Consider the following 68,533-nt stretch of genomic DNA (forward strand, 5'->3'; position numbering starts at 1 on the left):
AACTCCCAAACTTCTACAGGCAGGAAGAAAGCTGAGAAAACCAGTCAATTGCTAATATGAATTATTGTTCATGAAAAAGAAAAGATAGCTCAGAAGGGAAAAAGAATAGCCCGTAGGGCAGAGCCAAGAGCCATGGAGAATTATTTCCAGTCCTTAAGTCCTAATGAAGTAACCTCCAACATGTGCCCCAACAGAGTTCAGAATTGCTATTGACCAGTGACCCCCGTATGCCTCCTTTCTTGAACTGGGAGTGTTCGTACTGGTTACCTTAGGCTTCCAACACCATTGTGTGTTGCAGGGACACAGGGAGACAGATAACTGTCTCTTTAGTCACATGTCTTCAGATCTAGCGAAACTGTTCCCCAAGAGCTATACTTAAGGACTCTTACCCGAGAAGCCTCATCTGTGCCTGATTTAAATGAAGAGATTCTGGACTTTGAGCTGTACTAAGATGAGGTTTCTGGAGAGCTTTGGAGGAGGTAAGAGTATTCACATTTGGGAGGGATGTAACTTCTCAGGGGCCAGAGGGTAGACTATGACGGGCTTCCTCCTGGTGGCCCCCATATGATCCTCCCTCCTGGTGTTCACACCCTTATTTGGCCCCTCCCACGCTGAATAGGGAAGACCTGTGTAACTAACAGGATACTGTAGAAATGATGATGTGTGACTTCTGAGGCTCAAAAGACACTGTGGCTTCCGGCTTGGTCTCTCTTAGATCACTCACTCTGGAGGAATCCAGCCACCATGTTGTGAGGACACTCCAGCAGCTCTGCGGATAAGTCCACGCGGTGAGGGACTGAGGCCTCCTGCGAACACCCAGCCCCGCTCGCCATCGATGCTGGTGGCCCCGCCTGGAAGCGGAGCCTCCGGCCCAGTCAAGCCTATGGGTGACTGCAGCTCTGGCCAACATCTTGGCTACAACCTCATGAGAAACCTCAAATCTGAGCTATCCAGCTAAGGAAGCCTCCCTGAATTCCTGACCCACAGAGACTATGCGAGATAACAAATGTTTATTGTTGTTCTAATTTGTTTATACAGCAATAGATAACGAATACCAAATGGCCATCCGTTCTTTGTTTAAATCTTTCCAGGATCAGAGAACTCATTTATTCATTCATTCAACAAACAGTTATTGAGCTTCTACTCTGTGCCAGCCAAACAGTCACCACCCCTCCCTGTGGGAGCATTTTATCTCCCCATTGATGACAGACTTACTTATGTGACTTTTTTGTTTGTTTTGTTTTTGAGGCACGGTCTCACTCTGTAACCCAGGCTAGAATGCAGTGGTTCAATCATAGCTCACAGCAGCCTCAAATTCCTGGGCTCAAGTGATCCTCCTGCCTCAGCCTCCCGAGTAGCTAGGACTACAAGCACGTGGCCCGATGCCTTGCTAATTTTGTTTAAGTTTTTTGTAGAAATTGGACCTTGCTTTGTTGCCCAGGCTGGTCTTGAACTCCTGGCCTCAAGCAATCCTCCCACCTTGGCCTCCCAAAGTCCTGGGATTACAGGCATGTACCACTGCCCCTAGCCCATGTGACTTTCTTTTACCAATAAAATGTGATCAGAGTGATATAAGCCACTTCTGGGCAGAGGCTTCAGAGCCATAGCTTAGTTCTGCCGTCATTCTTCTCCCTGTACCTCAAAAACAGCAATTTGCCAGCTGCCCTTTCGGCCTGAATCCTGGAATGAAGATGACATGGAACAGGGTTGCAGCCACTGCAGGCAACAGTTGGTGCCTGTTTGTCACTCAGCACAACCCAGCAGAAGCTGATGGGTACCGTCACATGGCATCTGGACCTCACAGGATGCTTTTTTCTGAGCTTTCTCCCTCCTGGCTTTCCTCCTCAGAACACTTCCGGGTCCTCACTGTTCATCAGAACATGGCTCCCACACTCAACACGACGTAGTCTGACCAGCCCAGGACACAGTGGCCTCTTCCCTCGCAGACCTGAGTGTCACACAAGCACCCCACAGCTTCCCAAAACCTGCGAAACTTTGCTCCCTGGTAACCTCACAGTCTGAAACGCAGAAACCTCCTGCTTATACTAGAGAAGAATGTCTCTGGGGACCAAAAAGACGTCATAAGTCCACACTCCAAAGCTTGGGAACTTGACCCTGAGGACAGCCTTCCAACCTCCTCAGAGCCTGATTAAACATCCTAACCTGCAATCTAACGAGCTTGGTGATACGGTTGCAAGCGAGCAACAGACTCAAAGGTGCAAATGAGAGAGAAATGGAAAAGCCAGGCAGTCAGAACAGAGGCAAGAACAAGATGGCCGAGCGCCAAGGTGTCAGGCACGCGCCCTCTCACAGCTCTGCAAGACAGATGCCAAGGTGCCCACTTTACAGGAGGGGGGGCTGAGGCTCGGATAGGTTACTACTTTGCCAAAGTCACACGTTTGTCAATGAGGATTCAAGCGGGCATGTGGTTGATACGACAGGAACGGTAGCTCCCGGTGCTGATTTTGGCGTCGATGTTGTTCATGGGGTCGGCAGAAGGAGCCAGCGGGGAGGGAGAGACTGGCGGGACAAGAGGGTGGCAGGAGAGTTTCAGTGGAACGAGGTCCCAGGTGGAGAGGGGACAAGCCCCAGGGTACGGAAGTGCAGGGTACAGCGGGGGAGGGGAACCTGATGGCCCCCTGGGACCCAGGAAGACCATCCCCTCCAGAGAGGGGGCTTTCCTTAGAGCAGGCTGCCCCTTCCTGTGCTCCCCAGAGAACCGCGCCCAGCCTGGCCAACTGCACGGCGCTGCCTGCCCCAGGCTCACGCAGGGCTGGGTTGTCGCAGGGTGCTTGGTGAGCTCTAGGAGCCCGAACAGACTGGGACACACACGTGGACCGGGATGAACCCTGATGCTGGGTTTATAGCTGCCCAGCCAGGCTGGAGAACATCATGCCCCCTGAACTGAACTTGCCAGTCAAGGGCCAGGCACAAGAGCTGGACAACTGTAGGCTCCCAGTGAGGGGTCCCCCGGGGGCTGCCCCATGGAGGAGAGGAGAGGAGAGCAGCCTGAGACAGGACTCAAGAGAGACGCAAGGGACTGGCACAGACCCCCGCTCTGGACGCTTCTTCCAGTCTTAGCCATCACCGCGTCCTGCCTTCTCCCGCGGAGGGCAGAGAGGAGCCCCAGGAGCTCCTCCGCCCCATTCCCTCCAGGGAGGTCCAGCGGACGGACGCACATTCCCCCTCAGGACAGACGACACACGGAGCAGCCAGCGTCCGGGTCCCAACACTGCAGGTGGGCACGGACAGACGGAGGGGCTGGGGTCACCCAGCAGGCTCCACCTGGAGATCCTGGCTGAGACCAGAACCACCCAGGGTTTTGGAAGCCTTGATGGACATCCTCCCAGGGCTGATTTAAATTATCTTTTAAAATATTATTATGGTAAAATATATATAACATGACATTTACCATTTTAACCGTTTTTAAATGCACAGTTCAGTGGCACTAAGTACAATCACATTGTTGTGCAACCATCACCCCATCCAGCTCCAGAACTTTTTCATCTTCCCAAACTGAAACTCTGCACCCAGTAGACACTAACTCCCATCCCTGCCCCAGCCCCGGGCACCCGCATTCCACATCCTGACCATGAATCTGACTGCTGGAGGTACCTCGTATGAGTGGAATCATACAGTGCTTGTCCTTTTGTGACTGGCTTATTTCACCAGGCATGATATCCTCAGGGTTCATCCATGTGTGCATGTGTCGGAATTTCCTTCCTTTCTAAGACATTAATATCCCGCCACATGGATGGAGCACATTGTGCTCATCCATTCATCCCCTGACAGGCATTTGTGCTGTTTCCACCTCTCGGCTGTTGTAAATAACGCTGCTATGAACATGTGCGCACACGGATCTCCTGCAGACCGTGCTTTCCTTTATCTTGGGCATATACCCAGAGTGGAATCGCTGGCTTATACAGTAATTCTGTGTTTAATTATTTGAGGAACCACTATACCATTTTCCACGGCAGCCTCACCATTTCACATTTCACCAGCAGGGCACAGGGGACCAATTTCCACATCCTCGCCAACACGTGCTATTTTCTGTTTCTTTGATTATGGGCATCCAAATGTGCGTGAAGTGGTATCTCATTGTGGTTTTTGTGGGGATTTTCTCTTTGTTTGTTTGTTTGTTTGTCTTTAGAGACAGGGTCTTGGTCTGTTGCCCAGGCTGCAGTGCAGTGGTGCAATCACAGCTCACTGCAGCCTAGAACTCCTGGGCGCAAGCGACCCTCCTGCCTCAGCCTCCCAGGTGGCTGGGACAACAGGCTCGAATTACCACACCAGGCTAAATTTTTTTAAATGTTTTGTAGAGACAGAGCTTTGCTATGTTGCCGAGGCTGGTCTCGAACTCCTGGCCTCAAGCAAATGTCCTGTCTGGGCCTCCCAAAGTGCTGAGATTATAGGTGGGAGCCATCGTGCCCGCTCTCACTGTGGTTTTGATCTGCATTTTCCTAATGACTTGTGATGTTGAGCATCTTTCCACATGCTTTCATGTTCTTCTTTGGAGAAATGTCTATTCAAGTCTTTTGCCCATTTTTGTTGTTGAGTTGTAGGAGTTATTTATATATTTTGCGTATTAACCTCTTATCAGATATTTACTTCCATTCTATGGGTGGCCTTTTTATTCTGTTGATAGCGTCATTTGATGCACAAAAGTTTTTAATTTTGACATAGTCCAATTTACCTATTTCTTCTTTTGTTGCCTGTGCTTTTGTTGTCATAGCCAAGAAGTCGCTGCCAAATCCAATGTCATGAAGCTTTTCTTCTATGTTTTCTTCTAAGAGTTTTATAGTTTTAGTTCTATGTTTAGGTCTCTGATCCATCTTGAGTTAATTTTGGTCTAAGCTAAGGGTTCGACTTCATTCTTTCGCATGAGGATATCCACTGTCCCACCACCATTTGTTGAGTCAATTATTTTTTCTCATTTACTTAAATATGGACAAACACAAAAGCTATGCCTGTGGTTCTTACAGAACTGTATAAGCCAAAACAAATATGCAAATTAAACACAAACAAAACAAGCGACCAGTCAAACTCAAACAGCGCTATGTTACGCTTGGCAACAGCACAGCTGGTTCTGTTGGTTGACCCGCCACGTTCGCCAGTGGAGCGGCGGCCTGAGCGCCTGTCTGGACTGGTCCGCTCCATGCCATGCCCCCCAGCTGGGGCGTTTCATACTGCCATGTCATGACAAAAACAAATACAAACACGTGACCTCGGAAGCACATAGCAATGTGCATTCCTGCGTGGTCATCTAGGTGGGCCAGAATCAAGCGTTTCGGTTATCAGCGACAGGAAACCCCTAATGTTAAGAATTCTTTTAAAGAACTTGAGGATCTTGAAAATATGTCTGAGGACCCCAGGGAGCCCAGGGCAGAAGCTGAGTTAGCAGAGGTAGCACAGAGGCCTTCCGGAGCGAATTAGCTTTACAGCGGCTGTTTTACAGAGCGGAAGGTTCAGTTTACAAATGTAAACAACTGGCTTCATGTTGGCAGTGCTGCGCAGCCCTCAGATCATGCACGCTTGAGACAAGCGTGTCTTGTCTTTGTCTAGCGTCCTAGGCTAGTCTCAAGTGCCGCCTGGCCCGTGCGCACACTCCCGGCCCAGCACCCTCCTCCCTCCGCCTCCTCCTCAGGCCCCTGCTTGCTTCCCCCACCCACCCCCTCAGCCGTGACCTTGCATCCTTTTTCACTGAGAACTTCCCCAGCCCCCACCAGCACATCCATCCCCTCCCTCAGGCTCTAGGACATCGGGACATGGGTCCAGCCAGCCTCCCCCTCCTCTGGCATCGTAATGCTTCTCTCTGCTGAAGCATCCCAGCAGCTCTTCACTCCCCTCCCCTCCTCTCCAAACGCTGTCTTATCTCTCCTTCCCTTTACAGCAAAACCCTTGAAGCCCCTCTGAAGAGTGGGCTCTACCCTCTTTCCACTCTCGCCCTTCCCATCCTCTCTCAAGCCCACTCCAAGCAGGCTTGCAGCTAAAACTGCCCTTGTCAAGGTCACCTCTTACGTGACCAAGTCACCAAGTCGGCAGTCAGCCCTGCACTAAACCACCAGCACTTCCGACTCACCTCCCTTCAGCTCACCTCCCTCCCTGGAATGACCCCCATGCTCCCCACTGGCCCCAGGGCCAGCACCTTCCTCCTCCCTGCCGCTGCCCAGGCTTCTGCCTCTCCTGCCTCTCGACCCAGCCTCCAGGCAGCTGTGCCCCACTCTCCCTTGCACCTCCTGGTTTTAAAGGCCACCATATGCTGATCACAATCCAAGTTCACGGTTCCAGCCCAGGCTCCCCCCGCCTGCCCCACCCCTGGTTCACAGCCAAGTGCCAGGTGGACCTCTCCAGTTGGGGACATCCAGCTTAGCATTTCAAACTGAGCTCCTCTCCTGACCCTTCCCTCTCCTGTCTCTCCATCCTCTGATTGTGCAGGCCAAGCACCTTCGCTGCACCAGCGACCAAGAAGCACACGAAAAGATGCTCAACATTATAGTCATTGGGGAAATGCAAGTCTAAATGACAATGAAATACCACCTCCCACAAGGATGACTGCAATTTAAAACACAAACATGCACCAGCAAGTGTTGGGGAGGATGTGGAGAAAGTGGGGCCCTGTGTGCTGCTGGTGGGCACGTAGAATGGTGCTGCCGCCGTGGAAAGCAGCTTGGCAGCTCCTCAAAACGTTAAGCATAGAATGACCGTGTCACCCTGCAATTTCACTCCTGGGCACACATACCCAAAAGCATTGAAAGGAGGTGTTCAGACAAAACCTTGTGCCTGAGTGTCACAGCAGCACTCTCAGCAACAGCCCAGAAGTGGAAGTGACCGAGTGTCCACCGATGGGCGAGTAGCTACACCAGGTGTGGTACGTCCCCGTCATGGCACTCTGTGCAGCTACAAAAGGAAGGAAACTCCGTCACACGCTCCAACGTGGATGACCCTTGAGGACATTATGCTGAGTGAAAGAAGCCAGTCACAAAGACCACCTATTGCATAATCCCATTTATAGGAAATGTCTGGAATGGGTGCATCACAGAGAGACAGAATGCAGATTAGTGGTCGTCAGGGGCTGGGAGAGGAAAGGGGAGCAGTTGCTTAATGCGTCTGGGTTTTCCTTTCGGGTGATGGAAATGTTTTAAAGATAGAGGTGATGCCTGAGCAACGTTGTGAGTGCGCTAAATACCACTGAATACACTTTAAATGGCTAAATTTACATTATGTGAATTTTGCCTCAAAAAATAAACCAACCAGCCAAGCCTGGCTGCTCCTGGGCTTCTATCCTCCTCCCACCAGCCACGTCCAGCCCCCGTCCCATCCCTCAGCTCTGCCCTCGGAACAGACGCAGACTTGGCCAGTTCCACAGCCTGGGCTGCCACGCCGGGGCCACGCGGTACTCACCCCTGCCACCTCTTCCCGGAGGATGGAGCCTGCCAGCCTCTCCCGGCGTCCGGCTTTGCTCCTCTTAGGCCTGAGGTCCTCGCAGCAGTAGGGAATCCTGTTAAAACACAGGACAGATCAGTCCTGCCCCTGCTCCAAACCTTACGAGCCGGCATCACACCCCCGTCAAAACCAAAGCCCTAGCCCTTCCCACGACCTTCCATGCTGATGCCACTTCCTGGCCGTGTCCTGCCTTGGCCACTGGGCAGCCTCCTACTGGCCCTCACACACGCTGGGTACCCCCAGCTCTCTGCGGTTGCTCAAGTCTGGTCTCAGCCTGGAGTGCTGTCCCCTGACACCTGTGGCCCGCCGCTCACGTCCTCCCTGCTGTGGGCCTCTTGGCCTCCCTAAAGTTTCAGCCCCACCCCAACACCCACCCTTCCCCGGTGTAGCTTTAGCTCTATCGCTGGCTCTTGTGTAGCACACGGTGTGTTCTACTTCTTAACCCTGTCCACAGGGTCTGTCTCCTACCCTACAGCACACACTCCATGGGGAGGACTTTTCCCTTTTTTGCTCCCTGCTCTGTTCTCAATGTGGGGGGCTGTGCCCAGCATAGAAAACACTTCCAATAAATAATTGACGGATGAATGGATTCAAATTGATCCAAGCCCATACAGCTGTATTTGTTTTGCAGAGGTGTGTGTGTGTGTGTGTGGTCTGCGTGTCAGACGATTGCCCACGGAGGCAGGAAACTGAGAACACACACACAACTCAGAAGACTCGCCCCCCAGGAGGCAGGCTGCATAGAAGGAATTAGATTAGATCGGAGTGTCCCATTCCGGGCGTTACTCAAAAGCACACAGCTCAGACTTGGAGAACATTCTGTGCCAGTCACATCCATTCACAGTGTGTGTGGCACCTCTCGTGAAATGAGTAGCCAGCCATTGCCACTGCTGAGACAGGGAGCACCTGGGATGAGGCAGCCACGAGGGAAGGGGACCTGCTAGAGGCGTCCTGGGGACAGAGCAGTGTCCACCCAACTCTGGCACAGTCCTGAGAGCTGGCATCTCCTTAGATCTGTCACCCTGGGCACCTGACTCACCTCACCCTAACCCTGGCCCTGCAGCCACAGCTTTCTTCTGGATAATTCCCAGGCGTGCCATGCGCATGAACCCAGCTAAGGTGTCAATCTCGTTTCTGAACCACAGCACAATTCCCCATAAAAGATGTCTGTATGGACAGATATTTCACCGCAGCAGCTTAAGAGGCTCACGTTGCTTTGGCAGCTGGTCCGCGTCCTCCCTCGACAAACCCGCGGCAGCTGGGCGTGTGGAGCCGGGATTGCTGATCGTGAGGTCTCCACTCCGAGGACCTGGGCTATGGGTGGCTTATATCAAACTCCCGAGAGTCACAGAGCAGCAGCATCTGGCCCCTCCCACGTCGTTCCAGAAGGGATTTAAGGTGGCTTAATGAGAATCCATAAAACACAGCAAGAGAACATAAATTGGAAACGGGTGTGCGAGAAGAAATAAAACAAATGGGAACTACGTGATATATGAGCCGGCAAAGGGGGGCAGGGCAAGAACAGGGAAGGGGCCCCGGAGCCAGCCTGGCAGGAGGGCAAGCCTTCCCGGACAGGCAGACAGGCAGGAACAAGCTGACTCTTGAAGGACGAGCAGAAGTTGAACCTGCACGGAGCTGGAGGAAGGGCCCTGAGGGGCGGCAGGGCTGCGCGTGCGGAGGAACAGGAGTGCGGGAGGCTCAGCTGGTAAATTGCGGGGAGGGAGTGGCGGGGGGTGGGGCAGAGTGAGTTTTTCCTGCAAATCCCTGGGCCAGAGTTCAGAAGATACACACACACACACACACACACACGTGCACACGCACACACAGTCTTGGTGACCATGGCCCGACTGCCCAGACCCCTCCTTCCCTCGGCCCCAGAGAGAAGAGAAGCAGTGGTTTACCTGATGGCAAACCTGGGAGTCTGACCACATTGGCCTGGCTCCCCAGGGGCAGGAGCGCTGCCTTGGGAGGCCGGGCCTGCTCTTGCCACTCCCTGGACCTGCCCGCGCTCCAGGGGAGCCTCTGCACCACCTGCCGGTGAGCAGGGTCACTAAGCTCAGAGTGTCAGGCAGAGACCCGGGATCCCACGATCCAGAAGCCTGACACTCCAGTTCCTGATACCGAGCTTCCGCTAACACGCCGTGACCACATCCGGGTCCTTGCGTCTGTTCGGGCGGCCACGGAGGAGGAGAGGCTGAGTGATCACCACCTCGGATGCCCAACTCCAAGAAGCCCTTTGAGAACATTAAAGAAAAAATCGGTATAGGCCTGGCGCGGTGGCTCACACCTGCAAGCCTAGCACTCCGGGAGGCCAGAGCAGACTGAAATGGCCCACCTGGGAGAGTACAGGGCAGGTGGCCATCAAGGGCTCACCCTATGACCTCACTTAACCTTAATTACCTCCCTAAAGAAACTATCTTCACTGAGAATTAGAGCTTCAGCACATGAATTTTGAGGGGACAAAAATCAGTCCATAACACATCATCCCCCTGAAATGAGAAGATGCAAAGTCCCAATAGTCACTGGGCTCATCCTGGGGGACAAGTGCACCATCCGTCTCCAAGACTCGTTAGTTACTCCTTGGATTCAGCCACCATCCCATCTTAAAATCCTGCTACCTAAAGACTAAATTGTAAAGTCAAAAATTTGTAAAGCTTATAGAAAATAATACAATAATAAAATGAGGAGAGGGAAGAAAGGAAACATGCGCTGCATGGCAGGACCCCAATCCCACCTTGGTACTGGGATCAGTCGTCCCAGCCCGCAGGGTAACCCCTTCGTTGCTATTGGTTCAGTGGCGGAGGAGCCTCAAGTGGCCAAATGGCCATCTCAACTCCGACTCAGTAAAACAGCTGCATCCCCTGGGGGAAGCACCAAACCAGTGGGGTTCAAAGTTCCTGGGAAGGGAAGCAAAGACCTTGGAGTGGCTATTAGGTATAATGACAGAAGCCACTCTTACCCCACCCCTGATTCCTGGACCACGGGTTCTGTCTGTGGAGAAGCAACACCATAAATCCGTCACAAGTTCAAAGCTATCTCTCCCCTATAGGTTAGAACGCCGTCCTTTCAGCGTGTTGTCTCCCAGCTGGTGCCGCAAGTCAGTAGGCTATTGCACCACTCCACAAAGCCAGCTGCTTCTGAGTGACGGGGTACTTGGTAAGACCGGAGAGTCCCATGAGCATAAAGCCATCGCCACACTCCTTTTGCTGTGAAATGAATTCCTTGATCAGAAGCAATGTTGTGTCATGAATAAGGCACTCACGCAGTGCACGGATCGTGGTGCTGGCAGAATCATTCCGACCAGGGATGGCAACGCATCTTCAGCATATGTGTCTCTCCTGGTGAGCACAAGTCTCTGTCCCTTCCATAATAGAAGGGCTCTGAATAGTCAACCTGCTGCCAGGTCCCCTGCTCCCCTGGATGTCCTGGACCAGGAGTTTCTCAGCCGTAGTGTCATCACCAGACTGGCCTTAGCGAAGGGAAGCACACATTGGTCACTGAGCCCCTGTGTAAGCTCTTCATCTGACACCACGGCCACTTTGAACACGGACTCACTGGGCAAGTCCCTGGGCTGGCTAGGGAAAGAGGATGACTGGCCTCTGCAGGGCGATCCTTGCCTTCACTCCCTCGTCGCTGTCCCACCTGGCTAGGAACAGCCACCTCTGCAAAGGACACCCTGTGGTGGCACCCATACTGGAAATGCACATCTTCGCAGGCCGTGCCCACCTGGGTGCTCCCTGTGTTTCCTGCCCACCCTGTTCTGTCATCCATCTTCCAACGCTGTTCTTCCCAGAGCCCCGGCCATTCAGCTGAATGAAGAACTTTGTCTACCAGGTTTACAAATATCTCAGGCTTTGTGGGCCCTGTGTTCTCTGTTGCAACTCTGCCCTCATAGCATGAAAGCAGCATAGACAATAAGCAAACAAATGGGTCTGGCTGTGTGCCCATAAAAGCTTTTAGTTACAAAATCAGATGGTGGCTGGATATGGCTTGGGGGCCATGGTTTGTTGCCAACCCCTGAACTAAACCATTAGCAACTGCCCATGAATTACTGCAGATCCATAGTTCTGATCTTCCATCAGCCCAAACAAAGTGGAAACCCCGATGTTTTGCTTGAATATCTGCCCTTCAGTGGCCTTCAGGGCAGCCCCTGAGGGAGGCTGTCCCGCGTACCGGCTCCCACTTCCTGTCGATGCCGATGCCGGATATCACACAGAATCACGCAGAATCGTCTGTAAACAGGCCCCACATGTCTCCTCCCCATCAAGTGTCCCTGAGGCCATAGGTAGGGATCAGAGGAGACTGCAGCAGTGTCCAGGGCGCCTGAGCCACCTGCTCCTGCAACGCCCCTGTGCAGATGGCTGCCATGCGGACTGGCCTCAGGGCACGGTGGGTCCCATAACAGCCAATTTCTATGGGCTACCCTGGAGGATACCGAGGTGCCCAGGGAGATCCGCCCCATGACCGAGGCGGGAGCGCTGCCTGCCCAGGTTCCCGGCTGAGTCATCTCTGGGCCTGGCCCTCAGCAGCACGGAGCTGCCTCACCCGGGGACGTGACCCCGCCCTGGGGAAGCTGTCAGTGCGGGGCTGCGATGGTGCGGCTCCTTTGCCTCAATCGGGGATACTGCCAAGGGGCTAACCCAGTCCCAGAGCCCCCCAGGGGACCAGCTAGCCCTCTGTGGCTCACAGTTCCATCTCCTTCACTCCCTGACAGGGGTCATTTCCAACAGTATTTCCCAGTAAAGCTCCTGCCCACAAATCTCCACCCCAGAGCATGTTTCACGGGAACCCGACCTTCCAAGACAGGCGCTCATGCTGCGTGGTCACTTGATGGCCAGCGTTCGGGCCCTGCCAGGGCCCAGCTACAAGCCGGGAAATGTTTCTCTAGCAGAGAATAGGCAGTTGCAGAAGAGGAGCTGGATTTGCCCCCGAATCCTAGAGGCTGCGCAGTGGCCCTCCCGCGGCAGCCCCCGCCGCATCCGCAGCCACACGCACACCTGGGTGTCAGCCAGGGGCAGGCAGCTTGCTGGGCAGTCTGCGCTTGCTGCAGAGTCTTCTCTTGGTCTGGGCTCCACTCAAAACTGGCACCGCCTGGATTCCTCAGCATACGGGTTGGAGAAACACATCCAGATGTGGCGTGTGCAAACCTCCGTGCATTTTGTCGTAGGTGATGCCAGGTGCAGCAACTTGCCTTCCACCTTGGAGAGGATATCTTGACATGCTCCAGACCACTGGGGCTCCAGAAACCTCACTGGGGTGGCAGGACCTTGAAATTTTATGGGGCTAATCTCCCGCATCTCATTTGCCTTTGTCTTACTAATGCCCCTAAGAAGTACCCGCTGCCTCCTGCTTCTCGGGCCTGCCTCAGTCCATCATGTGCCACAGGCTAGGGCATTTGTAATGAAGAGAAACTTACTGGCTCACGGCTCTGGAGGCTGAGTAGTCTACGATTAAAGGGCCCACATCCAGCAAGGGTCTTCCTACTGCTCCAGAAGAGAGAACAAGAGGGGCAAGTCCACTCCCATAACAACAAGCCCACCCTCAACAATAGCACCGGTGCATTCCCAAAGATGGGGCCCTCACGACCTAAACACCTCCCAAAGGTCCCACCTCCCAGTGCCAGCACAGTGGCAATTAAATTTCAACACGAGTCTGGGCGTGGTGGTTCATGCCTGTAATCCCAGCACCCTGGGAGGCCGAGGCAGGAGGATTGCTTAAGCCCAGGAGTTTGAGGTTGTAGTGAGCTACAATGACACCACTGCACTCTGCCCAGGGCGACAGGGCAAAACTCTGTCCAAAAAAAAAAAAAATTTCAACATGAGTTTTGGAGGGGACACACATTCAGGCCATACAGGTCCAATCAGCATAATGTCACCCAGGTAGTAGGCCAGTGTCATGTTCTATGGAATTCAGAATCAAGATCACTGTGGCAGGAAGCAGTGGGGGGTTGATGTGACCCTGAGGCAAGACTTTGAAGGTGACAGAGAAGAGCAAACTGCTTCTAGTGGTCCTTGGAAATTGCTAGAGAGAAAAAAGATTTGGACAGGTCAGAAGCCGCATACCAGGTGCCAGGGGTGTGCTATTTTGCTCCGGGGAAGATGCCACACCTAGAGCAGCAGCTGCAATGAGTCGTCACCTGATTACATTCACAGCAGCACGCAGCCTCCTGCAAGATGCATCCACCTTCTGCACAGACCAGACAGGAGAAACGGGGCGGGCTGGAGTCACCTCTCTGCAGCCCTCCCGACTTCCGCGGCTGGCCGTGTAATCCTGCACCGCCGCGTGGGTGCACACTGCTCTGAGCTACTCTCAGAGGAGGGGGAAGCTCCGGGGGCTCCCACCTAGCGCTTCACAGGTCAGAGAGCCTAAGTGGAGACTCTGCCTGTCAGCAAGAACGTCTGTTGCAACCATGCATCCAGGAAGTGGGAGATCACCATGGGGTGAGTCCATGGACCGACCGGGCCACGGAGATTCAACTTGGGCGGAAACTCCCTTTACCCCTGGACCGCTGCAAGCCCTACTTTCACTGATGGTCTACAACAAAGAAAAGAGAAAAAGAAGAGAGAGAAAGGCTCCACAACACAGCAGGCAGTGTAAGACTATGTATAGAAGAAAAGGAAAGGACCAATACAGGTTTTATGTTAAAAATCTAGCTGGGCCCATGAGAAAGCCTGAGTCCTCCATCTGGCTGCTACAGCCATCTGGGGAACTTCACAAGGACACTGACGCCGCCCTCCCGCTCCCACCCGGGATCAATTCATCAGGATCCCCGGGAGTGGGGCCGAGCACCAGGAGATTTGTGATTCCAATGAGCTGCGGAGTTGGGAAGCTCAGTGGGGGAGCAAGCTCGGATGGAAATAAACACTGAGAGCCCCAAGCAGAGCCCGAGTGGCAGCAAGGAGCACTTCTGCCGCCACTGTAAAAATAACACATATTATTCGAGTCCTAGAAAACTCAAAAGCCCGTGGAAAAAGACACGTTGCTGCCCCTGGGCCTCTGGGGACACAGACATCTGAAGGCTCAGCAGCTGCTTTAGATCAGGAATATTCCTCCGTGACTCCCCAGCTGAGACATCTGCAGGACGAGGGGCCTCAGAAGGGGCCTGGGGAATCCCGGCAGCCGCTGAGACTCCCCCGCCCAGAGCTGAAAGCTCCCTGCAGATCTGCGGAGGATGGAGCAAGTTAGAAGGCAGAGCAGACCGGAACTGCAGGGAGCCAAGGACACTCTCACAAAGAACTAAGAGCTTTTGTACATGCGGGGTGAAGTTAGGGGAGGGGAGCCTTGGGTAAGTTCATTGAAGATTTTAAGTTACCCAAGAAGACAACTGTCCCCAAGGCTGCTCTCTGAGAGCAAGGTGTGAGCCTGGGTGGACACAGGGAGCAAGGGACACAACTTCCTTCTCGTTGGGCAGTTTCCCCCAGTGGAGTTTAAATTCATGGGTCGTGGACTCTCATGGTGAAGCTGAAACCTATTTTTTCTTGTCTCTCATGGGTTCCATCTGCCCTCCTTTCTCCAGCTAAGCTGTCAGCTCGAGGCCCGTGGCTGGCCACCGCAGTGTACTCTGGGCTGGGTTCCAGAACACGCATAGCTGGGTTTGCTGCGGTGGAGATGCAGGCACCGCTTACATTTGTTTGTTTTTTATATTCTGTGGGTGTAGGGCTGGTGCTAGGATCATCTCCTGTGTCCCAGAGACTATGCCTCTTTGGAATTGTAGAATTAGACCAAGTTTGCTCTGAACGTGGAGAAGAGCTGTATCCACGTCCACAGGCGAGTCTAGGCCACGGCCGCTGCCAAGGGAAGCCAAACTCCAGCCGGGTGGGGCCCTCCAGCTAGGGCCAGACATGGTAAGACGCTGCAGAGGAGGGATTCTTGACTCTAATTCATCTGGACTTTGCTTAGAGGGGGGAAGGTATTGCATTTTGGACTTTGATGATGGGGGTTCTTACGCTCACTGGGCCATCTTATGTTGCAGGTTTTCGCGTGGTTCTCATTGTTCAAACCCCGCCGGGAACAATACTGGACGATGTTGTTTGGCCTAATTTGAGATGAATAGGAAATGAACTTTCTTCCTAGGGTATCACGTGGCTGTAGCAGCTAGGAATGCTTTTGGCTGCAAGGAACAGAAAATCTATATATCAGAGGCTGAAGCAACAAGAGGCGGCAGTTCTGGGTTTGGGGAAGCAGTTCAGAGTTGTCCGGAAGCCAGGTCCTCATTTGTTGGCTCTTTGTCAGGAAAAAATGAGGTTCCTCTTACCAAGAAAGAAAATAAGCCAGGCACGGTAGCACCTATCCCACCAAATTGGGAGGCTGATGCAGGAAAGTCACTTGAGCCCAGAAGTTCAAGTTCATCCTGGGCAGCATAATGAGATCTGTCTCTAAAAAAATTTTTTTAAAGAAAAGAAAAATGCTTCCCAGAAGCAGCCCCTCCTCCCTGCAGCCGTTTCCTCACATCTCTTTGGCTAGAGCATGGCCACCCCTAGCTGCAAGGCAAAGTGGGAGCCGGCAAATGGAAATCACATCGTCCTGACTGTGGGGGCTGATGTGTTGCCTCCCCACACAGAACCAGGGTTCTGTCGGCAAGAGAGAAACAAGAATATCTGCCACTGTGGCTATTAATGTTCTATACTGTCATCTTTCAAAAACTTAGGAGGAATTCAAGAATAAAAAGATACAGCCCAAGGCAACCTACAGAATGGGAGAAAATATTTGCAAATCACATAGTCTAATAAGGGGTCAATACCTACAACACAACAACAATAAACAACCCAATTAAAAAGTACACAAAGGACGTGAGGAGACATTTCTCCAAAGAAGATATACAAATGGCCAACAAGCATATGAAACATCACTAATCATTAGCAAAACACAAATCAAAACCACCTTAGATCCGTTTGTATGGCTACTGTCTTAAAAAATATATGTACTTAATACTATGGAGCTGTATACTTAACAATGGTTAAGACAGTAAATTTTGTTGTATCTTACCACAATTTAAAAAACAATACAACCCAATTAGTTTTTGGGGTTTTTTTTTGTTGTTTTTTGCTTCTTTTGAGACAAAGTCTTATTCTGTCACACCGGCTAGAGTGTGGTGGTGTGGGGGACCGTGCCCAACATATAAAATACACCCAATAAATAATTGATGGGTGAATGGATTCAAATTCATCTAAACCCATACAAGAGTCATATAACATTTTTTTTTTTTTTTTTTTTTGAGATAGGGTCTTGCTCTGTCGCCTGGGCTGAGTGCAGTGATATCATCATAGCTCACTGCAACCTCAAATTCCTGGACTCAAGTGATCCACCTGCCTCAGCCTCCTGAGTAGCTAGGATTATAGGTGTGTACCACCCCTGGCTAATTTTTTCTTTTTTTCTTTCTTTCTTTCTTTTTTTTTTTTTTTTGGTAGAGACAGGGTCTCAATCTTGCTTAGGCTGGTCTTGAACTCCTGAGCTCAAGCAATACTCCTGCCTGGGCTCCCAGAGAGCTAGGATTACAGGTGTGAGCCACCTTGCCTGGCCCAATTAGATATTTTCTTTTATTTTAAAATGGGCAAAGACTCTAGACATTTCTCCAAAGAAAATATACGAATGGCTAATCAGCACATTAAAAGATGCTCAACATCATTAGTCATCAGAGAAATGCTAATGACGACCGCAGTGAGACACCATTTCTTCCTTGCAGCCAGAGCACCTGGCAGAGGCAGTGGGCAGTGTCTGCTGGTGGGGGGGTCAGGCTGAGGAGCTAGGATTTGGGTCCCAGGCAGAGAGTACAGGACCCGACAGGCCACTGAGCAGGACTGCTCCGACCACGGTGACCAGAGTCTGTGGGAGGGGCCGGGGCAGCAGAGGAGCAAGTTAATGGATTGATCTCAGCCAACGTGATGAACGTGGTGGTGAGCGTGGTGGCCTTGGGGACATAGAGGAGTGAACACATTCAAGAGATATTCAGGCTGGGCACGGTGGCTGACACCTGTAATCCCAGCACTTTGGGAGGCCAAGGCAAGAAGATCACTTGAGGCCAGGAGTTTGAGACCAGCCTGAGCAAGAGCAAGACCCCATGTCTACAAAAAATAGAAAAATTGGCCGGGCATCATGGCAGGAGCCTGTAGTCCCAGCTACTCAGGAGGCTGAGCAGGAGGATCGCTCCAGCCCAGGAGTTTGAGGATGTAGTGAGCTATGATGGCACCATTGCACTCCAGCCCGGACAACAGAGCGAGACCCTGTCTCAAACCAAAAAAAGAAAAGAGAGATTCAGTGGGCAGAAAGGATGAGACTTGGTGACCTTGTAAAGGTGGGGGATAGGGATGGCTCTTGTGTTCCTTCCTGGACAACTTGGGAGAGGACGACGGTGTCACTCATGAAGCCAGGAATTGGGGGCTCGGTGGAGATGCTGATTCTGTTTTAAGTCGGATGAGGTGGAAATGCCTGCGGGACCTCCCAGGGGAGGTGTCCAGTAGGAAGGGGGACATCCTTCCATTCAGGGGGACATCCATCCATTCGTGGGGACTGGGCTGAAGCTACAGACTGAGTCGGCATCAGTGTCAAGGTGACATTGAAGCCATGAGAGCAGATGAGGCCCCGTCCCAAGGCTGCAAGGGACTGGCCAGGGGAGACCTGCCTGGTTTCTCACTGCCCCCTTGGCAGGTGCCTCCAGAGCCCACACCTGGAGGCAGGTGTGCTGACTCATCTTGGGAGCAGGAGAGGGACACTGGTCGCCTTGGCCGACCCCTTCCTACGTCTGGGGCGTCCCTCACCATAAAGTCTTGGTCACAGGCAGAGGCCACGTCCCACCGTAGCAGCCAAGAAGCAGCCTTGCTCCCCAGGATCCCGTGCAGCACAGGGCGGGTGCACGGCCCAGGCTCCACCGCTGGATGCACCTGCCCTGGACTTGGAATCAAGAGTCAGGGACAGCAGGGAGTGTGTTCTGGCTGCAGTGTCCCACTTCAGGGACAGCAGGGGCCTCAGGGTCAGTGGCGGCACCCGGGGCACAGAGCCAGAGGCGGCAGCGGGGCCAGACAGGGTGCCAGTGGTGGGAGCAGCAGACCAGTCCTGTGGCATGGGTTTGCCTTGGGGTCCGGGAGCGGCACCCGGTTTCCACAGCGCTCCAGCCCTCCTGGCACGCACATCCGGAAGAATCCCTTCCAGACCCCAGAGACGAAGTCAAATGCCCGCTCTTCTGTGCTCCCTGGAGCCACCCCCTTCACAGCCTTGTCATCTCTGCCTCCCCAGCAGCCCCGCAGCCCCCGGGTTGGGGGGCCGTTCCATCCAGTCCGCGTCTCCATCCCCAGGCCCCAGCTCCAGGCTCCCATGGAGGAAAAGCTCCTGCTGTGGAGTGAATGTCTGATTCTTGGAAACAGAAACAGAATCCAGGAGGGGGTTGACCCGAAGGCCCCAAGAGGTGGCATCTGCAGCGAAAGAGCGTCCGCAGCCCCAACGGTGCCCAGCACCACAGAGGCAAGAAACAGCCCCGGCAGGGGAATCGGGAACCACACTGGGGGCGGAATTGCCAAGATCTGCCTGAGATGCGGGACCCTCCGTCCCCTTCCCGTCATCCAGTGACCCACAAGAGCCACACCGAAGAGACAGTCCTAGGAAAAAGGTCTCCCTCCTGGAAAGAAGCCCTGAGAAGCAGAGCTCTGGCAACTGCTGTAAGAGGAGGGAAAGGAGCAGGGGGACCTGCATAGGGCCTGAGTGGCCCAGGACAGTGGTGTGCAAGGCCGGGGATGGCTTCCCTGCCAAGGGAGGAACTGACATAAATCCAGCTCATAAATCCCCTCCTGTGTCGAGCCTGCCTGTTCCCATGAGAATGCCCAGGCTTAGAGTGGGCCTTAGCCAGAGCTGAGTTTCTCAAACTACCTGCCACGGAACCCTGGTACTCCACAGGTGTTCCCGGATGTGCCGTCAAAGCTCTGAGTCAAACAGGCTTCACAGTGCAGGACTCCTCAGAGCCTTTAATGTGCAAAGGTCCTTTATGACTTTCCAAGAGGCAGGAAAGCGCACAGCTGATGACAAAACCTTTGTGCAGAGCACCTATTACCATTTTACAAACTCCATGAGCTCAAAGGAACATAGGTTGCAAAATGCTCCCATAGGGCAGCTCCCTGCTACGTTCCAGCTAAGAACCCGACGTCCCACCTCCTAAGTGAGGCTCTCACCATCTGCTGGTGGCAGTGGGGAGCCAGCCTGTTCCCCCTACCCTGGGGCTTTCTCCACGCACTGTGCACACCTCTCTGGGTGGGGGGGAGGGTGTCATGGAATTTCTGGGCCTGCTGAGCCAATTGCAGACCTAGAGCCCCTGGAGGCTCCTCCCTCCCCCTCACCCCCACCATCTCCAGCAAGCGTCCACCCCCGCCCCATGGCACACAGCCCCAGGCTGCGCGGCTGCCCTTGACTTCACCTCCTCTGGGCCAAGTCCACTCTCCTGTCCTCGCCCTGCCCCCTGCAGGCCGCAGGACAGCCATAGGCATCACCCACAGAAAGCTGGCAGGGGAAGAACCTCAGCCCCTCCAAGTCCCAGGGAAGGTCCCACCTTCCCCTAACCTGTCCTTGCACCTGCAGAAGGGTGGTGCGCAGTGGAAGGAGCGCAGCCGCACTGCGGTGGGCGTCGGCGCCTGCACACCCCCTGTGCTGGAGCTCTGGGCTGGCTGCCCGCAGCGGGCCAGGCTTCCTGGGACACTCTCCACCACCGAGTCTGCTCCCTCTGCCAGCTACGCACAGGGACAATTTCTTACCGTAGAACTTTTTGTTAATTGACATATCATTGTCCTGAGCTGATGACTCATGTGACTGTGTCCTTGGTCCCAACACCTTTTCCTGATTTGCTCATCACACCTGAAGAATGGAGCAAGGAGCACAGACATAGCCACAAACTGAGGCCCTCAACGAGCCACGTGCTGACCGTGGGCCTGGGGACTGGCCGCCAGTATCAACGGGACTCTGGACGGCGCTGGGAAAGAAAATGACGATGGGAGCTGCTGTCTGGCTCAAGGACAGTCCGGCATAGGGTGACCACAGCATTTGTTCCATCCAGCAGCTCGGCTGTGTCGTCAGGATTTGACTTCTTTCCTCTCTCCTGTCATCTGCAGCCTCAGCTGTACCCTGAGGCACAGTCCCCTTGTGGTCACAGGCGACTGCCTGCCACCCTTGGGGCTAGGTGCTGCCTTGGCTATAGCCAGGGAACGTGAGCGGGCTTCCTAGGCATTCCAGCAACTCTGGCCAAGGTGTGACCTAAGACATTCGTGGAGGGACAGAGTGGAGACCTACAAGAAAACTGGGACTTCTAAGAAAGTGTAAGCGGCAGGGACAGGTGCTGTGTCAGCTGCACATATCAAAAGAGATCACACATCACAGGCTGAGACTCAAAGCTCAGCTCACACTTTTGTTCTATTCACACAAATACTTGGGGTCATGCTGAGCCCATCTTCCCTTCGTGCTAATAGTCTGCGGGGCCTTGTCGTCACACACAAGCCCTCACCTTACATTCTGTGTCTGCAAAATGAAGGTTAAACTATCTCCCCACCTAACTCCCAGGAGAGAACACGCTCTACACCTGCAGAGCTGTTGGCCATCACACTGCTGGTCCCTGCGGCGGGTTTCAGGTCTTGCTTATGAGTGGGCGTCAGTTGGCAAAGGGCTGTTTCTAAGAACAGGGTCCTTTGGGTCAGGCAGCTGCTTAAACCGAGGAAGAAGGTTTAGCTTTGGGCCGGGTGCGGTGGCTCACACCTGTAATCCCAGCACTCTGGGAGGCCAAGGCGGGCGGATCGTTTGAGCTCAGGAGTTCGAGACCAGCCTGAGCAAGAGCGAGACCCCATCTCTACTAAAAAAAAAATAGAAAGAAATTATCTGGACAACTAAAAATATAAAGAAAAAAATTAGCCAGTCATGGTGGCACATGCTGTAGTCCCAGCTACTTGGGAGGCTGAGGCAGCAGGATCGCTTGAACCCAGGAGTTTGAGGTTGCTGGAGCTAGGCTGACACTACGGCACTCACTCTAGCCCAGGCAATAGAGTGAGACTCTCTCTCAAAAAAAAGAAAAAAAAAAAGGTTGTATATGCCTTTAAATCTGTTAGGCCGAATTGCTGATTCAATAAGCAAACATGGAGCAGACAGAAAATGTGGGGTGAGCTACAGACAGCAAAGAGGGCTGTGAGTGTCAAGGGTGTTTACGGAGAGCTGTGAAACCGGCTTTCCGCAGGGGCGCATCCCCACCAGGTGAAACACAGGCCGCGGCAACGAGCGCTGCAGGATTTACGATGTTAATTAAGTTCGTCGGATTCCAACTCCCTGTGTAACTTCATGTCCCGCTTCGCCACCCAAGGGGTACAAATGGGGTCTCTGGCTCAATTGCCAAGGTTCTCAGTGCGAGGCTGCACACCCACAGAGCCCCAGCCCCGCTCAGCACCGGCAGGCAGGGACTGCCGGAAGCCCTCTGAGTGTCTCACACGTGCTCAGGTGCAAGCCACACTTGTCTTCCCCCGGCCTCATCCTCTGTGTCTCTGCTGACCCACCCATCAGGGCTACCTTCCATGGTCCCCGGGCTGCCAGTCCTAGAGAGTCAGGTCAGGCTAGGGTTGGGCAGAAACACAAAGCTCTGTGCACTGCCCCCCATCCCCCCCGCCCCCCCTCCGTAGCTGCACTGTCCTTTGTCACCCAGGCCTGGAAGGGACGCTGCCTGAGCCCAGAGACTCACCGCCTCTCCCAGAAGCAACTCTGGAGGCTCCAGCCCCAGCCCTCACCCTGCAGCATCCTCCTCCACCGTTCTGCCTCCCTTCCTCTTCCTGAGTACTTCTGTCCCAAATGTCCTCATTCTCCTCCTCCAGTCCTAAGAGATAAAACTAGCATGCATGTCCCTTCCTGCAAATAGGGCCCCCAGTCCTGCAAAGAATTGGCTCTGTTCCTGTATGGACACCTTGGGGACACCCCACTACATCCATGTCAAACTTCTCTTTATTCATGAAAAGAGACAGGAAGTGATGTACCAGGCGTGCTCAAAAGTCTTTGGTATCAGTTAAGATTTACACCTGGCTACAAGTTACAGAGAACCAAAATAACAGTGGCCACAGTAAGATGGAGGCCAAGAAAAACGTCTCGAGTTGGCCAGACCAGCATTGATATAGCAGCTCCATAGCCATCAGCAAACCAGGCTCATTCTGTCTTGCTCCCCGTCATCATTAACACAAGGCTCCATCCGTCAGGTCACCTCACGATCCCAAAATGACTACTGCGGCTCCAGATACCACATCCACATTCCAGGCCTCAGGGAGTAGAAAGGGGTAAGGGCAAAAGGACATGACTCCCAACTGAGTCAGCCTCCTCTGAAGGGCTTTCCCAGAAACCCCACCCAATAATCTTTGCTTACAACTTATTGGCCTCTTTCTGAGAGGCTAGGGAATGTAATATTATAAAAAGCCTATTGACACACCCAACACTATAGGCTTTCTGTTGCTAAGGAAGGTAGGGGTGTAGATATTGGGTAAGCAAATAGCAGCCTCAGCTACGCTTTCTTGAGAGCTGAATGAAGGTCAGCGCATAGAGCTTCAAATGAATTGCTCACCTGTATCCCTGTGGAGGTCACAAGATGGGAATGATACAAGTCCCTAAACAGTGATTATGGCAGCAAAAAAGAGGAGGCAGAGTGGCAGGTATTCTCAGCCCAGCCTACACCTGAGATGCGGCACTGTTTTGTGGTGCTTACCTTAACAAGTCTACTCTCATATTCCACTGCTAAGTAGATTTTTATTTCTTTTTTTTGTTCAATTTTATTTCACTTCTTGCAGAGCTCTTCTTACTAAGTAGGTTTTTAAAACAGCAGCTGACTAATGCTCAGCTGGTGGTCCACTAAGACCTCAGGGTCTTTTCTCCTGAATTTTTACAAAATATATTCCTCTTCATCCTTTTTTTTTTTTTAAGAGATAGGGTTCGGCCGGGCGCGGTGGCTCACGCCTGTAATCCTAGCACTCTGGGAGGCCGAGGAGGGTGGATCGCTCGAGGTCAGGAGTTCAAGACCAGCCTGAGCAAGAGTGAGACCCCGTCTCTACTAAAAATAGAAAGAAATTATATGGACAACTAAAATGTATATATACAAAAAATTAGCCGGGCATGGTGGCGCATGCCTGTAGTCCCAGCTACTCGGGAGGCTGAGGCAGTAGGATCGCTTAAGCCCAGGAGTTTGAGGTTGCTGTGAGCTAGGCTGACGCCACAGCACTCACTCTAGCCCGGGCAACAGAGTGAGACTCTGTCTCAAAAAAAAAAAAAAAAAAAAAAAAAAAGAGATAGGGTTCCACTATATTGCCCAGGCTGGTCTCAAACTCCTGGCCTCAAGCAATCCTCCCACCTTGGCCTCCCGAAGCACTGGGATTACAGGCATGAACCACTGTGCCCAGCCTCATCCAACTTTCATTTGTGTTGTTTGCTTTTCTCCTTGAAACAATTTACAGTCATGTGCCACATAACAGTGTTTTCGACAACAAGGGACCACTTATACAACTGTGGTCTCATAAGATTATAATGGAGCTGAAAAATTCCTCTTGCCTAGTGAGGTCACAGCCATAATACCGTCGGAGTGCAACACGCTACCTGTCCTATGTTTAGATACACAAATACTCACCACGTGTTAACAGCTGCCCACGGCATTCAGTGCGGTACCATGCTGTACAGCTACGTAGCCCAGGAGCAATGGGCCACACCACATAGCCTGGGTGTGTAGGCTATGCCAGGCAGGTTCATGTAACACTGTGCTGTTCGCACAAGGACGAAATTGCCTGATGACGCATCTCTCAGAACGTGGCCCCATCATTAGGCAATGCGTGACTGTGTTCTGGAATCCTGTTCCCAGTGGTTCTGGACCACAGCCTCACATTGTGGCAGCACGTCGTTGATCAGAAGGGAAAGCTGAGCTAAGACAAGAGACACCGCGATGTCACATGACAACTGACATGCTCTATTTCAGAAAGGCAGCGGGTCGAGCTGCCGTGTCTGCGTCTACGGAAGAGAATCCAGAGCTGGCATCCACAGAGCTTCAGGCCCTGCACAGTCAGAGCAAGATCCGGACTCTCGGTGCAAAGAAAGCTAAAACGTGGGAGAGGAAAGCAAATGACCACACATCAGGGAGAGAGACGTCCAGAAGGCAGAAGTTAACATAGGCAGGCGGCAGAACGCTGTGGTTAAGGGCCCAGCTCTGCAGTGGGGAGGCCTGTCTAGGGCCTGCGTCCCTGGATGCCTTGGTGTGGCCTTGGGCTATTTCCCTCTCTGAGCCTCTTTATCTCCACCCACAACATGGGAGCGAGAACACAATGGCAGTGTAGAACCTGTTTGTGAAATGGATCCATCTGTGACAGCGCTCGGCCCAGAGCCTGGCTCTCGGCACAGGGCAAGTGCGCGGTTACTGCTGCAGTTGGCTGTTGTTGTGACGTGTCCAGCAACAGCGGCAACAACAGTGACAACAGTGCTGTGACCTTGAATCTGTGTGCACAGAACCTGGCACACACAGACACTCAATAAACGGACTTGACATTGTCATTATCCTTGTTGTCGAAGGAAATGCCCAGAAAGTGTTTCCTCTTTCCACAAGCAACCACAGACACTTTCCCTGCACTTGGCTCACCCAGACAAGAAGAACCTGCTGGCTGAGCTTCCAAGCCTCAGCCAGGGCAGATGTGGACGTGGACGGAAGGCAGACGGAAGAGCTGGAAGGTCCACAGTCTGTTTGGCGTCCGTGACTCTCTCAGTGGAGAATTGCCTCCCTCCCTCCTAACCAGCCAGTGCCCACCTGGTCTCACCAGCTCAGAGGCAACCTCTCCCCCCTCCCTCTGTGTCCGGCGTCCTCCCAGCAGCCTGCCTTGTGGCAGGTTTGCAGGGACATCTGTTGGTGAACAGGCCCTGCCAGGCACCCATTGACCACCGCTGGGCAGGAAAAGTAACACACCAAGGCTCCGCGGATTTGGGTGCGGGGTGGCGGGGTGCATAGCAGACACCCCTTACTTTATAGAACACCTGCTTTCCACTAAAGCGGAAAATGGCCTGGGCGTCTGGCAGAGAATACTGGTTTCTGAGAGTCCCTAGCATGAAACTGGACCTGTGTCCCTATGGAAAATGCCACAGGACACAAAGCGTAGCCCAACAAGGAGGAAAGCCAGTGCTTCGGGCCTCAGTCGGCAGCTCTGTGGCTCTGGGTAAGTCCCTTCCTCTCTGTGTGCCCTGGTCTCCCTGTCAGGAAAGCTGCAGAGGTTGAAGAGATCTGTGGTTCTAAACCCTGAATGTACATCAGGGAAGCATTTTAAAAGGCAGATTCTCAGACCCTGCCCCCAGAAATTCTGACTCAGCGAGACACAGGGGCTCAGGAACACCTGCCTGTCTCTCAACCTGTGACTTCAGGTGTCCCAGGGCATCCCATGGTCTCCAGGCCCCAGGGACAGTCAGAGGCAGGCAAGGGTTCAGGGGGGAGCAGAGGCCCTGGCCTGGTGGCTGCAGGCGTCAGCCGCCCAGAGCAAACCCAGGCTGCCCACCCGGGTCCCACCTGAGGGCAGCGCAGTAGCAGGGGAGCTGTCCGAGGCAGCCACTGTGAAGTGTACTTATGCAAATTGGCCTCCTTGCTTTCCCTGCTGAAAAGTCCTTACCTTCGGGGTTTTCAGAAATCTGAAAGGAATGACTTCTTTCAATGAAAACGTGCTGAAAGGCCACTGCACACACACGTACGCACCGTCCGTCCCGCAGAGCCTGCCTGGGTCGGCCAGGATGGCAGTGGGCTCCCTGCCCGGCGCACCCAGTGGCCCTCCTGCCCTCTGCCGCCTCCCCAGCCTTCAGGGAACACCAGGCGGTGCCCCAAGTGCTTGGCATGTATTACCTGACCTTCTCCTCACAAGCACCCCACCAGGTAGCCAGTATTATTGCCCCATTTCACAGATAAAGTGGACTGAGGGACAAAAAGCTTCCGTAATTTGTCCAAGATCCCCCACTCGCACTTAGGAGAGGCAGGCCCCCGGGCTGAGGCCCTGCAGAGCTGGGCCTGAGAGTCAGTGACCTGCCCCCAGCCCACGTTACTGAGAAAGCAGCAGAAGCTCCAGAGAGTGTGTGACTTGCCCAAGGTCACCCTGCATGCAGATGACAGAGCGGCCTTCAGACACACACAGGACCTGTTAGGCAGCTTGGGGAGGGGCCCTGCTCAACTAGCCAGCCCGCCCGAGCCTCTGGATGGGGAGAGCAGTGGGGTTTTTATAAATTCAGTTGGGATTGCTAGGGAATGGCTGGATCCACAAGTGTGTTCATTTGCTCACTCAACAAACATCAACTAAGTGCATACCATGTGCCAGGTATGACATGGCACCAAAGATACAGCTGTGAATGGTGTGGGCAGTCCCGTCCCTCCTGCCATGCTCACAGCCAGAGCGAGAGACTGACAATTACACAATAACAGCCACTTTCCTGGGAGCTGCAGCCTGCTCTAGAAGCCTAAGGCGGGGAGCTCCCAGGCTGCACAAGGGGGTCAGGAGGGGCTACTCTGAGAAAGCAGGTTCCATCTAAGCACTAAAGGATGACACAACATCTGCTTGGCCAAGAGAAGGGACAAGTGTGCCCAGCAGAGGGAACAGCATAAGCAAAGAATGAGCACAGTGCTCAGGAAAGAGGCGTGATGGAGCCGAGAACCCACGGCAGAAGGTGGCAAGAAAATGAGGCTGGCGAAGGGGCGTGGCTTTAGCCTGCAGAAGTTGGATGAATGTCGCTCTCATTGTCTGAATTCTCCTGACTACTTGTACGGAGGAGGACAGTATGGAAATGCTGAGGACCAGTAGTAGGGAATTGTGGCCCCCAAGGGAAGAGACAATGTCCTCAGCATTCTTTTCCCAGCCTCCTCTGTAAGGGGGTGGTGAGGAAGAACAGGAGACAAGTCTGGCTAGTGACATGGCCAGCAGTGACATACACGGCTTCCAGAATATGCCCCCCTCTCTCTCACCTGCCATCCCTCTCGGTGATAATGCCAAGGTAAGCCTGGGAGCCTCAGGGCCAAGTCTCTTCAGCTGGGTCCCTGAGCCTCACTGGACAGCAACAGGAGGGCCCACCGCACCCCTCCCCCGGGACAGAGACTGGCCTGGCCTGGCCCCTCTCTGATAAGGATCCGTATTGCTAGACGAGGGAAGCAGGCTGGGGGAGGGGAATCTACAAACGCTCCCGCGTTAATGATGTTCATGCATCACTTTCACGCTGGATCATTCATTGAGTGAATTATCTGGGGTTTTTTTTCTCTGTATATTTTTCCCCTTTTCCTTAACCCACCTCCCATTCAAGCAGGTAGCACTTGCCTTAGGGCAGGCACGTGTTGGGGTAAAAACACCTACGGGTCCTAACTGGGAGGCAGTGAAAGAGAGAAGGCCTGGGCGTCCTGAGAGGCTCTGGCCAGCCTCAGGGTCACCGCTTGTCTCCCTGAGACAGGAGTCAGATGCCCTGCAGACAGTTAGGACAGGGGTCAGAAGGACAAGGCCAACAGGATAAGAAAATCACAGGGACGTGAATAGCTGTGCTAAGATAAATGTAACCAGCAGGGGCCCCTTAGTTATTTCGCTTTAGCTACAACATCATTACTGAAGGTAAAAGGGGGAATTCCTTCAATTGGGGCATGTGTACAGTTGAGGTGACAGTGTCCCTAAATGAACTACCGTCATTAGCATAGTAAAAATCACACCCACCAGCGCTGTGGCAGTTTACAAATGCCATAGCAACTCCCGGAAGTTACCCTATAAGGTTAAGGAAGGGGAGAGTTCCCGGTTCTAGGAACTCTCCACCCCTTTCCCAGAAAATCCATGAGTAGTCCACCCCCAGCTTAGCATATTATTAGGGATTAGCATAAAAGGACAGACCCTAACCTTGGGTGGCACTCTTCCTTCTTGGATCAGTCTGCTCTTTCAGCTTTCCTTACGAGCGAGCGTACTCTGCTTTCAATAAACCTCTCTGCCTTCGCTCACCTCTGTCTGAACTCCCCTCTCTTGCTCGTGCTCCTGCGCTTGAATTCCTTCCCCGGCGGAGGACAGGAACGTGCTGCCTCCCCCCACACCCTTCTTTCTGCAGTCAGGGCAAAGCCAGAGTCCCTGAGATGAGTTCCTGCCTGGCCCATCGCTCCCCAGCCAGCTGCCGCCGGTGCCAGCCCCCCAGGGCTCGCCTCTGCGGCCTCCAGGGCGGCCCCACCTGGTGGCGTGTGAATCCACATTCCCAGGGTATCAGAAGTTCCCAGCCCCAGCCTGGTCCTCCTGCAGGAGGGGAGTAAACTGGCAGGATGGAGTATTCGCTGCAGGACTTCCCCCCTGGTGCTCGGCATCTCCCCAGAGAGTACACACACACTCTCCTCTCGCACTCACACTCACACTCACACACTTTCACACATGCTCACACTCACACACGCTTTGTTCACACACACATACACGTTCACACTTGCACATGCAAACGCACACACACCTTCACACTTGCACACACCCACACTCGTGCTTACACACACATTCACACTCACACATCCTCACACTCGCACACACTTGCACACTCATGCACACACGTTTACTAACAGCCTCACATTCACTCACATCCCTTTGCACGCTCATGTAGGCACACACATGCTCACACACAACCTCACATTCACATACGCATTTGCTCACATACGCTCTCCTTCATGTGCTCACATGCACAGAGTGTGTTCCCGACCCGCTTTGCTCCCAGGCAGCTACTGACATGCGCCAGGTAGGAGATGGATTCACACTGCATGGTGAGGAGGGTGACCTGGAGCTCACTTTTTGGAGGAGGATCAGGAACCCCCAGCTCTAGCTGATGCTGGAAGGCGACCGGCTGCCCGGGAGAGCTCAAGGGAGGGAGGAGCGCACCCCCTTTCTTGCCCAGACATGGGTCCTTTCCTGGGCGTGCCTGAGCCAATCCTGGGTTCTCTTAATGCCTTTTTTGCAAACTGCCTTTTGTGAAAGAATCCCAGTGTGCCAGGCACCAGGCCATCCACCCTTTGCCAATCCAACATGGGTGCAGTCCTAGCCTCATTTCACTCCAGAGGCCACAGAGATTCAGGTCCCAGTGGCTTTGGTCACGACCAGTTGCACAGCTGGGAGGGGCAGAGTGGGGTTCACACCCACACAGAGGCTCAGCTCACAGCTCTGCAAAGCTCTCCGAGCTGCGTCCCCTCCCGCATCTCCTGCCCTGGCTGCACACCAGCTCCCTGGAGACTCCGTGTGACATCTGTGGGGTCACTCTCCACCTCCCCCTCACAGACTGTGCCCCAGCCCATCCCTGCAGAGAGGAAGATCAGATCAAGGACCCCTGCCCATTATCCCCCACCCACACCCTCTGACCCACCCACCGGCCCAGCCAGACTGTGGGGCAGGGAAGGAGGAGCCCTCTGGCTACAGCGGCAACCACCTCCAGGAGCTCCGCCAAGAAAAAACCAGGGCAAGGACACACTCGCTGGTGAAACCCACCATTTCATTTTAAAGGAGACAGTGCTCCTTGGTTCTTGCCCCTGCTGCTGCCAGTCACATAAAATTACAGGATCTTTCCCAAGGCAGTTAGATCAGACATATCAAAAGCCTTTAAAATGCGCATGCCTGGGCACATCTCTTAGCCCAGGAACTCCAGGACTTCCACTTCTAGGAAATGTATCCTAAGGAAATATTTGGACAGGTGAGCAGAGATTTAGGTACAAGGATGTTCACTGCAGCACTGTTTAAAACAGCAAGGAACTGAAAACTGCCCAAGTAGCCAAAAATAGAACAATTTAAATAAATCATAGCACACCCATACAATGGAATATTATTGTGCAGCTATAAAAAATAGTTGTGAAATATAATCATTAACATAGGAAGACAGTCATAATCTATTTCTGAAGTTTTTTTGTTTTTGTTTTTGTTTGAGACAGAGTCTCACTCTGTTGCCCAGGCTAGAGTGCCGTGGAGTCAGCCTAGCTCACAGCAACCTCAAACTCCTGGGCTCAAGTGATCCTCTTGCCTCAGCCTCTCAAGTAGCTGGGACTACAGGCACTCACTGCTATGCCCAACTAATTTTTTCTATTTTTAGTAGAGACGGGGTCTCACTCTTGCTCAGGCTGGTCTCAAACTCCTGACCTCCTTCATGATCCTCCTGCCTCAGCCTCCCAAAGTGCTAGGATTACAGGCATGAGCCACTGCATCCAGCCCTATTTCTGAGTTTTAGACAGGCTATAATAACCTATTTGCATGTTGATGCCATTTCAATCAAAAATCTGTATTAGTAAAGAAAAATCTGGAAGTGAATGCATCAAAATGTTAACTAACGCAGATTAGCTATGGAGAATAATGCCACGGATGACTTTTTATTTTTTCTTTTGTATTTTCTGATTTTTTTCCTAACATTAATATTCAATTAATGTGAATTTTTTGATCATGTATACATATTACTGTATTTGTTTGACTACACATAATATATGCCTGGAAGACTACACAAGGACCAGTGACACTGGCTGCCTCTGGCAACAGGAGGTTGGTGGCTGAGAGCCAGGGCATGTGGAAGAAGATATTTCACTTGTACTCTTTTGTAGCCTTTGAATTTTGAATCATCTGAATTTAGTATCTCTTCACAAATATAAGCTAAATTTAAATTTTGAAACAAAAAAAAAAGATTTAAAGGGCATTTTTGACATTTCACAAACCCCATTTTTATGCAACAGTGAACATGAAGAGATTTTTTTATATCAAAATAACAAATTCAAATACCTACGGGGTCAGGGAGAGAAATGAGGACAGAGCCCATGGAAGCAATAGGGAATGGTGGGGACTGTCGCAAGCTGGAAAGCAGAGGCCCTGTCTATGGCGGGTTAGACCCTGCAGGAAGTCTGCCAGCCCTTCCAATTTACAATAAAAGCCTAACATCCAGACTTTCATATGCATTTCCTCATTTCAGAACGTGTGCTGGCCCCCCCAAAAAATGAGTCTCTACAGGCCAGGCACAGGCCAGTCTGCAATCCCTACATTGCTGTGGAATATTCTTGATTAGAGCCCCAAAGAACATGGGAAAAGCAACTTGCCCAGAGTCAAACAGTGGTTACCGCAGAGCTCAGACTAAAACCCAGCACCCCTGACTCCAGTCCTACCAGTAGCTAGTTAACGAAACCCAGTACTCCAACTCCAGTCCTACCAGTAGCTAGTTAACAGTGACTTGGAGAGAGCCTGACGTTTATAGGGCTGTAGGCCCCTTTTGGGGCACCAGAATTTTAACAGGGCAGGTCTGAACCTGCTCACTCAGACATTTTAAGAGTGTGAACAGAGGCCCAGCACTGGAAGGTAAGCTCTCCCAGCTCCCCTGAAAGAGCCAGCCTCCACATAAGGCTGGCCTGGTCAGAGGCCAAAGTCAAGGCTTAGAGGCAGGAGGCCAGACTAGAGACCCTGAACACTGGCCTCTAGCCTCCCCACCTCTCTGCCTGTGCCCACCCTACCCCCTTCCACATCACTGGCTCACACCTGGCCAGCCTGTAGCCCACTCACATCTACCTCCCTCCTGCAGGCTCCCTGACCACACAGAAAAGAGGCCGCATTCAAACTCTGGCTCACTCCTCTAGGCCCCTGCTCTTTCCACCCCTGCAGACTCCTTCCTCAGAGATACTTCCAGCCTCGGAGCCCCAGTCTCCTCACCCATGGACACCTCTGCCCTTGTGAGTTACAAGGGATGGGAGGGGAAGAAATTGAAGGTAAGACCATTTTTATCCACTAAATTAGCAAAGGTTTTAAAATGGTAATACTCAGCGCTTGTGAGCATATAATGAAATGGTCCATTTTCATATCTTTTTTTTTTTTTTTTTTTTTGAGACAGAGTCTCGCTCTGTTGCCTGGGCTAGAGTGCCAAGGCATCAGCCTAGAGCTCACAGCAACCTCAAACTCCTCGCTCAAGCAATCCTCCTGCCTCAGTCCCCTGAGGAGCTGGGACTGCAGGCATGTGCCACCATGCCCGGCTAATTTTTTCTATATATATTTTTAGCTGTCCAGATCATTTCTTTCTATTTTTAGTAGAGACAGGGTCTCGCTCTTACTCAGGCTGGTCTCGAACTCCTGACCTCGAGCGATCCTCCCACCTCGGCCTCCCAGAGTGCTAGGATTACAGGCGTGAGCCACCGTGCCCAGCCCATTTTCATGTCTTTAAATGAGATTCCCACGTTGAGTGCTCAGAAGGGTCCCTGCACATTGGAAGAGCTCAGTAAATCTCAACGAATACTTAGTGATAAAATGACCATACTCTACAATAGTTGACTGATGTGGAGCACACAAATAAATAAAAATAAAAAAATAAATGACCACACTCTTACATCTGTTGCCCGGGGTAGAGTACAGTGGCATCATTATAGCTCAATGCAACCTCAAACTCCTGAGCTCAAGCAATCCTCCTGCCTCAGCCTCTGGAGCCTCCGCAGTAGCTGGGACTACAGGTGCACCATACGCCTGCCTAATTTTTCTGGGGTCTCACTCTTGCTCGGGCTAATCTCGAACTCCTGAGCTCAGGCAATCCTTCCGCCTCAGTCTCCCAGAGTGCTAGGATTACAGGCATGAGCCACCATGCCCAGCCTGTTAATTTTCTGTAATAGTTCCTCCTTTTGACAAATGGGGAAGTCTGGGGCTATAAGGTGACTTGCTGAAGTCACACAGCTGGTAACACAGGAATCAGACTTGGCGATCTTTCCGCTTCTCTGCCTTCCTGGGGGACTTGTCCTGGGCCCCTCCCAGCCCTCTCAGACCACCAGGATGGGACACAGTTGAGCACCCCTATACCACCCAACTAGTTGCCCCTGACCCACTCCCCTGAGGCCCCACCTGCATGGCTTTGCCCCAACTTCAGCATCTCTGGGGCCCCAGCTCAGATCCTCAGGCCTGCGTGTACCTTCTCCTCGAAGAGGCAAACTTCAGGACAGGAGGGAAAGTTTCACCGTGAGATGGTCCCACAGCTCTGGGGAGAGAAGCTACAGGAGGCGGCCAGGAGCGGGGAAGCAGGAAGGGTGTTCAGGCAGGGCCTGGGCTGCGGACTGTCAGGGCGCCCTCACTATGTGGACAAAAGGTCCTGTGACCTAGGGTGCCAGCAAAGGTGCGCAGGCTGCAACCGCACTACAGCCACAACCACCCAGCAAGGATCACAAAGGGAGGAGTCTCAGACACTCCCTGAGAGGGGGCCACACGCTGACCCCTGTGAGGGCCGTAATGAGCAAGGCTACTCCCCTCCTCACTCTCTCCTTCATTGACCAAGTCAGGTGCACCTGATCTCCCTCTAGGACCCACCCCTTTCCCTACTCTCCACCCAATAAGCTTCCAAAGGGAGAGTCCATGATCCAGATCTAAGCCAATCAACACATTGCACTCCTAGCCACAGTGATTGGTTCAGGATGGACATGTGACCTAAGTGGATCCAATCAGAGCACATCTCAGGATTTGCCTTGAGACCGCTAAAACAAAGACTATCATCAGATTTCCATCTGCAGCCTCCGTAGGCCCTTTAGCCCCTGGTACCCGTCTTGGGGCCAAAAGGAGAGTCCTCCAGACTGGCCCACCACCAAGAAAACAGAATAAAAAACGGAGACTCGGAAACTGAGTCCTGATCATATGTTTGAGTTCTGATACCGCTGGACTGTGTAGTTACAGAGCCTAAAAAATCCTGTTTTGCTTAAGCAAGTTTAGCATGGGTTTTCTATGACGGACGCCCGACTTCCGAAGGTTCGACTTTACGATGGTTTACAGGGACACAATCCCATCTTAAGTAAAGAAGCTCCTTACAATTTTTGATGGGGTACTGTTTCTACTGAATGCCTATCGCTTTGGCACCATCCTAAAGTCAAAAAATCTAAGTCCAACCATTGTAAGTTGGGAACTTTCTGCTGTGCTGCCAGCATTAAATGCATTTTCTACTTACGATGGGCTTATCAGGACGTAACCCCATCAGAAATACAGGAACACCTGTACTTAACAACCAAAAGAACCCTAAATGATACATATACATGGCAGAGCTGTCCAGATGCACACCTAAGATGAGAGTTTGGCCCTCCTACTGCTCATGTCAAAAGCCAAGGACGCAGGGTACCTTCTTAAAAGATCTGCCAGTCCCTCCCCTCTGAGGTCCCAGACTCCACGGGCTGGCAGTCTGCACAGGACCTCTCTTCAGACATCCACACCATGAACGGGCACACACACAGATGCCACACACAGCACTGGGTGGACTTTTATTTTAAAGTCAAAGGCACAGCCCGGATGGGCTGAGGCAGTGACCACGGATGCCCAGCCCAGGCCCCCAAGGCCCCACCCCCAGCCAGGAGCAGCTGTGCCAAAGGGGAGGGGGTGGGTGAGAAGGGGGCCGCCCCTTTTAGGGGGTCGCCTACTTCTTTCCTCAGCCCCAATAGGGGAGAAGCAGGTGACATAAAGTGAGGCAGAAATGCTTCAGGGGGGTCCCTCAAGCCCTCTCCCTCAATCCCCCCAACATAGGTGTTTGGTGGACATAATTGCACAGACAGTCCATAAAGTGACAGCTTGATGGGTGTCCCCTCCCAGGAGCAGGACCTCAAGGGAGAATAAGGGAGGGGGTACCAATTTCTCCCTTGGCAACAGTGTTTAGAAATGGGGGGGTCCTTCCCGTTGGAGCAGCCCCCTGGAGGAGCCTTCTACCCAGATGAGGCAGTGGCTTAGGAGAGGGCCTCCCACACCCCACTCCCCAGCAGGCCCCCTCCTTCCCTGCATCTCTAACTCTATCTGGTAAGACATAAAAAATTCTCAGCTTATAAAAATACTTCTGCTCTGTCTGGGAGTAGGGTAGGAGGGGGGAGGATGATCCCTGGGGATCAGGGCGGAGCCGCTGGCAGAGGGCAGGGGGCAGTGAGCCGGGCTCCCAGGACACAGCCCCTATGGGGGAAGCGGGGATCACAGTGGCAGGGGCTAGGAGGGGGGCAGGGGGCCGTTGGCTCGGCGGGGGGTGCCCTTGGCGGTGGGTGCTGGGGAGCCCCGGCGGGAGGCAGTGGCGCTCCGCAGCTTCTGCTTCCGCCGCTTGGCCAGGGGCGCATTCTCCACGCTCTTCAGGAAGAAGCCCTCGCGCTTGCCCCGGTTGAACGCCTGGTGGAAAGGAGTGGGTGAGTCCCCGGCCTGGCCCTGGCTTCCAGATCCTAGCTTTGGCTTCCATTCCCGGACCTTCCCCGCCCTCCACTCACCTCTCTAGGGCAAGGCCAACAGGCCCCTGGCCTCTGGCCTCCAGCCTCCCGCAAGGTCAGGGCACAGACCGACCAGAGGCCATACTGGGTTCACCTCCCCTTCTGGGCGGTAATGACACCGCCTCCCGAGGCCCCGCCCCTTACCATGAAGGTGGCGTTGAGACCTGAGCGCACTGCGGGCCCAGAGGACTCCAGCACGTCCGGCGTCCGGAGCGGGGGCGAGGAGCGTGCACTGCCGTCTTGCAGCCACGAGCTGCCCCGCAGCCCCTCAAGCTTCAGCCGCTTGGCAGGGTCAACAGTCAAGAGCCCTGGAGGCAGGGCGGGGAAGTGTGGGGAGGGGCCTTGTGTGGAGGCTGCTCCGCAGCTAACAGCCCCACTCTTGTCCCCTATCCATCCTCCAACCAGGACAACTGACCCAATGACCATCCCCATCCCAGCATAACCACATGACCGCCACTCCCCAACCATGATCTGCGACCTCCAGTTCCGCACCTCGGACCAGCTCCTTGGCTTCCTCCGACACACCCTGCCAGGCCTCCCCGTCAAGAGAGAAGCGCCCCTCGCGGATCTTGCACATGATCTCGGCAGCCTGGCTCTGCCCGCCCTGGCCTGAGGCCCCCTGGAAGGGGACCTGCCCCGACAGCATCATGTACTAAGAAGGGGGGTGCGGGGAATGAGACCGGCCCAGGCTACAGGCTGAGCCTGACCCCTCAGTCCGCCCACAGAACCATTCACCCTCTCCTCTAGGGTAACTCCTGAGACCCACGCGTGACGAACCCTGACTTCTAACCTCCTACTACATGATGCCCCGACCCCAACACCAGAGCAACCCTGGCTCTGTGCTAGGACGGCCCCTGATCCACCTCAGCCCAAACCCTTCCTCCCCCATCGAGATGACTCCTGTCTCCTGTCTCGGTTCTCCGCATCAGGAAGACCTCTGACCCCAGGCCCTGGCGACCCCGAACCCTCCTCGAGGAGCGCGCCCCATACCAGAATGACGCCCAGGCTCCAGAGGTCGCAGGACTCGTCGTAGCCCTGCTGCGCCAGCAGCTCCGGGGCTGCGTACTGCAGCGTAAAGCAGGGCGTCTGCATGGGCCTCCCGGGACTCTGCGGCCGTAGCCGTGCGAACCCGAAGTCAATGATCTTCACCGGGGCCCCGGGCGTGTCATCGGCGTACAGGATGTTCTGTGAGGGCGGCGGCGGGGCTGCGGTAAGAGGCGGGCCCGGCGCCGCAGCCCCGCCCCGCCCGGGGTCCTGCGCCCACCTCGGGCTTGAGATCGCGGTGCACCACGCCCGCCTCCTCGTGCATGAAGCTCACGGCCGACACGAGGCTGCGCAGGATCTGGCTCGCCTCCGACTCGCTGAAGTGCCGCTTCTTTCGGATGTGCTCCAGCAGCTCCCCGCCCCGCAGCAGCTCCAGCACTAGGTAGGTGTGCAGCTATGCGGGGCACCGCGGGCACGGTCAGCACCCACCGAACCAGGCCGGCCCCACCCACCAGCCAGGCCCGCCCAGCCCTCGGGCCCCGCCCCTGTTCGAGCCGGGACCTCAAGACCACCCCAAGAACCACGCTTAGGCGCCACGTCAGGGTCTCACCCCACTGCCTTCCGGAGCCGTCCTCCCCCACCCCCGCTTCTTGAGGACCACCTTAAAACTCCGCCACCATAAACCCTACCCCTGCACGCCCTCCTCAAATTCCGTTTCCTTGGCCATCCTCAGCTCCTCAGCCTCCGGACCTCAGGCCCTACTCCCCTGAAATCCCACCTCCGGGGCCTCTCCGGTCCCCTCCAGGCACACCTGGGTCCCCAGGCCCCGCCCTTGGTGCCCTCAGGTCCCGCCTCTGGGGCCGCCTCCCCCTCCCTCCATGGGGCGCCTCCGGCGTCCCGGCGTTTCGCCTCTATTCGGAAGGCGTCACCTGGTCGTGGTGCACCTCATGCAGAGTCACCACGTTGGGGTGCGACTGGCACAGGCGCAGGGCGGCCACTTCACGCTGCGTGTTCGCCTCCAGCCTGGGGGGGCGGGGCAGGTGGGGTTAGGGTGGCTGGCCTCTGGCTCCGCCCCCCGGAGGCCGCTCTACTTGTCCCCACCCGCCGCGGGCCCTTAGGTCTCGGCCTGCCCACCTGCGACTGAGGATCTTGACCGCGAACTCCTGGCCGCTTTGGCGCTGGCGACAGCGCCGACACACAGAGAAGCTCCCCTGGCCCAGCGCGGGCTCCCGCAGGTCCAGCTCGTACTGCTGGAAGAAGGGCGAGTCCTGGAGGCAAAGACAAACGGGCGAGTCAGAGGTCCCACCCGGGAGCCACACCACACCCGCCTCGGTGAGTCTCTGGACCTCACCGAGATCACACCGCGGTCGCCGGTGGATACAGGCTCAGAGTCCGCCGGCCTAGACCCTGCCAAAACCGGTGTCCCTCCACCTGGGTCAGCCCACCTGCATCATGGCGCTCCTGGCCACTGCTGCCCGACCTGGCCGGTCTTCAGCGCCAGGCGCTTCCAGAACATCGGTCATCACCGCATTATTGTGGTCAAACAGGATGGACGGTGCCACGAAGGAGTATCCCTGCGAGGGGCAGGAGTCAGGGGTGGATGGGCATGGGGGCTGGGGGTACAGGTGAGAAGTCCCTGCAAGGCCCAGACCTGGGGGGGAGGGGCAGAGGCAATACCCTGGACAAGGGGGCAGTGGGGATGTTCCCATTGTATCCTGGTGCACCAAATGAGTGGACACATTTTTTCCACCTTGTTTTATAATACTTGGGGCCATATGTGTCCCCCAATCAGTCTGTCACCCCACCTTTCTCATCACAGTGACCACCTATTTCCTCCCCTCCCAGGTGCCAAGGCCCAATGCAGGACTGTGGCCTGGCTCCACACTAAGCTTGTGAGAATTCAGCTCTATCCTATAAGAAAAAAAGCTTCACTCCTCCCTTTCAAACCACTGTCTCCTAAAATGTAGCCCTGTTGTGTCCTAGAATAAGAGCTCCACGTAGGTGGGATTTTTGTCTGTTAGGTTCACTGATACCTCCCCAAGGCCCAGATCAGTGCCTGGCACATTGTAGGCACTCAGGACACATTTTTGAATCATTAAATGAGTGAATGGAAGTGGGGGCCTGGGGACACAGGAATTAAACACACAGTCCCAGCCCCTGGGGTCTTCCACACCACGGGAGACAGCCTCAGGATACAACATGACAAACTGCTCAGAAGAGGTGCCATTCAGAGGGCTGGTGCACAAGAGCAAGATAACCCAGTGGGCCACGTGGACAAGGAGGCCTAAAAGATGAGTGGGAGCTTGCCAGGGGGCTACCATAGGGAAGGCATGCCAGGAAGTGGGAACGGCATGTTCGGAGGTGTGTTCTGGAACCTCTGAGCACTTCAGTACTGCCCTCCAGAGAACCAGTTAGGATAATAGTGAGCACTGAGGCTAAGGTGCCAAGCAAGGACCACATCACACAGGACCTCGAATGCTGAGCAAAGGAGTGTGGACTTGTCCGACAGACCTAAGCTTCTAAAATTGGGTGGAAGGGGCCTGTGTCCCTAGGAATGTGGTGTGCTACGCCAAGGGCAGGCAAAGCCACAGTATAATTGTGGCATCTCTTCCTAGATTTCCACTTAAGCAAGTGAATCATTTAAAATAATATTTTTGAATAGAAAAGATAATGGGGCCGGGCGTGGTGGCTCACACCTGTAATCCTAGCACTCTGGGAGGCCGAGGCTGGTGGATCGCTTGAGGTCAGGAGTTCGAGACCAGCCTGAGCAAGAGCGAGACCCCATCTCTACTAAAAATAGAAATAAATGATTGGGACAGCTAAAAATATATAGAAAAAATTAGCCGGGCATGGTGGCACATGCCTGTAGTCCCAGCTACTTGGGAGGCTGAGGCAGAAGGATTGCTTAAGCCCAGAAGTTTGAGGTTGCTGTGAGCGAGGGTGACACCACGGCACTCTAGTCCGGGCAACAGAGTGAGACTCTGTCTCAAAAAAAAAAAAAGAAAAGAAAAAGAAAAAGAAAAGATAATGGAATAAAGGGAAGTTAACACAAAGTTTAAAGATAAACCATGAAACCATCAAACACATGTCCTGCTCTCGTGGTCTCTATGACTGACAGTACCAGGTGCCCTACAAGGGGAGAGGTCTGGGGAAGATGCTGAGTCCTGCTCAGGAAACGGGGCCTATGCAGTGTCCACAGGTCAGCCAGGGCAGAGGTAGCAACAGCACCCTGTCTGTCCTGCGTCTGCGGTTCCATGAGTTCTCACTCACCTGAAAGATTCGAGGGTCCCCAGATGGGGGGCTGCCAGGGGGTGAGTAGACAGGCTCCAGCCTTGTAAATTCCTCTGCAAAGTTGCTCACATCCAGCTCCGAGCGGATCTGGGGCCGGAATGGGGCTGGAATCTTCCTGGCAGCCAGAGCAGCCCAATCCAAACCCTGGGGAAAAGGAATCAGAGATTAGGTGTCAAAGGGCAGGAACTGGAAGCCCCCTTCCACTCAGGCCACCCTCACTAGGCAGCTCCTCAGCAAGGCAGGGGCTTGGCCGGCATCTGGGGTGGACAGCTGTTCTCCCTGCCGCCCCAGCGTCCGTTTGCCACCTTCTATTATCAGAACTCCTGTTCCCCTCGGGGGACCACCATTCCTCCACACTTGTCAGTTCTGGAACTTTTAATAGAATTGGTGTGAAAAACAAATCTCTTTCTCCTACTGGACTTAAATCTGAGAGGATGTGGGTCTGGATGTGCCAGGGACCCTCTCAGTGTCTACTGACGTCCCTATGCAGAAAGGCAGAACCAAGAGACAGTTTTAGCACCTAGATGCAGTCTTGCCTGAAGTCAGACCACTTTTCCTTGGACTTTTCACTTACAGCACTTAAAATATGCCCTTTTATGTTTAAGCTAATAAATATAAAAGTGGCATGACCTGTTAACTGCCTGCCTAATATCCATTCTCCATCTTTTCTCCCTGTCTTGCTTAGTACCATAGCCCCAGTTTTATTTCAGGAACCAATATACACAATTAAAGGACTATATTACAAACTTCCGGCTGGGTATGGTGTCTCACGCCTGTAATCCTAGCACTCTGGGAGGCCGAAGCAGGAGGATTGCTCAAGGTCAGGAGTTAGAGACCAACCTCAGCAAGAGCAAGACTCCGTCTCTATTAAAAATAGAAAAAATTAGCCGGGCGTGGTGATGCATGCCTGTAGTCCCAGCTACTTGGGAGGCTGAGGCATAAGGATCACTTGATCCCAGGAGTTTGAGGTTGCTGTGAGCTAGGCTGATGCCACGGCACTGTAGCCCAGGCAACAGAGCAAGACTCTGTCTCAAAAAAAAAAAAAAATGTTATTAGAAACTTCCTTGCAGTTAGGAGTTATGAATAATTTGTCAGCAAAAACTGTCAGGTAGGACTCCAGGAAAAGCTCCTTAAGAGGGAGATGTGTAGTTGGCAAGTGCCCTTCCTGCCCTGATCCCTCTTCCTCCTGCCTGCTGCCTGGGGAGCAGCCTAGAATGCAAGAGTCCAGCAGCCACTTTGAACCACAAAGCAATCCTGGGGATGGAGGCTGCATGCTAAAAATGAAGGAATATATATTTTTTAGAGAGAGAGAGAGAGCTTGAATTCCTGAAGACACCATAACATCATGACACCACAGCAGCCCTCTGGACTTCTTTTGTGTGAGGAAATAAATAAAACTCTATCTTGTTCACATCACGGTTCATTCTGATCTCTGTTGCAAGCAGCCAACTCTATTTCAATGGTATCACCATTTTGAGTTGGGTTTTTTGCAGCCAATTGGACTGACTTGGGCTTGAAGGCCCCGGTTTTGCCACCAGAGACCTCAGCACTGTTATCGCCAAAGAGGCTGTCCAAGAGAAGGCAGAATGAAGGGAACACCCTTCCAAGTGCCAGGCCTTAAAGACCCCGGGGCCTCTCCAGTATGACTGGTCAACCCACTCCAGCACCCAGCAGAGCACCCAGCATGTGCTCAGGGTGGGCCTGGGAAATCGCTGAAGGAAACCAACACTGCTCAGCGGCTTCTCCCTCACCCCTGTCCACACAGCACCCCTCGCCCCTACAGGGACATCTTCACCTCGGAGACCTAGATTCCTGTCTGAGAAGGCATTACGGGAAGGCCTTTCCAGGCTGGTACTAGAGGAAGACACAAGGAGAGGGTACTCGTAGCATAGGTAACAGAGTACCTGGCCTACAAATGGGAGCTTTTGTTAGGATGTCAGACAAGTGGCAAATCTGATGCCCAAATGTAAACAGCAGAATGTAGCAGTAAAGAGTCCCTCAGCTGGGGGTCTGAAGCTGAGTCCCATCACTTCCTAGTTGGGTGACCTTGGGCAAATGACTTAACTGCTCAGAACATCAGCTTCCTCATCTGTAAAGACAGGGATAATCAGGGCGGTTCTGAGGGCCACGTGAAATACTATAAGCCAGGGGTCCCCACCCTGTGGTGAGTTGTGTAATTATTTCATTATATATTACAATGTAATAATAACAGAAATAAAGTGCACAACAAATATAATGCACTTGAATCATCCTGAAACCATCCCCCACCTCCCGGGTCCATGGAAAAATTGTCTTCCATGAAAATGGTCCCTGGTGCCAAAAAGGTTGGGGACCGCTGATATAAGGGAAGGAGGTAGCCACTGTCACAGGTCCTGCTAGGCACCGCCGCTGGCCTCGCACGAGGCAGAACCCACTCTGCGCTGCGCTCTAACACGTGTGTGCTCTTAACAAGTGAACAAAAACCCATGTAGCCTCATCACCCGTCCGTCTGAATTACAGGCACACAGACTACAGGGACAAAGAACAAAATGCCTGGGTAGGTGCTGAGGGCCCTAAGTGGGATTTTTAGTACTGATTTGGGCCAATAGGAGACCTACCTAGAGCCAAGGTCCACCCCCAGCTGGAATGCACCATTTACTGTGCCTCTGGGGCAGGCCAGCTGCCTTCTCTGGGTCTAACAAAAGGACTGACCAATCCGTTCTCAAGTCCCTGCCAGCCCCGACAGTTAATGAACCTAGAATTCTTTCCTTCAGGAATGCAGCTGCCAAGTTTCAGTGGGGATGGATGTGGAAATAAGACTCAACGTATATACACTTGCTTTCTTCATCTGGGGGGTTTTCCAGATAAAGTGAAACTGGCCAGGCTCAGACTCTCTCTCTGGTGTCCCCCAACGTAGAGCAGCAGTTCAGTTTGAGCATGTACGGGGAGGTGTGGGGGCCCCGGAGTCAGCAGCCTCACCTGGAAAAAGGGGTGGTTCTTGACTTCTTGTGCCCCCTGGGGCCCCGCACCCAATCGCTTCTTGGGATCCTTGCAAAGCAGCCGCTGCAGCAGGTCCTGCGCCACAGGCCCGATCCGAGGGGGGAAGGGAGGGGAGCACTTCAGGATCCGTCTGGGAGGATTGGGGGGGGCGTCAGGGGCAGCGAGCCCTCCCCACAGCCCTGCCCAGGCAGGCCCTGCAGCCCCTTGGCCGCCCTCCACCTCCAGCCCTACTCACCGGGACACCTCGGCCTGCGTGTTCCTCTCGCCCTCCAGCGTGAAGGGTGAGGCCCCCGTCAGCAGCTCAAAGAGCAGGATGCCCAGGCTCCACCAGTCCACAGCCTGCGGGGGGGTCGGGGGAGTGAGGGTGTGGCCCCACCCACCTCCCCACCTCTACTTCCACCCCCACTTTCCCGAAAACCCACCTTGCCATGCCCCGCCTTGCTGCGGATAATTTCGGGGGCCATGTATTCGATGGTGCCACAGAAGGAGAAGGTCCGCTCTTTCTGAAGGGTGAGAGGACCTGTTTGGACATCCAAGCCTCTCTTGTGCCCCAGCGGCCCCCCAAGGCTCAGGATAGACTCGCTAGACTTATGAGGTTGGAGAGTTGAGCAGTGGGGACTTCCCGGATCTATTCACTTCTGCACCCCCAGAACATAGGCGTGGAGCAGAAAGAGGCAGGAAAGAGAAGGCTTGAGTGGGACGTGGAGGCAGAGACTGCTGCCACTCACCTCCTCCGTCAGGAACTCTTTGCTCAGCCCAAAGTCTGTGAGGACGACGTGGCCCTCCGAGTCCAACAGCACGTTCTCCAGCTTCAGGTCTCGGTAGATGATGCCAAGCTGGCAGGGCGAGAGGGACACTGAGGCTCCCTCCCCTAGGACCCTCCCCAGCTCCTGCAGCTCCTGTCCCTGCTCAGGATAAGGAGACCCCCTAGAGAAGGTCACCTGCCTGCAGAGGGGTCGGTCTCCAGGGCAAAGCTGGGCCATTGGAGAAGAAAGACCATTTAAGATATAAAGCAAGGAACGCGGGCCCCATGGACAGGCCCCAAGGTCCCAGGGAGAGGAAAGCCTGTGTGAAGAGCCCCATTTCAAGGAGACCTCAGGAGCCAAGGCGTGAGTTCTCCATTTGAGGAAGTGCTGTGAACACGGCCCGAGTTCCCCGTGAGAAGAAAGCCCTGCCAGGCAGTGCTGAGGCTTCCTGCCAGGAGGCCTGGGGAAGCAGCTCCGTCCCCACCGAGGTCCGCACCTGCGCCAGGGAGCCCAGAGACAGACCCAAGGCCGCCAGGCATTTGGGCCCCTTATAAGGCCCAGACCCAGGTCCTCACCCACCTTGTGCAGGTGTTCCAGGGCCAGCACGATCTCACCCCCATACACGCGCACCTCAGCCTCCTTGAAGTACTGGCGCTGGTAGAGGTGGGTGAACATCTCGCCACCACTCACATAGTCTGGGGGTGCAGGGGAGGTTAGAAAGCAGCCCCATGGGGTGGACTCACCTGCCCCCATGCCCCCCACACTGTTGGTATGTGGTGTGCACTCACCCAGGATGAGGTGCAGCTTGGCATCGGTCTGGAAAGCATAGTGCAGGGTGACCAGGAACGGTGCCTGGCGCACCAGCTCCAGCACCGAGCGCTCAGTGCGCGTGTGCTCCTGCGTCTTGGCACGCTGCACCAGCGCCGCCTTGCGCAGCACCTTCATGGCATACAGCTTCCCTGCGTCGTGCCCGCCCGCCTTCCGCACCAGGAACACTTTCCCGTAGGCTGTGGGAGCAGCAAGGGGGCGGAGGTGGGCTGTGAGCAGGAGGGTGGTGCAGACTAGTGGGCGTGCAGGCGATGCCAACCCAGGAGGGTGTGCAATTTGGGGGAAAAAGCAGGGGCAAGAGGCAGGTGTGCAAAAAGCTAGCACAGCCTTATAAGGAAAAGGCGTGCACACCCCAGAAGGGTGCTCCACAGCCAGAGAAGGGGTGTGCAAACCAGGCTAGGGAGCAAGCAACTCCAGGAGGCCTGCAGCGAGGGGTGGGGGTGGGGCGTGTGCAAACCTGCGAAGGATCAGATGGATGTGAAAGGATGCAAATGCCAGGAAGGAAGGCAGAGGTGTGCCCCAGGCCAGTGGAGGGATGTGCACACCAAGCCTGGGGTGTTTGAAAAACGTGGGAGGGGGCTCTCATATTGGGAGAAGGAGAGGAGCTGTGTAAATCACCTGGAAGGATTGCAAGCCCCCGAGGGTGCTGGCACACCCGGGGAGGGGGCATGCACACCCAGGACCTTGCAGAGAGGACTGATGTCAGCGCGGAGTGCCCTGGAAGTGGGCATGCAAACCCTGGCTAGGCAGGGCGGGGCAGGCAAGGCAGGCTTTGACGGGAAAGGGTGGGGGGCCTTCCCAGTGGCCTGGCCCAGGCTGAGGCGGGTCAGCAGACAGGCAGACCAGGGCACAGGGCCTGGGACACGTGCCTGGTGGATGAGGGTCCTCACCTCCCGTGCCCAGCACCTTGAGCAGCTCGAAGTTCTCCACGCTCACCTTCTCTTCATGCCCGGTCAGGTTGGCTGCGGGCACAGGGGGTGAATGAACCCAGCCAGCCCATGACCCCTCCCGGCCCGCCGGGGACAGCCGTCAGGGGTTCCACACCCACCTTCCGTGATCCACAGCTCCACGGCGCAGCCCTCTTCCTCGTCCTCGTCCCCCATGGCGGGCGGGTCGCTGGGGCCCGCGCGGCTCGGGCTCCGGGCGGCGCCGGTTACATGGCGGCTCCGGCCGGGGCGGGCGCTTCCTGGTGCCGCCTCCGGGGCCGAGTCGGGCGCCGGCGCCGCCTCCCCGCTCCCCGCCCCGCGGCCTGAGTCAGGCGGCTGGAACGTGACAGCGCCGGGCTGCGGTGGGCGCCAGCAGGGGCGGCCCTGTCCCCGAGCCCGAAGCGGGCATCAGGGCTGTGCGCTCCGGAACCCCCCTCGAGCCTCCAGGGAACTGGAAACACCCCGCAGGAGCCATGCCTGCGACCGAGGACAACTTGAAGCCCCTGTTGGGCCAATGCCCCCAAGCCAGGTGTCTGCCCCAGGACGCCGCTGCAGCCAGTGGTGCCCCCAGGATGGGGGAGGGGTGCCCACACTGGCGTTTATAGAGCCCTCCCTTCCACCTGTGCCGGCCTGAGGGCAACCAAGCATCTTCTGTTCAATCTCTTAGCCACCAGCCAAAGTAAGGGGTTTAATAAAAATCACAACCCACCCACTTCGTTTTTGATCACTCCCTGACCATAGCAAATAGGAAAGGAATTGGTATGTCCCCTTGACAGATGAGCAGCCTGAGGCCAGCGGCTGCCAGCACAGGCTGAGCCCTGCCGTGGCCCACGTGCTTGGTGCTGGACAGGCTAAGCAGGGTTTGGTTCCTTAAGTCACTGAGATCTCCGAAGTGAGGCCAGCCTGGCCAAGCCCCTCTTCTCTGTGGACTTGCCTTCGCTGGGGGAGGAGCTTTGTCACTGAGAGGAGGCTGGACCCAAGCTGGGACCCAGTAGCGGGGAGGAGTGGCTGATTTTCTGACCAGTTCTCTCTAGAGTGAGCCTGCAAAAAGCACCTCAGCCCCTAGCCACTGTTTGTAGCCCACCAGGTTCCATGCACACCTCATATAGTTCTGTCCCCAGCCCAGAGCCACTGGGGCAGTCCCCTCTCCCCATCAGGCCCAGAGCCAGTCCTCCAGAACCTCCGCCCCCTCCTCTCCCTGCCTCCCCCTCCCTGTCCACAGGCGCCACAAAGCAAGTCAGGGCAGCCATCAGAGCCCCCACCCTGAGGCCTATGGGAGGGGGTTTGCAGTTGCTCTGCCAGCTGGAAGCAGGGAGTCCTTCCCCACTCCACTGCCCTGCGAAGCTCTGGCAGAGAGGAGGCAGGAGTTAGACTGCAGCTCACACTGGGGAGGCTGGACTGGCGGCCCTTCCCAGCCCTGCCCACCCCCAAATTCAGGCTGCGCAATCTCAGCCCCAGGCAGCCCCACCCCCCCCCACCCCCCTGGGCGGCCCCAGGTGCCCTGACTCACATCCTGCCAACCTGCCTAATTGCCCCTTCTCAGGCATCATGCTAGAAGCCCTGGTCGGAGAGCTGGCATCCCTCCTACCTCTTGCGGCAGCCCCTGGCACTAGGTGATGCCCCACCAGGCCATGAACTCCCTGGGGAAGGGCTCAACCTCAAAAGGGTGGGAGAAAGGATGAGGAGGCAGGAAGATGTGAACGGAGAGAAGAAGGTGCGGGGGAGAGGGTGGGAGTGGGGCCATAGGGGCTTCACTGCCCCTCACCCCTGAGCCCAGACCTCAGACCCCACCCACCTCTGGCTGTCCAGAGTGCCAGCCCCCTCCCCACCTGCTGGGACATCCAGGCTTTGGCCAGCCCACCTGGCCAAGCCCCTGAAGAAAGCCCTTTGCTGTGCTATCCAGGCAGGGGCCCTCTGGCCAGACCCCCACCATCCAGGAGGACTAGGCCACATGTGTTCTAGTGCCTCGAGATGCCCAGATGCAGCCAGTAGACACAGAGCCCAACTCAGGTGGTTGTATCTCAGTTTTATTCTCATGTCCCTGACGTCCCAGCTAAGGCTCAGTTATCAGCCCAGGCCACAGTCCCCGGGAATGAGCCCCGGCTCCCCACCTGGACTGGGCAGAGGACTCTCTTGCCCACTCCTGCCAGCCTCCTTCAGCTGGGGGATCCCCCAGAGACCGCCTCCCCTGCGGGGACCACAAAGCCAAGACTGAGCCCTGGCCTGGAGCCACTTGTGGAGGCCAACCGTCCCCCCTGCCCACAAATTTGTTGCAGCTCCCTCTCAGGGCCCCAGTGCCAGCCATGGAGGATGCAGGGGCCCAGGCCTCCTTGTCCAAGGACTCCCCTCGGGGGCCCAGGCTCCCCGAGATCTTGGTCTTCCTGGGGCCCCCACTGACACTCCAGCGGCGAGAGGTCTGCACTCCCAAGCCCCCTGTCCCCATGGTGTCACTGGCTGAGGGAAGGGGTGAGGAGACGTTTCTCCGGTTCCTGTACCTGGGGGCCTGGAAGGAAAGGCTTAGCTCAGGCCCACCTCCCTCAGGAGGACTCTTGACGTTCAAGGTGGTCCACAGGCCTTTGCCCCTTCTGCCCACCCTCCACCCCCTCTAACTCCTCCCCTCCAGCTGCACCAGCTGCCCTCCCAGTGCTCCACCAAGCCAGGCCTTTCTTCAGCTGTTCCCTCTGCCTGGAATGCTGTTCCACCTCTAAGGCAGACATGACAAGCCTTCATCTCCTCTCTGAGGCTGACCCTGAACACCCTAGTCAAAATTGCAACCTGCCCACCCAGAGCTCCTGACACCCCCTCCCTTCTCCTCCCAGAGCATTAGCACCTCCTAGTGCTCTAGGGCAGAGCTGCCCTGTAGGAGGCTGAGCAGGTGGAACGTGGCTGGCCTGAACTGTGACGTGCTTCAAAGACTTATCATGGAAAAATCACATCCAGTAGTTCATTCATGATATTTTACACTGACTACATGTTGAGTTAAATAAGATCTGTTATTAAAATTCATTTTACCTGTCTCTTTTTACTTTCCCTGATGACTTTACTGGAAAAGTTAAAGGCTACATATGTGGCCCACATCATGTTTCTAGTGGTCAGGGCTGTTGTAGATAATAATTATTTTTATGCAAATCGTTTACTGTCTGCCTCCCCATACCAGAATGTTCCCTGCTGCGTCCTCAGCTAGCACACCACCTGGCACTTGGTAATGGATCATTGTCAAATGAGAGAATGGATGAATGAGGTCTGCCAGGGGCCCCGGCAGGGCAAATAACCCCACTCCTTCCCCAGACCCCACTCACCCTCTCGGTCGGCATCTGCTTTGTGTTCCTGGAGGGTCTCAGCAGAGTCATCCCATCCCACGCCAGGTCCTGGGAGGCACAAGGCAGCCACTAGGCCCCTGAGGCCAGTGCAGAGGTGGGCAGGACTTCCAGGAGACAGAGGGGACAGAAAGGAAACCCCCTCTGCCAGGGAGCTGGTGGGTCCATGGAGAGTTGGGGGGCTAGCAGGGACAGGGACCCTTGTCCCTCACCTTTGCCATGGGAGCTTGGTGCCCCCTGGGGACCTGGACGGCGCTGTCGGAATCGCTGTCGGGGGGTGTCCCCTGGGCTAAATGACTCAGAGCTTCGCCCCACAGGGAACCGTGAGCTGAGTTTCCGCCGCTGCCCTCCTGCCAGGGTCTCCTCCCGCAGGCAGAGGGAGCTCTGGGCCCGGCGCATGGGTGCCGGTGAAGGGGACCCTGCAAGAGGCACATGCAGGGAGGGTGTCAGAGAAGGGCAGGTGGGGGCTGGTCGCAGCAGAGGGGCCAGCGGGTGAAGCTGCACAGAGCCAGGGAGGGGAGAAGCAGAGGTGGGGGCCAGGCAAATGAGGCTGGGTGGGCCCTGGGCTGGCTCTGACACTAGCTCACTGTGTCACCTTGGGCAAGGAACATCCCCTCCCTGGGCCTCAGTTTCCTCATCTGCTATCTAGGATAAACGACCTCTCACAGGAGTACCCTGCTACTCTGAGGTCCTAGGCGCCACTGCGGCTGTGGTAGGCTGGGTGGCTGGCAGGGAGGCAGTAGGGAGGCGCCAGTCAACAGGGACCCTGCAGGGCCCAGGGCAGAGAGCATGGGAAGCATTGGGCAGGTTGGGAAAGCGTCAGGGAAGGCGGCGAGGTGGGGGCATGCGTGCAGGCCAGGCAGTGAGGCAGGCACTAAGGTGGGGGGGGGAATGTGGGGAAGGGACCATCCTGGTCACCTGGCCCCCAGACCCACCTGTCCCATCCGCCTCCCTGCCCTCGGGGAGCTCCGTCTCCGGGGGGCCCCCCAGGCTCTCGGTGCTGCCAGCCCCATCGGCCCCCAGGCGTGGCCCCCCATGGGGGCCCCCCTCCCGCCAGGGCCGCATCAGCCTCTTCACCTTGTCTGCCAGCCAGCTGCCCTTCCTGGGGGCAAGAGGGCACAAGAGGGGGTAAGGACAGGGAGGAAGGAGGGAGAGGAGGGTCATATTGGGGATGGCAAAGGCCAGGCCAACCCTCTCATTGGGGCCAGGACATGAGCTGGGCCAGGGTCAGAGGGCAGGGCAGGGCTTGGCAGGATGCCCAGCCCAAGGTGGGTAGGGCCACTCACTTGGTCCGGGGCAAGGGCCCAGGCTCCAACACGCGGTACTGATCCATGATCTTCTCCACGAGCTTCTGCTTCTCACGGCGCAGGGCATTAAGCTGGTCCCTGGCAGGAGGGGGAGGGGAGAGGTGGGCATGAGGCTCAGGGAGGCCTAGCACCGGACGACCAAAGGGAGTCCAGGCCCACCCAGCTCCCGGCAGCCGGCTCACAGGTACTCGCGCTGCTCGCGGTGCAGGTGGTCCCGGCTCTCCAGGCTGCGCTCTAGGAGCTCCCTGTTCTCCCGGCTCAGGGCCTGCACTTCAGCCAGCAGCTGCCGGTTCTCCTCTTCCTGGGCGCTCCGCAGCTGGGTCAGCAGCTGGCGGGCAGCAGCAGGGGTCAGGGGTGGAACCAGGCGGCCCCCTTCACCTCAGCCCCCCCCCAGCCACCACCTGCCCACACCTCGCACTGCGTGGTCAGCCGGCAGGCACTCAGGTCCAGCTGCTGGTTGGACTCGCGCAACTGCTGGCTCTGCATCTCCAGCTGTGCCCGCTCCAGCTCCAGCCGCGCCAGCCGGCCCCGCAGCTCCCCGCGCTCACCCTGCAGCTCACCTCGCTCTCGGGACACTTCCGCCAGCAGCATCTGAGCCCTTCAGAGGCAAGAACAGCTGCTCTCCAAGGGGCCTCACTCCCCAGCCCTCGTGCCAGCCGGAGGAGTTACGCCAGGGAGAGGAGGCAAGGCAGGACCCCACACCCTCAACCCACTTCACAGGAGGGAACACTGAGGGCAGCCTGAGCCGGGGGCTGTGCCAGGGCCGGCACCTGTCATGCTCGCTCTGCAGCCTCCGCAGCTCCTCTTCCAGGCCCCGTTGCCGGTGCCCGTCCTGCATCAGGCGTTCACGCTCTGCCAGCAGGGCCACCTCCTGCGCCTCCACGTTGGCCCGCTGGGCCTGCAGCTGCTCATGCCTGGGATGGACAAGTGATTAAGAGGCTGCAGGAGCTTGGGACCATAGCAAGCAGGTGGCTGGACTGTCTGGACCTGGGGGAGTCCGTCGTCTCCTAAGCATAGGCCCCCAGGCAAAGCCATCAGGCAGAATGCCAGAAGCCCACCACTCCCAAGACATAAGCTCCTCCTTGAGCCAGCCCAGAAGTATAGGGAGCCAAGCCACGCGCCCCAAGGGCACAGCAGCAGCTGGGGCTTCGCAATGTAAGGTGGATGTGCTTCCTGGTAGGGTCAGGCTTGCTGAGGGAGTCTGCTCTGGCAGGTAGGGGTGCGGGGAGAGGGGCTGGGTGTATGTGGAGGCTCACCGGCCCTGCAGCTCCCGGTGGGCCAGCTCCAGCGCCCGCATGTTGGCCTTGAGGTCTCGGTGCCGCACCAGCAGGCCCTCTAGCTCGGCCTCCTGCCGCCGCTGCAGTTGTGTCAGGGCCTCATGGTCCCGCAGCAGGGCCTGCTGCTGCCCGCGGGTCTCCTCCTGGGACCGCCGCGCTGCCCGCACCTCCTCCTCCAGCACCCCCAGCTTCCTGTGCAGCTCCTGGCCGTGTGTCTCCAACACAGACTTCTCGGCCTAGGGCAGAGAGGTGGGGCAGGGACCACTGGGGTGGAACCCCAGGCTGGAAAGGAGCTGAGGGGCAGGGGCCCAAGGGCAGGGGGCAGGGCCAAAAGCAGAGGGCAGGGCCAAGGACAAAGAAAGAGCTGTGGAGGCGGAGGGCTGGGGCAGGGCAGTGGTGAGTGGGCAGGGAATAGGGCACCCAGGCCACCACCCACCTGCAGCCGGCTGCTGTGCTCCTGCGCCTGCTGGCTCTGCTGCAGCAGCTCCTGGGCACGGCCCTGCAGGCTCCCCAACTGCCCCTCCAGGTGCTGCAGCTGCCCCTGCAGAGCTGCCTTCTCAGCCACCAGTGTAGCGTTCTGCCCAGAAAGGGGTGGTCAGCAGTGCCCAGAAGGCCGGGCACCCCCCAGTGCTCATGTCAGGCCAACACTCACACTGCGCTCCACCTCGATGAGCCGCACATTTGGGGTCTCCACCGTCTGAGGCTTGGCCTGCTCCTGCGGTCCCAGCCCGATGGGGCCCTGGCGCAGCTGCAGGGAGAGAGGCCCTGGAAGGTCACGCAGGGCAGCGGCAGCAGCAGCGTGGGGATGCCCCTTCGGCAGCATTTAACACTGCCCACGCCTTCCCCTCAATCTTACAAGCCCACACTCCCGGCTCCCAGCTCCCGGTTCCCGCAGCTCCATCGATCTCGACCCTGCCCTTCTCAACTTCTATCGGTCTGCGGCAGAGCCTTGCCCTGGCCCATGCTGTCTCTCCCACATGGAACACCCTCTCCATCCCGCTCTTCCTCCAAGCCTCAGTTTCAACACTGCCTGCTCCAGAAAACCTCCCCTGACCGACCCTACATGAGCCTGCCAGGCACCTTGCTGGGCACTGCCACCAGCCCTTGCATGACCTCACCATGGTCCCTGGTACCCTGTGTTATCATCGCTTGTTTTCTTGCCTCTCTCCTGACTGGACTGTGAGCTCCATGAGGGCAGTGGCCTGGTATGAGGCCCCACCGCCACCCCGCATTCAGCGCTGAGCCTGCACACAGTGGGATGTCAGAAACAACCACTGACTTACGATGAGGCCAGTAGCTAAGCTCACTAGGAAGTGGTGGAGCAGGGCCAGGGAGGCAGAGCAGGCACCTCACAGCAGAGGCTCTGCGCGCCTGCAGAATGGGGGAGGCAAGGCCCTGAGAGGCCGCACAGGCACCTGACTCCCAGCTTAGTGCACCCTCCTGCAAGCCAGTAACTAGCCAAGAATCCAGGGGCAAGACCAGGAGCACAGGTGACCCCGGAGCCTGCCCTGGGATGGAAGGAGGGTGGGACATGCCCCCAGCTCCCAGGGCCGCCTGGGCCTCACCTGGAACAGCTCCTCTTCCAGCTGCAGGGCCCTGGTCTTGAGCTCCATCAGCGCCTCCTCCTTGCTGGTTGCTGCCGCCCGCAGCTCAGCTTCCAGCCGCTGCTCCAAGCCCTGGTACCTGCCAGGAGAAGCCTTGGCACCCATCTCCACCCCACCCTGCTCCTCCCCAAGCCCCTGGCTGCCCTCCTCTGCCCCTTGGCACCACCCCCACCTCTGGTTCTGGCTCTCCTGTTCTCGAAGAAATTCCTGGCGCTCCAGAGCTGCCTGTTCCAGCTCATGCTGCAGATGCTCCAGCCGGGCTCCCAGCTCCTTACCCCGCACCACGGCCTTCTCCAGCTCCTGAGGGCGGGCGGAGAAGGCTCAGCGGGGGTGGGTTGGTGGACCGGGGCACACAGAGCCAGGGACAGGCCTGAGAGAGAATCAGGAGCCCTGGCTTTCTGTCCATGCTCTGCTACCCTGAGCAAACGTCTTTAACCTTTTGGGGTTCTACACTCCCCTTTATAAAATGGGAGCAAATCCTGGTGGCCTTGCAGACGGGGCATGAAAGAGCTGGGAGTCGTAAGCCTGGCAGGGTGCGAGGGAGGCCCCTGGCCCAGGAGTGACAGACACATGCTGGGCAAGCGCCTTCACCTCTTTGAGCCCATGGCTCCTCACGTGCGCAGTGACAGGAGGACGTGCCCGGCGGGCTGCCACTCCGGCCATGTGACGTAAGAAGGCCTCAGCAGAGGTGGATCTGGTGAGCGCCCTCGGCCACAGGGGGATGATTTGGGGATGCTGACAGGACAGGAACTTAGGGATTGGCAGGCCTAACCACAGTGGGGGCCAGCAGTGGAGCAGGTAGGCCAGGTTTCTGCCAGCCAGGCGCCCCGTGACCTTTGGCAGTTGGGCCGCACCATTTCGGAAGGGGGTAGAAGGCCCACTTTGGTTTGTGGCCCCAGAGGGAGGTAGGCCAAACCATTCTGACACGCGGGGGCCCTGGCAGGATGAAGCCATGGGGAAGGGCCATCCCCGACCAGCCACCTGCCAAATCCCGTGTCTGGAAACCAGGCCTACAAGACTCTGCTGCTGAAAACCATCTTCCTGGCTAAAGAACTCCACCCAGGCCTTGCCCCTGGGGCACTGCACTTCCTAACACCCTTGGCCACAGCCTCTCAATAAAAAACTACAAGTCCCACGAGGCACTGCCGCCTGGCTGCCGACTGCCACTAGAGCCCAAGTGCTGGGCAGGAAGGATGGTGAGGCAGAGACGGGAACCTCCAGCCCAGACCCTGCCCTGCCCACCTCCAGGCCCTGCCATCGCCCTGCCAAGCTGGGAATCAGTTACGCAGGGTTCCTACTGGGCCCCTCCACCCAGCCCTACAGGCTTCCATGCCCACACGGACAACCCCGGAGGCCCCTGTTTCCCTGACCTCCCCCTGGCCAGCCACCTCCTCCTGTGCCACACCCAGGTAGCATCTGAACTGCTCCAACCAGGAAATCTCATAAAATTCCCATGTCCCCAGCTTCTCCCACCCTCTCGCCCTTAGCGCTGGCTCTTCCAGCCCTACTCTCGCCCTCACTGCCCATCTGTTGGCATTCCCTCTCTATGGGGTAAGTCCTCCCGTGCTAGGTGCCAAGCACTGCCCTGCCTGCCAAGGTGACCCTCCTCAAACCCAGCCCCACACAGGTCTGCCCACACCCTTGGGTGGCTTTCCCCACCTGGGGGCGGAGCACCAATACCTTCAGCTGGCCCCCAGCCCCCCACTGCTCCTGGGCTCCTGAGCATTTTTAATGCCTTAAAGTCCTCACACATGCTGTTCCCTCTGGACAAAATGTTCTTCCTCACCTAGTGAAATTTTGGTCACTCCTCCCTGAAGCCTCCTTGCCCCAACCCGGACATCAGCTCCGCCTCCCTTGGGCTCCCGGAGCACTTTGCTCTGAGTAACCATTTCCTGAACACTTACAACACGCCTTCACCCGGCCAGAACCAGGCCTTTACACCATTATCTCCAGGGGTCTTCCCAAAGACCCGCTGAGGCGCTATGAATGGTATCCCCATTTTATAGAAGGAGGCCCTATGGTGGAGGTGAGTCAACTGCTGCAGCCAGAGGGCCAAGATGCGTGCCCAGCAGTCTCATCCCCTCCTGTGGTGCCCCCATCGGTGGCTCTGTATCCCAGCCAGGCGCACCTTTGGAAGGCAGGGGAGGGCTTGGCCTTTCTGACTCCAGCCCCAGCTAGATGCAGGGAACGCTGATAGAATCAGTAACCACAAACCCCAGCAACCGACCTGGAACCCTGTTTCCTGCCCCCAGCTGTGAACCCCACCTACCTCCCTGAGGGCCTGCTTCTCCCTTTCGGCCTCCTCCAGGTGCCGGCAGCCTTCACTCTCCAGCACCTGCAGCCGTTGCTCTGCGGCCTCGGCCTGGGCCCGCAGCCTGGGCCCCTCGCGCTCCCACTGCCTCCGCTCTCGGCCTGCTGCTGCCAGCGCCTCCACCAGCGCCTCCCGCTCCCGCGACGCAGCCTCCAGCTCCCGGCCAGCTGCCTCCACTGCCTCCCGCAGACGGGCCTGCTCCCGGGCCTGGGCCTCTGCCTCCTGGTGGGCCTCAGCCTCTGCCCTCCGTGCTTGGGCCAGCTCCTCGGTGAGGCGGGCAGCCTCCTTGCCACGGGCCTCCAGCCTTCGGGCCTGGGCCTCCAGCTCCGCTCCAAGGGCCTCAGCCTCTCTCCTCAGCTGTGCCACCTCCTCCCTGAGGGTCTCCTGCTCTGGGACCCCACTGGTCTGGATCTCCCCTGGGCTCGGCCCCTCCCAAGCCTGGGCCTCAGAAGCCCCCTTCAAATTCTGCTGTGCTTCCTGCTGGGCGGTGTCCCAGGCCATCCCCTCCAGCCTCCGCTCGTGCTCTCCAGTCTCTGTTCGTCCTGTGGGAAGGTCCCAGCCCTGTCCTGGGCTTTCCTGCTCCTCTAGCTGCCCATGGAGGCTGGGCTCTGAGGGTCTCAGCTTGTGCTCAGGGCCCTCCTGTCTCAGCCTCCAAGACTCAGGTATCAACTTGCCTTGGGGAGCCTCTCTTCCCCCAGTCTCTCCTCCCAGCAGCTGCTGGGCCTGAATTTTGATCTCTGGACTCTGTGGTGGGGCCACAGAGGTGGGGGTCTGGGGAGGGATTCTATGGCCAGCCTTCTCCAGGGACTCCTGTGTCTCCACAGCAGGGTCTGATTCTTGGGGGGTCAAGTCTTTGGTCTGGGGGGCCATGGCAGCTACCTGGAGAGGCCTTTCTGTCACCTGTGGGCCTGAATCAGATGCCTGGGGACACTCAGCTGACCCCTTGAGGGCTGAGTCTGATGCCAGGGGAGGAAGGTCTGAAGCCTGGGGGCCTCCATGCCCTGCCTGGTGAAGCAAGCCCTGGGGATCACCGTCTGAGGCCAGGGGAGGCTGGGGAGCCTCATCCAGCCCCGGAGGCGTGCAGTCCTCGCTTTGCTCCTCCAGCAGGGGGCGCTGAGGGCACATGAGAGGCACAGTCAGACCCGGGGACAGACTGGGGAGGGACCTGCCAAGACAGTGGGGGAGGGGACTCACCTGGCCACCTGGCTGCCCCTTTAGCACCTGAAGCAGTCCTCGAAGCTCCTGATTCTCCCTCTCGAGACTCCGCAGCCGCCCAGCCTCTGCCTCCCTCACCTCATCTTGCAATGAGGGGGCCACTCCTGGCAGGGGTGCTGGGGGGTGTGAGATGAGGTTAGGACCCCTCCTATACTCCCTGGCTCCTCACAAATACCCCCAGAGACCTGGGGAAGGGATGAGGTCAGAAGCCTTCCCCACTGAAGCTGCTGGAAAATCCTGGCAGCCCCACCCCAGCCGCTCCACTGGTCCCCACTCACCCTCCCCAGGGGAGCCCGGTGGTGGCTCCAGGCTCCGCTGAAGCTCCAGCTCCAGCTCCACATTCTCCTCCGCCAGCTGGTCCACCTGATGCCGCAGAGAGTCCAGCTCCTGGGGGCGAGGGCAGGGTCAGACAAGCCCTCCCCTCCATGACCAGGCCAAGTGTGTAAACCAGAGGGTCACTAGAGGTCACAGGGATCACTAGGAACCCTGAGGGATCATTGGGGTCACCAGCTGGGATCACTCTGGCGACCTCACCGCATGGGCCTCGCCCAGCCTGGTCCGCAGCAACAGGTTCTCGCGCTGGGTCTCATGCAGCCGGGCGCAGCGCTCTCGGGCCGCCTCCAGCTGCTCTTCCAGCAGCGCCTTGGAGGCCTCCAGAGCCCCTGAGAGCACCTGCTCTTCCTGGCGGGAGAGCAGGGAAAGGCGGTGTGATGCAGCCCCATGTGCTCCAGAGCCTAGAGGTCCGAAACCCCTTCCCCTGGGCCTGTCACAGACCTCGTCTCCCCTCCCCCATCTGGCCCTGCACCCCTATCTCCTTTCCCCTCCATCTCCCCCTTTCTGCAGGGTCTCCCCAGGTACCGCTTCCCCCGCACCTGGCCACGCCCTTCTCCCGTGCACGCCCCGCCCCTTCTCCCCAGGAACCGCTTTCCAAAGCTCCATCCTTCCAGGCCCTACTCATCAGTATCCCTACTTGCTAGAGTCTCGCTCCAGACCTATCCCCTGCACTTGACCCCACCCTCCTCCGAGGACCTACCCTTACATAGCCCCCCTCCTCTCCATCTGCCCCATTCTCCAGCGGGCCTTTCCCAAGCACCACCTCCCTGCGCTTGTCCTCACCCATTTCTCCTAGCCGGACGTGCTCTCCACAAAGCCTGACCCTCTCTTCTCTAGGCCCAATCTCGCCCCTCCTCTCAGCCCGCCCCTCCGCGCCGGCCCCGCCTCCGGCCCCGCCCCGCGGCCCCGCCCCGCGGCCCCGCCCCCCACCTCACCGCCAGCTGGCCCTTGCAGGCCTCGGCCGCCTGCAGCCGCTCGCGACAGCGCCGCAGCTCCTCCTGCAGGCGGGGCAGGCGGCCGGCACGCTCCCGCAGCGCCTCCGCCTCCTCGCGGTACAGCTCGGCCCGCTTGGCCTGTCCCGACAGCGCCTGGGCCTGGACCAGACAGTGCAGAGCTGGGAACCGCCAGCCGCGGACCCCGGGGATTAGGGACCGGAGGAGCCGGGTCGGGAGGGAGGCAATGGGACCGGCTCAGGGAGGGTTAGGGAATGTGGCCATGGCGGGGAGCATCTGAGCGCACCTCCTGGCGGAGTCTTCGAATTTCAGCCTCCAAGCCCTGCACCTCCGCCTGAGAGTCTAGCAGCAGCTCAGCCTTCTCCTCCCTGGAGGGAAGGGGCGCTGGAGGGGGTCTGGAGCCCGCAACCCCTCCCCTACCCACCGCGGCTGGAGCCCCATCGAGGCCTAATCTGCCCCTCTCCCCTCCGGTCCCCTGGCCATCCTGTGCGCGCTCACAGCTCCTGCCGCAGGCGCCGCAGCTGAGCCTTGGCGTTGGCCAGCTGCAGGACCAGATGGTGCGAGGGTCCCTCCGCGGGAGCCCTAGTAGAAGCCTCAGGCGACAAGGGCGCTGGCTGTCGCTCCAGCAGCAGTTTGGCCAACCGCTGTAGGAGGTAAGGGTCAAGGTCAGGAGTAACCCTTCCCATGCCACCCCACATCGGCCCGCAATTACCACAAGATGAATCAGGTTGTGACAGCTCTGCTGGCCCAAGACCCCGGGCCCCAGTCCCCAACCCCAGACCTGGGCCCCAAACCTCCATCTCCCCCACACATCTGGCTCCCCACTGTTTCCCTTGTTTCCTCAACCTGTGTCCGTGATGCCCCTGCTGCCCCCTACCTGGGCGCCCAGGTCACGTTCCCGTGCCAGCTTTGAAAGTGACCCCATCAGGCTCCGGGACAGCACCTCCAGCTCCGAAGGCGCCAGCTCCCCAGGCTCTGGCCCAGCCAGAGCCAGCACCACGCCGGCCCCAGACTGGGTCACCTGGGGCACCGGGAGAGCAGTTGAGGGGGTGAAAAGGGTGGTAAGGGTGTCCCCAGGTGGCTGTGGCAGTCCCAGACTCAGTACCTCCTGGATGGCAGCGGCCAGCTCGCTCTGGACCTCGAGGCTGAGGCCCTGGATGTGGCGGATGAAGAGTTCCCGGTGCTCACACTGCGGGAGACAGGAGCAGGGAGGCTAGTGCAGGATCTCCCTCCTCTGCCGCCAAAACTCAGCTGTACCCATCCCGACCCCCAGCTCACCTGCACTGATGCCCCCAGCAATAGCCGCAGGATGCCTTCCAGTTCCTCCACCGCCTCCTCTGCGGGGCACAAGCCACAAGGGGTTAATGGGTAGGTGGTGCAGGGGTAGCGGCAGGAGGACTTGGTGGGAGCGAGCACCTGAGAAAGGGTCAAACCCCAACGTCTGCAGGTCTGGGGGTGGTGACAGGATCAGCAGCTGCAGCTCCTCCTGGAGACAGAGGGGTCAGATGACATGAGCCGGACCTTCCCGCAGAGGGCTCCTAGTCTCCGCCTTCCCCTCCCCGCCCCTCACCTGGTAGAAGTCTCTCAGTTGGCCCCACAGGTGGTTCAGGTTCCACACACGACAAGCTGCAGGTCCGTCATTGCCCCGCACCATTCGAGGTCTCCCTCTGGCACTGGGGGCACTGGGGGCACGGGGGGCGGGGAGGTGAACTCGAGGACCCGCCTCCCCTCAACCAGGCTCTGCCCACCACCCCTCAGGCTCCTCCCACCAGCCTCCCCTCCTCAGGTCCTTCTCCGCCACTCCCCAGCGCTGGTGCCCTTTACATGATGCCCAGGACCCGGAGGAGCAGGGCCCCATCGCTGAGACGCAGGAACCTCTTCTCCGGGCAAAGGGGCCCCTCTTCCTCCTCCTGCTCCTCTTCCCCCTCCGGCTCCTCCGCCTCCCCCACCAGCCCGGCCAGTCCCAGCGCCTGTGGAGAGCCAGAGGGGTCAGCGGGACTGGCAGGAGCCCCCACCAGCAGGGTGACTCCCAAGCCCTCTGACCTGCCCCAGTGAGCCCAAGCACGCCCCTCACCAATCACCTGACCCCTCTGGTCCCGGGTCTGGACCCTCTTCCACTCACCACAGCCCCCTGGATCTCTCCATCCGCCACACTTGAGCCCAGCCTCTCCCTTCAGGCCCCAGCTCTGCCCTACCCTCCCCAGCCCCAACGCCACCCCCGCTGGGGCTCACTTCCCCCTCCCCCTCCTCCTCCCCCTTGCCCCCTCACCCAGGTGGCCAGACTCCCACTCAGGAAGTCTCTGAGTCTGGGCCCCTTGCCCCCCTCCATGCCAGGGTCAGGGTGCCGGTCTGCTGTGGCAGCTGCACCTGCCCTGAGAGGAAGAGGAAGTCCCCAAGTGGGGGATCCCGGGCCCAGCCACAGACACCCTGTACAGCTTCCTCCTTCCGGCTTCAGGCGGCCCCGTGCACCCCCAGAGTCCTGCCTCAGCCCTCACCTCGCCAACCCGCATCCTCCCAGCATCTCAGGCAGAGCTGGCCCAGAGGTTAGCCAGGAGGCCCACAGCTCCCCCCGCCCCGCTCAATGGACACTGGTAGGTGAGTCCTTCGCCTCTTTGGGCCTTGTTTTCCCAACTCGAAATGAGAGGACGACCTCGGCCTTGCGCCCTCCAGGGCCTCCAGAGGGGCTGCGGGCCTCACATGGTGAGTCTGGGCGCCCACACATGCATCTTCTGATGCACCAGGCTTCGTTCATTGGTGCCTCCTTCCCTTTCCCCTGACGTTTCTCAAACTTGTACAAACCCCCCCCCAACATGTGAAGCCTGGTTCAGATGCCAGCTCCCCCAGGAAGCCTCCTCCAAACCCCAGATGGAAGCAAGCAACACTCCTCTGAGCTCACCCCACCCTGTACGCTCTACACACTGGACTGAGGGCAGGGTAGCTGTACTAGGTGCCATGAGGGGAGGGGATTTGACCTTGGAGGGTGGCCAGGGAAGGCATCCCAAAGGAGGCATGAGATCAGGGGTGACCAGGTGACTGGGTTAATTAGGCAAAGGGGGGTGGGGAGGAAAGGTATGCCAGGCAGCAGGAATAGAATGTGTAAGGGCTTAGGCAGCTAGGGGCATGATCGGTGTAAGATCGGAAATTATTCATGTTTTCTCTATTCCAACACACTTTATTTTTCACGTTTCACAACTCAGAAGTCAAGTTACATGGTACAGTTGCTGGCTGGCTGGCTGGCTGACTGGCTGGCTGCAGTCCTGACATAGTTGTCAATTGCCTACGTATGCTCACGCTTCAAAGCCCCGGCATCAAATCCTGAGGAAAGGGTGTCTACAGCTTGGAAGAAAATCCCAGAGGCAAGAGTGGAGTACTTTTTAGCCCCAGGACCCAAATGGTGGGAGCCACCAGGGGAGGGGAACAAGGCTTGTCAGCAACGCTCCCATAGCAGAGTGAAAATTCAGTAGGCTCTGCTCCTCTGCGGATTGCAAAGCTGGCTTAAGAAATCGTGGCTGTTTGATGGCTGTTTTATGCAATGTTTGAAGGAGGGCTGCTCGCACTAGCACTCCTGACAGCTCAGAGAAGGAGATACACAGACATCACGACTCTCAGACCAAAAATGATTCGCGGGAGTCAGACTCTAAATGTGAAGGAGTTTTCCAAACATAGCAACCAATTTATTTTGCCTCCATTATCCTTTTTATATGTGCATGAGAATTATATATGATGAGAATCTACATCTCAGTCAAACAGAGTTCTTTCGGGAAATATAAAAGAAAAATGATGTGATGAAAGAGCTTTGGGACATCGTTAACTGGCAACATTCTTTTTTTCCTTAGTGACACCTTTTACAATTGCTGACATCTTAGGTTTGATGAAATAACAGTCACAGCACACACAGGCTTACCGCGGGCCAGGCTCGGTTATAAGCGCTTCATGCTTTATTTGCTCTGGACGGGTCTGTGAAATAAGGACTATGGATCACGCCCATTTTACAGAGGAGGAAACTGAGGTGCAGAGAGGTTAAGTAACTTGCCTAAAGTCCCACAGCTAGAAGGCAGTGGGGCCAGAGGGCAAAGAGCAAGGGGCACGGGCAGTCAAGGTGAGCGGGGCCCGGCCCGGCCACAGGAATCCATGCAGCATTGTTGGCAGAGGAGCATATCTAGTTGTTCAACTCTCTGGGAACGCATCTGGAAATGGGGATAATCCTCTCAGAGAGTTGTGCGGATTCCACGTGCTAATGGCCAGCGCAAGCCTTCATTAAGTGGCCACTCTCACCCCCCAGGGATTCCAGCGCAGGAATGCCCAAGGAGCACCTGCTCTGAGCCGGCCCAGCAGGTCCTGCAGGGTTAGCCAAGCCTGATGGCGGCTCCCCTCCTGGCTGGCTGGGGGCCTCTGTCTTGCTCAACATCTCTGAGTCACACATTTCCTCGGGCCTCAGAGGCAAGGGCCCTGTCGCGATTGCGGGCTCTCACATCCCTCACCCCAGACAAGCCTGGCTGCACCTCCGTCTGCTTCTCTGACTTGCCTCAGCTGAGTCAGGCAGGGGACAGGCAGGGGAGGCTGGGGAGGGCCTCTCTCAGCAGCTGATGCTGAGGTCCTGGGATTCCGAGGCTCAATTAGCTGTTGAGGGGTATTCATTAGAGGCTGGCAGCAGTTCCCTTTCCTTTGGCTAGATTTTTCCTTTAACGTTTTTTTTCAGATATGGGCACATGATCAAAAATGTCAAGAGTGCATAAAAGTAGAGAGAAAAATCGTCTCTCACCCATCACTCCCAACCCACAGTCCCAGATCTCCCAGCCAGAGACAACCATGGTACCATTTTCTCGTGTCCTTCCTGAGGATACAGATGGCTGCATATGTGCGCCTATAATGAGTGGTTGCAACTACACACTTGGCCATGTACCTTCCTTGCTTTGCAATATATTTTGCAAGCTGTTTCATTTCTGTTCAGAACCATTAGCCTTGACCTTTTTAACAGCTGCATAGTATTTTACCATGTTGCTATCCCATCATCACTTAAACAGTCTCTTGTTGACAACTATTAAGACAGACAGATGGACAACATAGTCAACCATATGCAGACTCCTCCCTCAGGGCCTCAGCCTCTCCCCAACCCCAGGCGGGTGGTGGGGGTGAAGGATTCCATCTCCCACTTCTCTTATGGGTTTAAATTTTTTATATAGCCCTAGTCCAACCCCAAAGGCCAGAAGCAGGAGGGCTCTGCGCCTTGGGGAGAGCCAGGGGGGCCAGGGCAGGTCCAGCAAGGGCCCTGAAGCAACCGGGGCTGAGTCAGAGTGAGGCTTTTTCTCCCTGCTGGAGGCAGCCCCAGAACCCTGCCTGGCACCCTAGTGGCCTGGCTGGGGCCCAGCTCTCTAACCAGATGGTTCAGGGCTCCAGGCTTGAAAAACAAAAACAAAAATCAGCCTTCAGGGCCTCCTGGGCAACTAGCCCTCTGGTGTGGGTTCTGCAGGACCCCTTGTCCCCACCCAGATGTCTGAGAAGGGATTGTTTCTCCACCCAGCTGGAATTGGACAAGAGCAGAAATGCCCAGCGGATGCCAGGAGGCAGTGTAAGCCAGAGCCATCTGCCAAGTGCCCAGCCCGGTGCCCGGTGACTCAGGGTGCAGCCTGCAAGGCCTGAGCCCCAGCAGCTGAAGAGAGTGAGGCCCAGACCAGGCCCCACTGCCCGACACCTGGCGAGCTTTCCCTTCCTGTTCTCCCCGGGCACCCCCATGCTCCTGGGGCAGCTGCCCTGCCTCTCCGTGAGCCTTTCAGCAATACTGGGCCGCAGGCACCCGTCTTCTTCCAGGTGGTCCCCACCCAGCTCCGGAGGAGTCATTCAAAACCACTAACTGGCCTGTAGCCCTTCCCTGCTTGAAACACTCCAGTGGCTTCTCCCTGCGCTTTGGAGCAAGTTCCAAACATCACCATGACCGCAAGGCCCTGGAGAGAGGGGCCCCAGCTCACGACCCTGACCTTATCTTTCCTCCAGTCCTGTCCTCTGCTGCTCAGTCCTTCTCCCACACGCTGTGCCTCTGCATTTGCTCTTCTCTCCACCCCTCCAAACACATGCACTCCCCCAGCCCCACTCTGTCTCACCCTACTGGTCTTGCTCAGCTGCCCCATTCTCAGGAAAGTCCTTTCCCTTCTAAAGCAGACCCAGCCCTTCCCCCTACAGCCTTGCTCCTCTCTGTAACTGCCCCGCATTCTCGCCTGTTGGCTTCGCCTGCTCCCACTAGAGCGGAAGCTACTGTGGGGTCACCCATGACTGCGGTGCCGGCTCCATGACAGTGCCAGTGTTTGCTGCCCACTTACCTGTGCCAGGTTCTGTTCGAAGCGCTTCGCATATATTAACCACCCAATTCCCTCCTCAGCCGTAAAATACAAGTGCTTCATTTCACAATGAAGAAACTGACGCACAGAGAGGTTAAGTCACTTGCTTAAGGCCATACAGCCAGGAAGTGGTGGAGCCAAGATACATAAGGTAGCCAAATTAATGTTTTTTAACCAATTAATTTCTATTTCAGAGATAAGAAAAGTGAGGCTCAGAGGGGAATGGGGGTGAGTAGGACAGCTGAGAGTAAAACTGAAGTCCTCGGCTCTAAGCATGGCACTGTTCCCCCCCAAGCCCCTCTCCTCACACACCCCAGTGCCTTGCCGGTGTCTGGTGGGAGAGCAAGGCTGGAGACCAGCCCCAAGTAGCAAACAAGGCAAGACCCAGGGCCAAGCCCCACAGTTATCACCTGCCCTCCTATAATACTTACAGACACACACATTAACGACAGTCCAAGGCACCATTAAACATCCATTAAGGCCGGGCATGGTGGCTCACACTTGTAATCCCAGCACTTGGGGAGGCATAGGCAGGAGGATTGCTTGAGGCCGAATTTTGAAGACCAGCCTGGGCAACACAGCAAGACTCTATTTCTATAAAAACTAAAAAAATTAGCCAGCCTACTCAGGAGGCTGAGGCTGGAGGATCGCTTGAACCCAGGAGTTTGAGGCTGCAGTGAGCTACAATCATGCAACTACACTCTAGCCTGGGCGACAGAGCGAGACCTTGTCTCAACAAAACAAAACAAACAAACAAAAAGCCCATCCATTAAGCAGCAAAAATAAATCCAGAAGGTAAAACTCAGGTAGGCACATGTTGGGAGAGAACACAAGCACACATCACAGGTGGCCCTCAAAACGGTCTCAGAGTTTCCAGAGACCAATAAAACCGCCAGAGCCCTTGGACCCAGCACACCGGCATTTGGGAACACGCCCCAGGGAAGGAGCCCAAGAGGAAACAAAAATCGAAATATGTTTTGGCTGGGCGCAGTTCAGGAGTTCGGGACCAGCCTGCGCAAGAGTGAGACCCCGTCTCTACTGAAAATACAAGAATTAGCCGGGCATGGTAGCGCGTGCCTGTAGTCCCAGCTACTCAGGTGGCTGAGGCAGGAGGATCACTTGAGCCCAGGAGTTTGAGGTTGCTGTGAGCTAGGCTGACGTCACGGCACTCTACTCAGGGTAATGAAGTGAGACTCTGTCTCAAAAAAAAAAAAAAAGAAAGAAAGAAAGAAAAGAAAAGAAAAGAAATGTGTCTTAGCTGCCCCTAGCCAAATACTGGAACCACCGGATGTCCGCCAAGACAACCCAACTGGGCTTGCAGGCAATACCCATTTCTGTTCTCACTACTGCTCGGCCCAGACCTCCCTCATCTTCCTCACCTGAAGACCTTAGCACTGGCTGTTCCCACCTACTGGAACACCCTTCCCACCTGGTTCCTGCAGGGCCTGTGCCTAGCGTATTCACTGCTGTGTCCCCGGGGCTCAGCACAGTGCCTGGCACAGAGATGACTTTCAGCAAACAGCCACTGAAGACAATACACCTTATGTGACAGTGAGGGGACACGGGCTGAGCCAGCGGAACACCTCAGCATCTGAACATACCTTTTATGACAACGTAAAGATTGTGCTGCTCAGAGGAGAGGGCAGCTCTTTCTTGGGAGAAGTCACTGAGATTAAAGATCCAGTGGCAATGGTCGCAAAACTTGGTGAATACGCTAAAACACAGTGAATTGTACACTTTTTCTTTTTTCTTTTTCTTTTTTGTTTTAAGACAGAGTCTCACTTTGTTGCCCCGGCTAGAGTGCTGTGGCGCCAGCCTAGCTCACAGCAACCTCAAACTCCTGGGCTCAAGCGATCCTCCTGCCTCAGCCTCCCGAGTAGCTGGGACTACAGGCAGGCGCCACCAGGCCCAGCTAATTTTTTCTATATATTTTTAGTTGTCCAGCTAATTTCTTTCTACTTTTTAGTAGAGACGGGGGGTCTCGCTCACACTGGTCTCGAACTCCTGACCTCGAGCGATTCACCCGCCTCGGCCTCCCAGAGTGCTAGGATTACAGGCGTGAGCCACCACGCCCAGCTGAACTGTACACGTTTAAAGGGTGAATTTTATGGTATGTGAATTGTATGTCAATTTGAAAAATCCATCTTTGATGAAGAGGAACGGTGTGGCCCAGTCCCACATGGACTAATTCAGAGAAGGGACAAGGAACCCGAAACGGGGCTGTTGTCCTCAGCATATGGCACTGATTCCGGGCCTTGAATGTTGTGAGAGCGATTTGAGCAAGGGTGGGAAAGACAGAGCGCCCCAGGTGGTGACTGTTGTCTGGGAGACGCTGAAGAGGGAGGAGCTTAGAGGACCCACAGCTGGGGAATCAGGTCGCTGTAGTGACCAAGGTCACAGGGAACAGGCGCAGAGGCTTGGAGAGGGATCCTTGGGGCGATGAGGAGCCCATACAGAGATCTGGGACAGCTTAGCACATGCCCGGTCCAAGGCTGATGGGAACAGCAGGGAAATGACACCATCTCTTCTCAGAGGTGACTCCCGTGTGGCCCGTCCACACAGCTGCTTCTCGTCCACCCCATATCATTTCTCCCTCTCTCTCTTACTAATAGAATCTGTGGGATTCAGCCTGGAATAAAGTCGATATTTCCCAGCCTCCCTTGTAGCTGGTTTGAGCATGAGACTAAATTCTGTCCAATGAGATGTAAGTAGAAGTGGTGTATGGCAGCTTCCAGAAAACCTTCTTAAAAGACAGCTGGCACGGGCCTTTTATCTCCTGTTCCTCATTTCCTCCTTCCTGCTGGCTGGACTATGGATGTGATTGCTGGAACTCAAGCAGCCATAACGAACCATAAGGTAAATACATGTTTGAAATGGCGTGGTCCCCGATAGAAGGAGCGTGGTCCCCGATAATCGTGCAGCTGCCATCCTAGCTCCAGACTATCACCTTTCTACTGCATATCTGTGAGCTAAGCCTCTGTTTTGTTTTGTTGGTTTTTTTTTTATAGTTTGTTAGCATTAGATCACATAAGCCTCTGTTTTAGGTCATTATTATTTAGGGACGTATGTCACTCTCAAGCAAATCTAGGTCTAATTTAGGCCCACTATGGTCAAGTGTATGCTCAAACAACGGGAGCCAATGTCCAGGAAGCTTCCTCCCTCCCTCCCTCCATTCCTTCAGTTCTTTACTCCTTCCCAAAACAGGTGTTCGGTATTTTCTGTGTTCTCCACCCTGAGCGGGCACCTTACCTGTGTTAAGTAAAAAGACGTGATTCCCAGCTCAAGCTGAGAGTTGGTAGAAATGTAAATAACATGGCAGACCAATACGCGTGTTTGTGAATCTGTGCATTCTCACAGATATTACCCAAACTTCTCCAGAAGTTACACAAATGCACCCATTTTCTCTCTCTGCTGTCACTCCTCAATGCCTGTGTGGCCAAACCCCAGCCATGCTCAGCAAAGTGTGTCACTTTGGGGCCAACAGCCTCCAGGCTCCTGATCACAGCATCTCCATGCTACAGCCCAAGCCCGGTCTAGACCAGGAATGCCAGGATGCCTCCAGCCCTCTCTGCCTCTCAGCAGCCCAGGTTTGACTCCCCAGGGCCTGGCAAAGCTTCCCCTTGGAGATGTCTTCCCAGCTTCTTAATCTGTGAGGCTTCTGGCACCAAATAACTATGGAGAAGCCTGGGGTTCTATAGACAACAGATGATTAGCAGGGTCATCATCCCCATTTGACTGATGAGAAAACTGAGGCTCAGAGAGGGTAGTCACAGGGGTCATTAATGTCAGGACTGGGATTTGACCTCTGTCTTAACTCCCAGCTCTTTTCCTACGGACATACAGGCTGCATGGTGGAGACCAGGGATTCTTCTTATGCTTTTTAAATAACCACTTATTAAGCACTTATGTGTTGAGTGTGCCAGGCACTGTGCCGAATTCTTTACATAAATTGTCTCATTTGTTCCCCACAACCCCATGAGGTTGGATTCTTCCCACTTTATTTTATTTTGTTTTTTAGAGACAGGGTCTCACTCTGTCACCTAGGCTGGAGTGCAGTGGCACAATCATAGCTCACTGTAAGCTCAAACTCCTGGCCTCAAGCGATTCCACCCCCACCCCGCCTCTGCCTCCCAAAGTGCTGGGATTGCAGGCATGAGCCACGGCACCGGCCTGTTCCCACTTTAAAGATAAGAGAAGTAGTGTCAAGGAAGACCAGCCTGCCCGAGGTCACCCAGCTTCTCCGGAGCAGGTTGGGATTCACGCTCTGGTGGTCTGAGCTCAAAGCCCAATGAACCCACGATGCTACAGTGCCTCCCAGGTGGGGGCAGGGTTCATTTGAGGTTCTTGAAAGGTCTCCAGGGGTTCCTTGAAACCTTTCAGAAGCACTTGGGGGTCTGTTCAGCAGTCTTTCGAAGGGACCCTAGACCCAGGAAGGCCCAGAAGCGCTGATACTGAGTAAAGCCCTTGGCCCTCTGGGTCTGAGTTGCTGTGGCCTTGGACAGGTCAG

General features: G+C 56.0%; 2 protein-coding genes across 5 annotated transcripts; both read right to left on the reverse strand.

Moving 5' to 3' along the window:
* Positions 1 to 34,624: 34,624 nt before the first annotated feature.
* RPS6KA4 (ribosomal protein S6 kinase A4) lies at positions 34,625 to 45,628 on the reverse strand. Of its 4 annotated transcripts, none has more exons than XM_069470243.1 (17): positions 45,500 to 45,628; positions 45,388 to 45,413; positions 44,412 to 44,630; positions 44,203 to 44,318; positions 43,606 to 43,713; positions 43,300 to 43,380; positions 43,113 to 43,216; positions 42,857 to 43,007; positions 39,878 to 40,042; positions 38,053 to 38,181; positions 37,742 to 37,875; positions 37,537 to 37,630; positions 36,888 to 37,061; positions 36,614 to 36,808; positions 36,116 to 36,275; positions 35,768 to 35,931; positions 34,625 to 35,528 (listed from the first exon to the last, which is right to left on the reverse strand). In XM_069470243.1, exons 3-17 carry the CDS (start codon positions 44,566 to 44,568, stop codon positions 35,355 to 35,357), a joined length of 2,106 nt encoding a protein of 701 aa, XP_069326344.1. In that variant the 5' UTR covers positions 44,569 to 44,630; positions 45,388 to 45,413; positions 45,500 to 45,628; the 3' UTR covers positions 34,625 to 35,354. The 4 variants fall into 4 exon arrangements, with proteins under 4 accessions (XP_069326344.1, XP_069326343.1, XP_069326341.1 ...); XM_069470242.1 differs by having other exon boundaries at positions 37,742 to 37,854; positions 45,342 to 45,413; XM_069470240.1 differs by having other exon boundaries at positions 37,742 to 37,857; positions 45,342 to 45,413.
* Positions 45,629 to 47,383: 1,755 nt separating this feature from the next.
* CCDC88B (coiled-coil domain containing 88B) lies at positions 47,384 to 60,085 on the reverse strand. The gene is made up of 27 exons (XM_069470244.1): positions 59,964 to 60,085; positions 59,519 to 59,664; positions 59,265 to 59,376; positions 59,111 to 59,180; positions 58,973 to 59,031; positions 58,800 to 58,883; positions 58,572 to 58,715; positions 58,193 to 58,338; positions 57,981 to 58,062; positions 57,677 to 57,835; positions 56,943 to 57,089; positions 56,687 to 56,795; positions 56,388 to 56,524; positions 55,152 to 56,306; positions 53,055 to 53,182; positions 52,844 to 52,961; positions 51,931 to 52,026; positions 51,715 to 51,855; positions 51,258 to 51,514; positions 50,772 to 50,915; positions 50,413 to 50,599; positions 50,184 to 50,329; positions 49,981 to 50,079; positions 49,630 to 49,796; positions 48,907 to 49,113; positions 48,677 to 48,745; positions 47,384 to 47,880 (listed from the first exon to the last, which is right to left on the reverse strand). Exons 1-27 carry the CDS (start codon positions 60,021 to 60,023, stop codon positions 47,825 to 47,827), a joined length of 4,425 nt encoding a protein of 1,474 aa, XP_069326345.1. The 5' UTR covers positions 60,024 to 60,085; the 3' UTR covers positions 47,384 to 47,824.
* Between the last annotated feature and the right edge of the window lie 8,448 nt (positions 60,086 to 68,533).

The sequence above is a fragment of the Eulemur rufifrons genome, chromosome 6 (assembly GCF_041146395.1).
Source record: "Eulemur rufifrons isolate Redbay chromosome 6, OSU_ERuf_1, whole genome shotgun sequence".
Classification (NCBI taxonomy): Eukaryota; Metazoa; Chordata; class Mammalia; order Primates; family Lemuridae; genus Eulemur; species Eulemur rufifrons.

Coding starts and splice junctions, on each gene's coding strand:
- RPS6KA4 (XM_069470239.1), bottom strand. CDS start 45,554: ATGGGGGACGAGGACGAGGAAGAGGGCTGCGCCGTGGAGCTGTGGATC. Junction 43,381..43,605: donor AAGAGTTCCTGACGGAGGAG/GTGAGTGGCAGC, acceptor CTCACCCTTCAG/AAAGAGCGGACCTTCTCCTT. Junction 35,529..35,767: donor GTCTCAACGCCACCTTCATG/GTAAGGGGCGGG, acceptor CCTTTCCACCAG/GCGTTCAACCGGGGCAAGCG.
- CCDC88B (XM_069470244.1), bottom strand. CDS start 60,023: ATGGAGGGGGGCAAGGGGCCCAGACTCAGAGACTTCCTGAGTGGGAGT. Junction 58,716..58,799: donor TGGCCGCTGCCATCCAGGAG/GTACTGAGTCTG, acceptor CCGGTGCCCCAG/GTGACCCAGTCTGGGGCCGG. Junction 50,080..50,183: donor CGCGAGCAGCGCGAGTACCT/GTGAGCCGGCTG, acceptor CCCTCCTGCCAG/GGACCAGCTTAATGCCCTGC.